The sequence below is a fragment of the Rosa chinensis genome, chromosome 6 (assembly GCF_002994745.2).
Source record: "Rosa chinensis cultivar Old Blush chromosome 6, RchiOBHm-V2, whole genome shotgun sequence".
Taxonomy (NCBI): domain Eukaryota; kingdom Viridiplantae; phylum Streptophyta; class Magnoliopsida; order Rosales; family Rosaceae; genus Rosa; species Rosa chinensis.
Window position 1 is genome coordinate 29,015,474 of NC_037093.1, and position 59,388 is coordinate 29,074,861.

A 59,388-nucleotide genomic window follows, 5' to 3' on the forward strand; every position below is an offset into this window, starting at 1 on the left:
TTTTTTTTTTTTCGCTTTCCGCTTTTTTGTAGCCGCTGAGGCATATCAGTTTCTAAAGAATTTTGGGGCGTAACATAAATTTCTGACTTGGTTTGCCATGTAGTGTTTTTAAGTCATATTTTTCTTTTGTCGATCAATGAAACATTAAAGGAATTAAAATTGGTCCAAGTGCACCTCGTAGCGGACGAGGTCCGCCGACGATTGCTGGCGTTGCCAGTTGCCCTCTGTGCTAGACTTGGTAACAATGGTTTGAATAATTCCTCGTTTCATTGATAGCTGACTGATCAGTGTACAAAAGCGGGGTAGTACCCGTTGGGTAGCTTCCCTTAGCTAAATATTTGAACAAAAAATTTAGCTAAGTCAAGATGCTCCTGGGTAGCGTTCTGACTATTTGTAGTAATACCGAAGGTGTTCAGTATTCCAAGGGCGGGCCGATGTGACGCCGTCCTTGTCCATTAAGTAGAAGGTGCCTGGGCTAACGACTTCCACAATTTTGTACGGGCCTTCCCAAGTTGGGCGGAGTTTTGTCGGCGGCGGAATGACTTCCTTCATGACCGAGTCCCCCAGCTGGAGGTTTCGGGCCTTGACTCTGGCGTTGTAGAAACGTGATACCCGTTGTTTGTTTTGTAGATTGTGTAAGTGGGCCCTGCGTCTTTTCTCTTCTAGGAGGTCCTTGTCCAAGTTGACGTCGGCGCTGTTGTTCTCTGGGCAGTAGCCTTCGACTCTAGCGGTAGGTTGAGTAACTTCAATGGGTAAGACAGCCTCTGTGCCGAACATCATACAAAAAGGAGTTTCTCCGGTGGCGGAGGTTGGAGTTGTTCGTATGGCCCACAGAACCTCTGGGAGCTTTTCCGCCCATAAACCCTTGGCGTTGTCGAGCTTCTTTTTTAACAACTTTTTGATTATCTTATTTGCCGCTTCGACCTGGCCGTTGGTCTGGGGGTGGGCGACAGATGCAAACCTCAACTTGGTGCCTAAGTTGGTGGTGAAGGAGATGAGCTCGTCATTGTTGAACTGTGTGCCGTTGTCTGTAATGATTGTGTGTGGGACACCGTAGCGGCAGTAGATATTCTTCCAAAGGAAGCGAATTACCTTGGCGGTAGTTATTGCCGTCAGTGGCTCTGCCTCTATCCACTTGCTGTTGTAATCGATGGCAACAATGATGTATTTGAACTGACCCTTGGCAGTTTGGAATTTTCCCATCAGATCAAGGCCCCACGTGGAATGAATCCATGGGCCCACGATGATTGACAGTGGTTCCGCCGGTGCGTGTGGGAGATCTGCAAACTGTTGGCATTTGTGGCAAGACCTCGAAATCCGCCGGGCGTCATCACCAAGTGTGGGCCAGAAGTACCCTTGTCGCATTGTGCGGTTGGCCAGGGATCTGGCGCCCGAGTGGTTTCCGCATTCCCCGCCATGGATTTCTGCTAGGACAACCCTTCCTTCCTCTGGGGTTAGACAGCGGAGGTTAGGATGGGTGAACCCCTGGCGGTAGAGCTTGTTGTGCTGGATGTTGTAGCGGGTTGCTCTTCGCTGGAGCTGTCTTGCCTGTACCTTGTCTTCTGGCAACGTTCCGTTGCGTTTATATGTAATGATCTCGTCCATCCAGCTGGGGTTGACCTGAACGTTGAAGATTTCCGCCAGGGTCTTTGTGATACTTGGCTTGTCAAGATACTCCACCCTTGTGTCCGCTGGACTCTGATGCGGTTGGGCGGTTGCCAGTCTCGCCAGTGAATCAGCCTTGGCGTTCTTTTCCCTGGGGATTTGTGTGATTGAGTGAAATTTGAACTTCTTTAGCAACGTCTTTATGTACCCCAAATATGCCGCTAGCTGCTGGTCCTTGGCTTGGAAGCTGTCGTTGACCTGATTGACGACTAGTTGGGAGTCGCTGAATATGTTGACGTTGTCAGCTCCGGAGTCAATGGCGAGGAGTAGACCGGCTATGAGCGCCTCGTACTCCGCCATATTGTTTGAAGCTTTGAAGTTGAATTTCAACGCGTACTCTGCGTTCAGTCCCCCGGGTCCGGTTAAGATGACTCCGGCGCCGCTGACCTTGGCACAGGCGGATCCGTCCACGTGGAGGTTCCAATCGGACTGTGGGGGAGTTGCCTCTGCACTGGCTACTATTTCTGTTGCGGACTTTGTTTGAGTACTGGGTTCCGGCTGACGCTCGGTAAGTTCAGCGATGAAATCCGCTACTGCCTGGCCCTTCATGGCGGCTCTTGGCTTGTAATCTATGTCAAATTCACTGAGCTCGATGGCCCACTTGCTGAGGCGCCCTGAATGTTCAGGGTTCTGCATCACCTGTCTCAGCGGTTGATTAGTTAGCACATGGATTGTGTGCGCTTGAAAATATTGGCGGAGGCGCCTGGCGGCAACGATGAGTGCGAGAGCTAGCTGCTCCAAGGGTGGATATCTTGTTTCTGCCCCGTTCATGCCTCTGCCGGCGTAGAAAACTGGGAGCTCGTCCTGTCCCTCCCGCCGGACAATGGCGCAGCTCACCGCTGATATCGATACCGCTAGGTATATGAACAGTGTCTCTCCTTGCACAGGGATAGAGAGTAGTGGGACTGCCGCTAGGTAATCCTTCAAGCCCTGAAATGCCGTCTGACATTCTGGGTTCCAGTTGATGACTTTCTTGTGAGTCGTTTTGAGGAGTTTGAAAAATGGGGCACACCTGTCAGTGAGCCTGGAGATGAATCGAGAAAGGGCGGTTAACTTGCCTTGGAGGCACTGGACATGTACCTTATACTCAGGGTCCGCCAGGTCGAGTATGGCCTGTACCTTGTCCGGGTTAGCCTCGATTCCTCGTTCACTGACGATATAACCCAGAAATTTGCTGGCGGTGACGCCAAAGAAGCATTTTTCTGGGTTGAGACGCATGCCATAGGCCAGGAGGATGGTAACTATGATCTTGAGGTTTGCCACATGTCCGCTGGCCTTTATACTCTTGACCAACATGTCGTCCACGTAGACTTCGATTATCTTGCCCAAGTGTTCAGCGAACATAGCATTCATCAACCGCTGATAAGTTGCACCGGCGTTCTTCAGACCGAAAGGCATAACGTTGTAGCAGTACAGGCCTTTGTCGGTGGTGAAGGTGGTACACTCCTGATCGCTGGGATGCATCTTGATCTGATTGTAGCCGGAGAAAGCGTCCATCATGCTGAGGAGTTCATGCCCGGCTGTTGCGTCAACCAGCTGATCAATGCGTGGTAGAGGGAAACTGTCCTTTGGGCACGCCTTGTTGAGATTTTTGAAGTCGACACACATCCGCCACTTGCCGCTAGGTTTCTTGACCATGACCAGGTTGGAGATCCACTGGGGATAGACTACCTGGCGGATGAATCCCATGCCCTGGAGCTTGGCGACCTCCTCCCCTATGGCGCGGTATTTCTCCTCGTCAAAGGCCCTTCGCTTCTGCTTGATAGGATAGAATGATGGCTTGATGGTTAGCTTGTGTGTGATGATTTCAGGAGAGATACCTGGCATGTCTGCATATGACCATGCGAAGACGGCGGCGTTGTCCCGTAGGAATTGAGTGAGTTCTGCCGCCACCTCTGGGTCTAGCTGAGCTCCTATGCGGACTGTCCGCTCTGGGTGCTCGTCGGATATGCTGATGACCTTCAACGATGTTTCTGGATTGACCGGTTCCTTCTTCACATATTTCTTCTCCTCATCCCTAGGATCCTCGAAGATATCTGGTGGCGGTGCCTGATTTCCTACCGTTAGGATTTCGTGGCGGCGGGTTGACCGCGCAATGGTGGTTGAGTAGCACTCTCTTGCCAATTGCTGACTTCCCTTGACACAGCCCGTGCCGTTGGGTGTGGGGAACTTCATGAGAAGCATGTATCCGGCGATGATGCATTTGAGCTTGTTGAGTGCCGGCCGTCCTATGATGGCGTTATACGAACTGAAACAATCCACAATTATAAATTCAGTATGTACCTCCGCCATACATGGACTGGAGCCGATGGTTAACCGCATGTAGTCAGAACCTAGCGGTTGAGTGATATCGCCGGAGAAGCTAAGCAATGGCTCATGGTCTTGTAGTAGTTTCTTGTTCCGCTTAAGGTTGTTGTAACAACCGCTGAATATGACATTGACAGCAGATCCGCTATCCACCAGGATTCTTCCCACTGACCATCTGTCGAGAATGGCATCGATCAGAAATGGGTCGTCATGGGGTAGATGTGCTCCGCGCTCCTCCTCCTCTGAGAAGGTGATGGGCTCCCAACCAGACTTTGGGAGTTTGGCGGATCTCTCGTAGCGGATGTTACAGACTTCCTTTGGGTGATTGGCGCGTGCGTAACGCTTTCTTGCCCTGTGAGACATGTTGGTGATTAGAGCCCCGCCATCGATGGTGTTGATGCGGCCCAGTGGCTCAATGTTGGCAATTACAGGTGGCGGTTGGCGCACCTTGAATTGATCCATCTTGCCGTCACGGTACAAGGTCTCAATGGCCGTTTTGAGAGCGTTGCAACTGTTGGTATTATGACCGCTGTCCTCGTGGTATTTGCACCACATGCCGGTGTTTCTTGGCTTGCCCTTTTTGGGGAATTTCGGTGAGGGTGGCGGTGGTATCTGATCCTTGCACTGATTGTAAATTTCCTCGTACGAGGCTGTGAGGACCGTAAATACCGCATACCGCTGAGAGGACTCCGTCTGCTTGTTGCGATTGTCCCCATGGGATGGGCGGTTGCCCTTGTAGTGGTTGTCTTTCTGCCTCTTGCTTTGATAACTGCCCTGTTGCCACTCCCTCTTCTTGTCAGCTGGCTGTGCAGTGGGGGCCTTGCTGGCGGTCTCCTGATGGCTGGAGGAGGGTTGAGATGATTTTGTTGGTGTTGCTGGTGGCAGTGGGGTTTCTCCATATGTGATAAACTCTGCCTGGGCATGAATGACCGCCTCACTCATAAGGTGATCATACGCCGCGTTTGGATGATTGTAGTTGAGGTGATAGAGGAATGGTCCCTTGAGGAGTCCCTGCTTGAAATCCGCCGATGCCATTGTTTTGTCGAGATCGCGGCACTGAGATGCTGCCGCCCGCCATCTTGTGACGAATGCCTTCAATGATTCGTCCTCTCCCTGCCGGACGCCAAACAACTGGCTCGTGTTGTGATGACCGGCGGACAACAAGATGAATTGATGCGGCTGAAATAGCCTCACAATTTAACCCTGCAAAATGTAGTTGTTAGTATAGGATAAGCAGGGATCGTTCAGTCCGGGGATTGTAGGGTACACCTACACAAAAAGGTCAATTAACAAATAAAAGAATAAAATGGGGGGTTTTGAATTTTGGTTCCTAATCTACTTAAAATAAAAACAAAACAAATAAACCTATATACAATGATCGACTTCCCTAACCTAGACCAATACCACTCGAAAATTACTAAGTGTAAAAACAGAAAATCCATTTCAACATGCTACAAAAATGTGTCCATCTTAAATGCCTAGATAAGAGCTCAAATGAAAAGCCTCAGCGGATCAATCCATTTATCTGATTCGTTCTAATGTAGGATTGGATCGGAAAAGTCCTTACCAAGCCTAATACTACAATTTTTGAAAACACTCAGCGTAATTCTCTTAACTAGTAGTATTATCTAACCCTCAAATCAACTCACACGTGCAAATTAACCATTAGACATAGAATTTAACACGTAATTTCCAGAATCATTTAACCATTGAACATAGATTTTACCACTTTTTAGAACTAATTGCTACTTGTTTAACTCAGCGCCTTAACAAATAACAATTACTCTTGGCAAATTAAGAAAACACACAAGAACTCTCACCATTATTCTAGCATGCAAACTTATGAACTTAACTCTGAAAATTACCTAAACACATAAAAGGGCACAATATTGTAACATGCATCATAAAAGAATTCTCGAAATTAACTCAATAATAAACTGAAAATCTCAAAAATATTAATAAAAATATTCTGAAAATTCCGTGTCTCCAATTACACAACTTGCAAATTGAAACGCACAAAACCGAAATAAAAATTGTAAGTAGAGTCATAGTTACACTTTGAAGCTTTCCTCAGCGGCTTAGCAACACGGTGATGAACTCGTCTCTGCTATGGTGATGGAGCGTCCTTGACTCAGCGCCTAAGAGCTTTGTAGATTGATGGATGGATGGTGTCACGGTCTTGTAGGTGATGAAAGTTTAAGAAGTGAATTGGGCAGAGTCTTGGAAAAGTTTTTGGCTAGGAAGTGATAGGCAATGAATTATCTTAGCTGGGAAGTGATAGGAAATGAATTATCTTGGCTGGGAAGTGATAGGAAATGAATTATCTTGGCTGGGAAGTGATGCTAATTCAGTTCTGGACGTTGCCTATTTATAGGGGAGCATTGGTTGGCTTTCCCAACTGAAACGTCTTCTTTATGGCCTTAACTCCTCTCATAATGGGGCAATTCCTTTAATTTCCAAGCTGAAACGTCTTTCTCTTATTTATTTTTCCAGCTGAAACATCTTTTTCTTTTATTCCTCAACTGAAAACGTCTTTCTCTTATTTATCTTCCAGCTGAAACGTCTTTTCTCCTTTATTTATTTTTCAGTTGAAACATCATTTTCTTTTATTCCTCAACTGAAAACGTCTTTCTCCTTTATTTCCCTTCTTCATTGCTTGGTCAACCTGATTTAATAAAGGGCACAAAATTAAATTCTTTTAGAGAAAATAAAAGAAACTAAAACAATTTAATTTCAGAAAAATACACCCATAAATTCTCTCTTAAGGCCCACAGATTAGCATGACGGTGAGGAATCCTGATCCCGCTAGGATTCTTCATGAATTTTGCGTTTTCTGCCTATTTCTCTCCAAACACTCCACAAGACTCTTAAAATGACTCGATGACTCAAAACACGAAACTTAAGGGAGAAACAAGGCTAAAATGGAGCACATACTCATTAATATCGTTGCACATTGTGCTCCTATCAACTACCGTACACTTAGCTTTTCCTAGTCCCTTAGCAAAACAAAAATACAAAACAAAACAAAGACTCAACGAAAAGCAAGTAAATGACTCTATTGCTCCTAACTGTTGTCTCAGAGACTCCAAACTCATGGCTTTCACGTTAAACACTTAATCAAAATCGCATAGATAATTCCATGGTTAATAAACCTGTGACATTCATATGACTAAGCAAGATATGGAGAACTTAAGTTATACAGTGAATGATAGCATGTTTCGAACAAGTCCAATCCAAACTCACAGGGCATACTCTCGATTTTTCTCTCAGAAATGGCTATGCTTAAAAGCTTCACACTCAAGTATATGCAAGAGAATAAATTGTAAGGCAACAAACAGCTTGCATATTTCATCAATAAACGCATTTTGTGAAGAATTTTTAAAGACCTCATGAAATGACTAAGTGCACAAATGGACCTAAACCATAAGCTCGACTGCGTACCTGACTCCACTAACCAAAGACTGCCCATCTCAAGGATCAAGTTAGCACTTAAAACAGGTTGTAATGGGGCTAAGCTAGGGTTCTCGAAATGAAGATTAAGGATACAAAAATCCTAAGGACCTAGCAGAGCACATGAGGACCACCTTATGTCATATTTTTGTAGACCAAATATCATTGTTTTGGGCCAAACCTTCACTCTAACCAACATGGGAATGGACAAAGGCATAATTTTCAACTTTGAGCCTTCTACAAATTTGAAAGTCCAAAACCACACTTCAACAATTTCCCAAGAGTTTTCTTTTCAATTTTTCTTCTCTTTTGCCGCTTTTCTTTCTTTCTTTTTCATTTTCATTTTCTTTCATTTTTTTTTACGGCAATTTTTTTCTTTCTCTTCTTCTTTTTTTTTTTTTTTTTTTTTTCCCACCCCACACTTGTCTTTCATCGTCACCCCTACATACTATGTCATGCTCTACTAAGTCCCTAAGACAAGGGTAGAGATATCCTGTACTAAGCTCATGGTAGGGTAGTGAGGGTGATGAAACAAAGGTTTTCAACGTAGGCTCAAAGGGGTTCATTCTAAGGAGTCCCACGACGGGCACAATTGGGGACACATGCTTGTTTGGCTATGGTGGTTACCCTAATGCCTTCTATCCTATCCAGGATCAGTGCATATTATGGCATACAAGTTTTGATAGTCACAACAGTCGAGTTCTAGTACTCTCTAGTCCATTAAAATCTATGGCACATGATCATTGGATTTCAAAGAATGATGAGGTTTTGCAAATACAGCCATGAAATTCTAGAATTATCAATTAAGCACTCAAAAAGAAAGTATTTTAGCTCAACAACTCACTTAGGGTCAAATGAATCAGACTTAATCCTAGCATGCTTAATGAACCAAGTTACAATCCTATCTCAAATCTTCATACAAGGATCACAACGTCGATTAACCACTGAATTCAATTAAGTCCTATTTTGATTGTCAAAACCTTCAGCCATGAATTCAGAGACATGTTCATCCTAGACGTTAGGGGAATCCTAAGACTCAAACACACAAAAAGACTATAAAACTAACGTTTTTTTTTTTTTTTTTAAACTGAAATAAACTACACTAAAATAAAGGTGTAAACCCACCCCACACTTAGAATCTACATGGTTCTCAATGTAGGCAAAAAATATGGTATATAGACCCTAAATATGGGGGGCTACGAAAATAAGGGAAATGTAAAATAAACAAACAAACAAAGACACAAGTACAATTCAACCTAAGCAAGTGAAGGGATAGAAATGTCAAACTCTCGTTGATGGCTCCTCCACAGCTTCGGTTGAAATGGGTTGCCTCCCATGTAGCGCTTAATATTTATAGTCCTTCAGCCTGGACTCTTCTCCTGGTTCACACGTGCTCGGTCAAGTGTTAGTAACATATACAAGGATCGAAATACAAACATTATGTCTTTCCTAAACTTTCTAAGTTACTTTTACATTTACATACTTAGGTACTGGAATAGAGGATCCAATATACCTTAAGCATGTCACACAACACGTTTTTTTTTTTTTAGTTTATTATAAACATAGTTAATATCTCAATTGATTCCAAGTTGTAAGTCGAGCCCAATAGAAACCACTACTATTGGTGAGATACGATATAGGGATAGTCGCCCAGACATAAGTCTCTTTCCTTTGTTTCAGAAGGCCGGATGGCCAGATTAAGAGGTAAGTGAGAGGGAGGACTCATTTTGGTGATACTACGGAGGCTACTCCCTCATTGAGGTTTAGGCCCCTATCGGCTACTCCCACATAGTGGTTTACGCTCATTCTATAGTATCTCTGAGATCCAATTGAACCCATCACCCAGGGTCTCAACCTAAGACACCATCCGTATGCGCCCGTTACTCAGCTGGGAAATTAACTAATGTGTTAGACCGTTCTCCAAGTGCTAATAAAGGCCGCCCTCAACCTCAAGAGACCTTAGCAAGGTACTAATGAAGGGTTTAGGCCAATATTAACAAAAGGGCCCTTGTCTACTCATACGATTTTACACACTTACAACAATTAAGTATTTAGCTAAATTCATAACCTAAGTATATTAATCTAAGTGAAACACATACAATTTACAACATGCTAAAAAAAATAAATATTAAAAAAAAAAAAAAAACTCATTCTACAATTTACAAAATGCTGGAAAAAAAAAAAATCTAAGTGAAACACATACAATTTACAATATGCTTAAAAAAACAACTTCTACAAATTGTACAACAATGATAAAAGACATGCTTAATTTTGTAACACTCATAAAACTTAAACTAAATCACAATTAAAGGTTGGCCTAACCGAAATCGCAATTTGTCACCATTCCACAAGTGTAGTACAAAAATTAGCGTGCATTCTATATACAACAAAATCGATGACACTTTAAGTGCAAGGGATTTTAACAATCCCCGGCAACGGCGCCAAAAATTGATGCGGCTGAAATAGCCTCACAATTTAACCCTGCAAAATGTAGTTGTTAGTATAGGATAAGCAGGGATCGTTCAGTCCGGGGATTGTAGGGTACACCTACACAAAAAGGTCAATTAACAAATAAAAGAATAAAATGGGGGGTTTTGAATTTTGGTTCCTAATCTACTTAAAATAAAAACAAAACAAATAAACCTATATACAATGATCGACTTCCCTAACCTAGACCAATACCACTCGAAAATTACTAAGTGTAAAAACAGAAAATCCATTTCAACATGCTACAAAAATGTGTCCATCTTAAATGCCTAGATAAGAGCTCAAATGAAAAGCCTCAGCGGATCAATCCATTTATCTGATTCGTTCTAATGTAGGATTAGATCGGAAAAGTCCTTACCAAGCCTAATACTACAATTTTTGAAAACACTCAGCGTAATTCTCTTAACTAGTAGTATTATCTAACCCTCAAATCAACTCACACGTGCAAATTAACCATTAGACATAGAATTTAACACGTAATTTCCAGAATCATTTAACCATTGAACATAGATTTTACCACTTTTTAGAACTAATTGCTACTTGTTTAACTCAGCGCCTTAACAAATAACAATTACTCTTGGCAAATTAAGAAAACACACAAGAACTCTCACCATTATTCTAGCATGCAAACTTATGAACTTAACTCTGAAAATTACCTAAACACATAAAAGGGCACAATATTGTAACATGCATCATAAAAGAATTCTCGAAATTAACTCAATAATAAACTGAAAATCTCAAAAATATTAATAAAAATATTCTGAAAATTCCGTGTCTCCAATTACACAACTTGCAAATTGAAACGCACAAAACCGAAATAAAAATTGTAAGTAGAGTCATAGTTACACTTTGAAGCTTTCCTCAGCGGCTTAGCAACACGGTGATGAACTCGTCTCTGCTATGGTGATGGAGCGTCCTTGACTCAGCGCCTAAGAGCTTTGTAGATTGATGGATGGATGGTGTCACGGTCTTGTAGGTGATGAAAGTTTAAGAAGTGAATTGGGCAGAGTCTTGGAAAAGTTTTTGGCTAGGAAGTGATAGGCAATGAATTATCTTAGCTGGGAAGTGATAGGAAATGAATTATCTTGGCTGGGAAGTGATAGGAAATGAATTATCTTGGCTGGGAAGTGATGCTAATTCAGTTCTGGACGTTGCCTATTTATAGAGGAGCATTGGTTGGCTTTCCCAACTGAAACGTCTTCTTTATGGCCTTAACTCCTCTCATAATGGGGCAATTCCTTTAATTTCCAAGCTGAAACGTCTTTCTCTTATTTATTTTTCCAGCTGAAACATCTTTTTCTTTTATTCCTCAACTGAAAACGTCTTTCTCTTATTTATCTTCCAGCTGAAACGTCTTTTCTCCTTTATTTATTTTTCAGTTGAAACATCATTTTCTTTTATTCCTCAACTGAAAACGTCTTTCTCCTTTATTTCCCTTCTTCATTGCTTGGTCAACCTGATTTAATAAAGGGCACAAAATTAAATTCTTTTAGAGAAAATAAAAGAAACTAAAACAATTTAATTTCAGAAAAATACACCCATAAATTCTCTCTTAAGGCCCACAGATTAGCATGACGGTGAGGAATCCTGATCCCGCTAGGATTCTTCATGAATTTTGCGTTTTCTGCCTATTTCTCTCCAAACACTCCACAAGACTCTTAAAATGACTCGATGACTCAAAACACGAAACTTAAGGGAGAAACAAGGCTAAAATGGAGCACATACTCATTAATATCGTTGCACATTGTGCTCCTATCATGAATCGAGAGAGGAAAGCATGAGATAACGCCTGGAATGAGCCGATGGACCCTGGCGGACACTCGAAAAACCAACTCATTGCCTCACTATCCAGCGTTTCGCTGAACAAGTGGCACAGGGTGGCGTCATCAAATCCCTTGTTGTTGGTGACCTTCTTGAACGTGTCCATGTGGACGAAGGGATCAGTCTTACCGCTATAATGTGACATTTTTGGGGTCTTTGCAAACGCTGGTCTGACGGCTTGCAAAATTGTAGCGGTGAATGGTCCTGGCCTGGACGCGAAGAGTGGGTTTGGGGCTGGCGCCGGGGTGCCTGCCTCCGCCAGGATTAGCCGCTGTTCTAACTGCTGTATCCTCTCCAAAATTTGGGCGGTTGCGTTGCCAGCCGGGCCTGCTCGGGCGCTCCGCGGAACTGACCCTCGCCCGGGAATGGGTAGATTGTCCTCAGTCCTTGCTCTAGTCCTCGAGGGATGGGTGCGCAGCGATGACTCCGCCTCCTGCTCCAACAGTTGGGGGACAGGGGGTGGTCCCATTCCTGCCAGCTCAGGTGGGTTTAGCGGTACCTGCATTTGCACAATGGGTCCTATACCAGCGGTAGGCCGGCTGTGTCTGGTGCTGTGTGACTGCTCACTTCGTGCTGGGTTGGCGTTTGCGTCCAGCGCCCGCTTTAGCTCGTCGAAACGTGTCATCAGCGTGGCCACCTGCTCTTGGGCCTCAGCCTTTTCCTTGCGCTCCTGCTCGCGCTCTCTGTTTGCTTTGTGGAGGTCCGCCAGCGCCAGCTCATACAAGGCGGTGAGGTCCTGACCTGGGGGGCGGCTGCTGCTTGGATTTGTTTCACCGCCAGGGTTGACTGGGGTGCTGAATAGTGCGCGGTTGATGCTTACCGCTGGGTGGGCGGGTTGGGGAACGGCGGACTGGTCTGCCTGCTCCTCGACATTTCCCCCGCTACCGTTAGTCATGGTAACTGTGATGGGATGACTTTTTGTTCAAGGTTTCCCACAGACGGCGCCAATGTTAATGTCTAAAAGTCTAGCGGTAGCTGGACTTTAGTTAACGCTGATCCGGCGGGCGGATCGATACTTCTGTTGTTAGTGGTTCCCGTTACCTGTCAAGTAAAATACAATGGGCGTCAGAGGGAGACCGCGCGGGGCGGTCTTCAACTCTCCGATGCCTAAGTTAGTCAATGTATTTATGTTGACAAAGTAACAGTAGGTAAGTGTTGAATGCGTAATAAATGAGGAGAGAGGAGAGGACCTTTTATAGGTGAGGGAGAGGATGATCTTCTCCTTGTTTTCGATGTGGGACTGATGTGCTTCAGTTCCCAGTTTCAGTAGCTTCTGATGCTAACTTGACACGGCGCGTGGCGGCGCGTCGGCGGTGCTTTGGGGTTGATCCGGGGCTCAGGCGGTAACCCGGCTAGCTGTCTTTACGCCAGTCACTAATATGGTGGGCGTTGGTACCCCTGGCGGTACAATGAGCGTGGCTCATTATAGCTAATTATGCTTGCAAATGCACATGTATGTACAAGGAAAGTTTCCATTCTTTGATTGGGAAAGTTCCTATTTGTAGAAAGTTTCTATTTTTGTAGTTTCTATTTATCATTTTTAGTAAGTTTCCATTTTCAGTAGTTTCTATTTTTCATTTTTAGAAAGTTTCCCATTTTCAGTTTAGGAAAGTTGCCATTTTTCATTTTAGGAAAGTTTCTATTTTTTCTTATTAGTTTCTATTTTCAGGACCTCCGAGCTAAAAAGTGGAAATGAACTCACAAATGGAAAGAGGAGCTTGCGAAAGTCAAGGGGAACAAAGATGAAGAACAATGAGCCACAGAAATGAGCAGAAATGAAGAAAAGAAGTTTTCCTGGTCCAACCAGGAAACCCTGCGAAAAGGAGGAAAGCTTACCTATGAAGTTTCCAACGTTATCATGAAAAAGAAATGGAAAAATAATGTGCTTTGTGTTGGAAAATGAGAAGGCTTGAAGATGAAGCAACGAAGCCCAAGAACTCTATGGATTTTCGGCAAATGGATCAAAGGCCCACAAAAGCCCATACAATTAGGGTGTGTGACGCAAGTGAAACCCTAGGGATGTTGTTGCCGTCCAAAAGGAGAGAGAAACAAGGAAAATGACGTGGAAAATCAGAATTATCAAAGAGAATTTCGGTTGAGATTTTCTAGGGCTATTTTTATGGAAAGAAAATACTTGGAGATAATCCCTAGAAGTTTTGCCGTGAAAAAGGAAGAGATAAACAAGGGAGGACGTGAAAACCCTAGGGTTTTGGACGGCAAAGATATTCCCTAGAGATTTTTAAGGAAAGAGAAAAAGGTGGAGACCAAGGAAAGATCAAAAGAAGTCTAGATACATTCCTACATTCCCTAAAGAGTTTTGGCCGAATTTGGAAGCATAAAATCAGAAATTATCTTCTTTATTTCGGCAAGAATTATTTAGGGAATTAATATTGGAATTTTGTGATTGGTTGCACCACCTCATAGGGCTTATGTGGCAAGAATTCATTGGAGGAAATTATGTGGAGGAAGCAAGCACATGCCGTGAACTTCTCTAGGGTTTTGGACGGCTTGGACACCTAGGGGCCGTCCCCTATATATTCTCACACATTCTCAACGTCAAGAGTTCCCACTTTTACGTTTACACTTTGAAAAAAATCAGAAAAACTCTCTCTAGCTAGCCGTGCTCTTCTCCATCCTCTAGGGCAACCACGAAGTTCAAGCAAGGCCAAGGAAGAAGAAGACAAGCCGTGCACATCATCCATCACCATCCTTGAAGATTGCTTTCGAAATTCAAGAGACCATTCATCACTTCATTCATCTCATCTTCATCACGGTGTAATCCGATTCTCCTTGTACCTTTGCTTTGTATTTTCGTTGGTTTTGCCTTAGTTGACACATATGTATGAACAAGTGTTGTTTTCTGAAATTTTATGATTAATTGTTAATTTTCAGATTCATATATTGTGATTTATGGTTGCTTTTGTGTGAGTGTTTGATTAAATTTGCATGATAGAAATCTTTTGTATGATAATCTTGAATGGTTCGAAACATTTAGGGTTTTTATGTGAATGTTGCTACGAATTTGAGAACATGGATCAACTTTTTGGTTTTGTGTTCTTGAATCGATAAGTAGTAAAGGTTTTGTACAAAAACCGAATTTAATCAAAGAAGATTGCAATTAGGTGGACTTTTTCATACTAAGTTGCACATTTGAGTTGATAGCCTTTCTAGGTGCTTAATGCGTTAAACATGACTTGATTGACTAGCTTTCTAAGGTTTGATTGCATGTTTGATAGGAGTAATCTAGGTGCTTTCACTTAGGTTAATTAGCATTGAAAGTAAAATATGGGAAATTGTTTGCTTATGAACGTTTCACATGATCAACTCCTCTTGCATGACTATGATGAACAATGATGAACTTGAATTGATTTTAATTATATATTTCGGTTTGATCTTTGTTCTTGCATTTCATTTGTATTTTTATGTTTTTGCATTTTAATTATTTTGTTAGCTTAGCTTTTATTTTCGAAAAAGAAAACCAAAAACAACAAAATCCCCCCTATTTTCGTAAATAATGTTTATAATTGTAAATACCTTTGTGAATATTATACTTTGTTTTAATTTTAATTGTTTGTTTGTCCTACATTGACAGGTGTACCCTCAATCCCCGGAATAGAACGATCCCTATTTACTTTATACTACTAATGACATTTCAGGGTTGAATTATGCGCTTGCTTTCGAGCGCATTAAGTATAGTTACAACCGTACCCTTTGTTCTAAGAACTTAGTGGAGCTAATTTTGAGACTTTACTAGAGGATTTGGTGGCAATGATGAAGAGTGAGAAGAGGTGAAAGTTCAAGTGTGGGGGTAGACTTGTCCATGAAAGAAAAGATATGTGAAAGCCTTGAAAAAAAAAATGTACGGCTAGAAAAGAAAAAATATGTCTATGGATTTTAGTCCCCCATACTTGGTGAGTTTGGAGGTTGTTTTGAATTGAAGACCTACTGTTAGAAAATTTGGTCTTTGTCCAGTTCACCATAGTTCAAGGGAAGTTTAGAATGAAGGTTGGGCCCAAGATGAAAACATTAGGCCTTTTATTTTGCTTCTATGGGTGTGACATTTGCTTTGGTGGATTTCTAGAAGTCTCTACATCAGCATGAGCTCTGCTAGGTTTTTAGGACACTTTGTTAAATTCCTTACCCGTTCATTTCTTAAAACCTTGAGCCTGGGCCCCATTACAACTCTTATTAAGACCTTTTTGATCCTTAAGATGGGACAACCTTTGATCTGTGGAGATGAGTTACAAGAGTTGAACCTACGGTTTGGGTCCAACCGCGCAAGTAGTTGATATCTTTCATGAGATCTTTTAAAAAAAAATTATATTCACAAAGTGCTTTTCATTTCTTATATATGTGAGCTATTTGATTGCCTTAAAATATGTTCTCTCACATATAATTGAGTGATTATAAGCTTTTAAGCATTGCCTTGAATTCTGAGAGAAGAAAGAGTGGATATACCTTGTGAGGATATGAATCATACTTATCTGAAACATGCTGAGCTCCACCCATCACCATTGTTACAACCAAGTCCTACTTATGTATTTGTGGATTATGTGTTTTAATTAACTCTCGAATGCCTAAATATTGATTCTTGGTTGAGTGCTAATCTTGATGTTGTGAAAGTAAGAGATTTATGAGACAAAATGTTGAAGGGCAATAGAGTCATTGTATGTTGTAATGTTTGAGTCTTTATTTCTTTAAATTTTGCTGAGTCTCTGTTTTTGGTTTCTTTGTTTTGATTTTGCTAAGGGACTAGCAAAAGCTAAGTGTGGGGGAATTTGATAGGAGCATTTTTATGCGACGTTTTAATAATTATTTCCTCATATTTTTCGTAGTTATTTCCTTTACTTAATCATTTTTAATTTAGTTTCTATTTTCTAGGTACATTGGAATAAATGACATGGAAATGAGTTGAAATGAAGAAATGAAGTTTTCCTGGTCCAACTAAGAATCCCAGTCAACACAGGAATCCTGATGAGGCTAGGAAACTTGAAGGCATTAGGAGACCACATGGCTTGAAGATGACGTGGGAGAGATTATTGGGGAATTAAATCTGATTTTGCCATGGGAAATTATGGAGTTAATGTCAAAAATCAAGAGAGGATCAAGGATAATGACACCATGGAGAGATTTAAGGGAGAAAAGGTCCAAAACAAGTCCAGATTCATTCCTACTTTCACTCAAGAGCATTTTGGCCGAAAATTAAGAGAAAAATCAGATAAAATCTTGGGAAATCAACAATAATATATTTGGAAAGATTATGGAATTATTTTGGAGCTTTTTCATTGGTTAAGTGACATGGCAGAGCTGACGTGACATTAATTCATTGGTTGGAGCTGTGTGGTGCAACCAGAAAATTCCTTAGAAATTAAATTCATGAAATCTTGCCTTCCCCTATATATACCCCTTTTTACCACAACACCACCACACCACAATACACCTCTCTCCATTAGAAAATAAACATCAGAAAAATTCTCTCCATTCTCTAGTCTTCAGAAGCTCTGCGTCTCAACCAAGGAGGAGAAGAAGTCATGCAATATATCAGATCCTATCCGCCATCGACCCTTGTGTCGTCCCTAGAAGATTGTTTGCTTTCAAGGATCTTCAAGTTCTTTGTCTCAAGGCCATGTCATCCATCTTTCACGGTGTATTTCATACTTTCTTTTGTTTTCCTTTGTTTGATTCGTAGAGTTATGAATTCTAATTAACATGACGTTAAGGGCAAAGTTTAAAACCCGTTTATATGTTTTGAAATAAAGTTGTGATTTCTTTATGTTGATTTATATGTTGCTTATGTGAGATTGCTTGATTGATTTTGTTTTACAGAAAACTTTTGCATGTTTATGTTCTTTGGTGGCCAACTTAGGATATATGCGTGTAATTGGAGCTAGATTTAAGTAGTAAAGACTTTCGACAAAAGTCAAAATCAATTAAGGAAGATTGCAAATAGGTGAACTTATTCATAACTAGGTTGTGCACTTTGTTGACATCCTTTCTCTATGCTTCATGTGTTGAATGTGTTCTTGATTAGCTAGCTTTCTAGACTATGATTGCATGTTCAATAGGATTGATTTAGGTGCTTTCACTTAGATTAATTATTCAAGGAAAGTAAAAAATGGGAAATCGTTTGCTTTCTAACTTTTCACATGGTCAACTTCTTTCTCATGACATAGAAAATCAACTATAGGAATTGTGATTGGATTTCATTCATATGATTGTGGTTTTGATCTTTGTTACTTGCGTTCCACCCGTGTATATATGTTTTTACATTTTCTTTATTTTATTTATTTAATTTTTAATTTAATAATCCTATGATGCGGCTGAAATAGCCCCACAATTTAACCCTGCAAAATGTAGTTGTTAGTATATGATAAGCAGGAATCGTTCAGTCCGGGGATTGTAGGGTACACCTACACAAAAAGGTCAATTAAAAAAAAAAGAATAAAATGGGGGGTTTTCAAATTTGGTTCCTATTCTACTTAAAATAAAAACGAAACAAATAAAACTATATACAATGATCGAGTTCCCTAACCTTGACCAATACCACTCAGAAATTACTAAGTCTAAAAACTGAAAATCCATTTCAACATGCTACAAAAATGTGCCCATCTTAAATGCCTAGACAAGAGCCCAAATGAAAAGCCTCAGCGGATCAATCCATTTATCTGATTCGTTCTAATGTAGGATTGGATTGGAAAAGTCCTTACCAAGCCTAATACTACTAATTTTCGAAAACACTCAGCGTAATTCTCTTAACTAGTAGTATTATCTAACCCTCGAATCAACTCACACGTGCAAATTAACCATTAGACATAGAATTTAACACGTAATTTCCAGAATCATTTAATCATTAAAGCATGATTTTTACCACCCGTTAGAACTAATTACTACTTGTTTAACTCAGCGTCTTAACAAATAACAATTACTCTTGGCAAATTAAGCAAACACACAAGAACACTCAGCGTGATTCTAGCATGAAAACTTATGAACCTAACTCTGAAAATTACCTAAACATGTAAAAGGGCACAAGATTGTAACATGCATCATAAAAGAATTCTCGAAATTAACTCAATAATAAACTGAAAATCTCAAAAATATTAATAAAAATATTCTGAAAATTCCGTGTCTCCAATTACACAACTCGCAAATGTAAACCCACAAAACCGAAACAAAAATTGTAAGTAGAGTCATAATTACACTTTGGAGCTTTTCTTAGCGGCTTGGCAACAAGGTGATGAACTCGTCTCTGCTATGGTGGTGGAGCGTCCTTGACTCAGCTCCTTAGAGCTTTGTAGATTGATGGATGGATGGTGTCACGGTCTTGTAGGTGGTGGAAGTTTAAGGAGTGAATTGGGCAGAGTCTCAGAAATTTTTTTGGCCAGGAATTATCTTGGTCAGGAAGTGATCTTGGCTGGGAAGTGATGCTAATTCTGTTATGAACGTTGCCTATTTATAGGGGAGCATTGGTTGGCTTTGGTCGATTGTACCCTTCATCATTGGACGGATGGGATTGCATCATAATTCCTTTAATTTTCCAACTGAAACATCTTCTTTATGGCCTTAACTCGTCTCATAATGGGGCAATTCCTTTAATTTCCAAGCTGAAACATCTTTCTCTTATTTATTTTATAGTTGAAACATCTTTCTCTTTTATTCCTCAACTGAAAACGTCTTTCTCCTTTATTCTCCAACTTAAAACGTCTTTCTCCTTTATTTCCCTTCTTCATTGCTTGGTCAAATATCTTAATGCTTTATTTTATGACTCCATCATTGTTGTTTCCAAGATTTCCACCAGGCAACGTTTCCTACAACAAGTAGGAATATCAGAATTTTCTAGAGAAAATAAAGGGAATTAAAATGTAAAGACCTCAAAAACAGTCGACTGTGAGGAATCCTAATCCAGCTAGGATTTTTCATGATTTTTACTTTTTCCGCCTATTTCACTTCAAACACTCAACAAGACTCTCAAAATGACTCAATAACTCAAAACACTAAACTAAGGGAGAAACAAGGCTAAAATGGCGCACATATTTAATAATATAGTCACACTTTTTGCTTTTATCATCCTAAAACCCCCTTTTGTTTGTTTTATTTTTGTAAATAATACTTTATACTTATTTTAATTCTTTAGTTGTTTTTGCAATTACAGGTGTACCCTCAATCCCAGGTTAGAACGATCCCTATTTACCATATACTAACGATGACATTTTCAGGGTTAAATTATGCGCTTGCTTTAAGAGTATCACTTGCATCACTCTGTAATCTTGAGCATGAACAACATATTCTTCATCACTTTGTACTCTCACATGCACACATACATTCTTTGTGGTGGTAAGTATGCTCTTGGCTGATTTGATCTTAACTCGCACATATGGAGTTGCAAAATGTTGTTGTTGCTCCTTGCTAAAAAGGTACTATATTATTGGAGCATGGCCAGGTTATTCTCAAAGTAAACAGGCCTTAGTCATGGTGAATGATATGAAGTTTGGGAAGAAAAGGGATTGGTTTGCCACCCCGGTGGATTCGAAACTATTGACTCGAGTTGATGTGTCCTTTGAGATGTCCTTGTTACATCTAGTACCCTAAAGTCAAACTTGGGAGTTGCTGGCATAAAACTTGTTACATAGATCTTAGTTTTCTTGTGAAAAATGTGCAAAATTTCACATTGCGTGAAAGGTAAAAGAAACAAAAAGGATTAATTTCAGTTTACTCCCCTGAGGTCTGGGGGTGTCATCATTTCACCCCCTCTACTTTCAATTTTGAATTTTTACCCCATAAACTTTTCAATTTCAATCAGCCGTGTCCAATTTTTACTGTTCCGTCCAAATTGGACGTTAAGTTTGACTTTTGAGGGCTAAAATGGTCATTTCAACATAAAAAAATTAAAAAAAAAAAATCTGTTTTTTAGTTTTTTTTTTTTTTTTTTTTTTTGTCTTCAACCTATACACCACGAATTATAATAGGTTTATAAAAACAAAAAAAATACTCTAGGTGGTTGAAAGCCGCTAACTGGTCTACGATATTTGTAATATATCTTCGATAAAGTAAATAATTTTAGAATATATCCCCAATAAAGTGAAGAAATATTTGTAAAAATAATTTTACACTTTATCTGTAAATAAATATCTGTATATCCCCAATAAAGTGAAGAAATATCTGTGTAAAATCATTTTTGGTCTATGATATTTGTGATATATATCTAATAAATTGAAGAATTTTAGGATATATCCCCAATAAAGTGAAGAAATATCTGTAAAAAATGATTTTACACTTTATCTGTAAATATCTGTATATCCCCAATAAAGTGAAGACATATCTGTGTAAAATCATTTTTTACAGATATTTATTTACAGATAAAGTGTAAAATTATTTTTTACAGATATTTCTTCACTTCATTTGGGATATATCCTAAATTCTTCACTTTATCGGAGATATGTCACAAATATCGTAGACCAGCGAGCGGCTTTCAACTACCTAGAGTATTTTTTTTGTTTTTATAAACCTATTATAACTTGTGGTGTATAGGTTGGAGACAAAATTTTAAAAAAAAAATTGAAGAAACAGAAGAAAAATGAAGAAACAGGAAAAAAAAAAAAACTAAAAAGCAGAAAAAAAAAAAAAAACTAAAAAACAGAAGAAAAAAAATAATTTTTATTTTTATTTTTTTATGTTGAAATGACCATTTTAACCCTCAAAAGTCAAACTTAACGTCCAATTTGGACGGAACAGTAAAAATTGGACACGGTTGATTGAAATTAAAAAGTTTAGGGGGTAAAAATTCAAAATTGAAAGTAGAGGTTTCACCCCCAAACCTCAGGGGGGTAAACTGAAATTAATCATAACAAAAATATTGCCCACACTGTGTCATAAGGGGAAATTCAAAGTGAATATGATTATTTCTTTCTCTTCTTATATACTAGAATAGGTGCCTGCGCGTTACTGCGGGTGTTCAAACAAAATTTGCAAGTTTGGACGGCTACAGATTTATGTTTGCAACTAACACTACCATTAATGTGAATGTTCTGATAATGTGCAAATATACAATACAACTGATGTTGACACAGCTTGTCAAAAATATATTGTTCTATTTCTAGGCTAACCTAGCTACATTTGATCTGTTTGCTGAAAAGAGGTGTTGATGTTCGTCACTACATGTCAGCGGAGGTTCTTCAAAATGGTGCTTTCTCCAGTTATATTTATAGCAAAAGTGACAGCAGTTGTTGAAGACTTGTTAGCCTATCCAAAAAGGTGCTATTAGTTGTGGAGGTTGTTCAAAAAGGTATTTCCTCCATTTGTATTTACATGAAAATTGCAAACTGGGTTTAATTTGAAATTCTTAGTAGCAAGGGAAGATTTTGGCTAACATGCTTCAATCCAGTTGCTGGAGAATTCAAAAGGGGTATCTAATCTTAAAGGATACTGTAAAGATAAATACAAAACAATGAGCCTGAAATTCAATTGGTCAAAACACAGATTGAAGTTATGTCCTAATTGAATCTCAAGCTCATTCTAGTGTAGCTGTCCTTACAATAATCTTGGAGATTACATGCCCCTTTTGATTTCTCCAGCCACAGGATTGAAGCATGTTACCCAAAATTTTGACCACAACAAATAACTTCAAATCATACTCTACAGATTTTAAACAAACACAACTGATGTTCATTATTTTGGCTACAAATGCATATTCAAATCTAAATACTATAAACGACGATGAAAAATTGAAGAGGAAAGAAACAAAATAATGACCAGACCATATCACTGGCAGACCACTTCATCGTTTTGCTTCTCTCGCAAATCACTTCATCTTTTTGGTTGTCATTCATCTGCTGCTCAAAATAATTGCCTACATATCCAGAAGAAGAAATAATCAGCACAGATTATCTTCCCAACTTCTGTACAGCTTTTGCCAATCTAGCCCCCATAAGTTCACCACAAACTACTCAATCTTAATGGGTGTTATGCAAAAGACCAAACCAAACAATGGAAACTAAATGCATGGAAAGAAACTATAAACAAATCACATTAAGAATTATATGAAGAGAGTTGAAGAGTTCAAATGATGGGTAAATTGAAAAATGGTTATATGAGAAAGCAAAGAATTGTTGGCTTTTAAGTGGCTGATATGAAGAAAAAATTGTAGAAATGGTGTTAAAAATATGGTCAAACATTCAAAGCAAATTTCATGTCATTGACACGTGCTCATTCTAATATTAATCTCACCTTTCTTCATGAATTGCTCACTCATTTTCAACTGCAAGCCTCTATCATTAACAGCAGGAGCGTCATTCTCCAATAGCTGCAATTCAATTTGTCTGACATCATGTTCAAGCTTGCTCTCTTGGAAACCGATTCCAAATGCTTCTTCCTCTCTTCTAACAGCTTCTGCAACGCCTTAGCATGCTTCTCATGCTGTTAAATGGAATTTTTGAGTTAATCCAGATACTATCCTCTTTCCAATTGTTCCTCTAGCTACCTCTAGGTTTGTGATTTTTGCTCTTCTGCTGACTTCTCTGTTGCATTGACTGACTTCTCCCTTACTTCCATAACTTTCCCCAGTAAGGCAAAATGATCTTTGCCTTTGCTTGCTCTTTATATGCTGTGTTACTGTCAAGGTCAGAAGCTGCAAAATCACCATGATCAAATTTTTAAGATACTTGACAATGAGTCAGAATAACAACTATAGAACTATCCACAGAAATTTGATCCTTTCTCAAATTCCATCCATAACATGCAACCTGGATGTATCAAAACCAAACTAAGCAATCCATAATCCATCAGGTTTCAATAACATCTAACTCCATCACAATAAAACCTTTGCAGGCATACGCGATGCATTTTAATTTCGAGAAACTTCAATTTAATAGTAATGTCCAATGCTTACCTATTTCATCTCTTTTCCCAGTTTCCTGATTACTGTAAAATAATAGTAATTCCAGATCTTCCTTCTTGCTGTACCCAAATTTTCCTGCAAAACAGTAAAAGGATTAGACATCTCAAATGAACCAATCTTTCAACAATGAAATCATATTGATTATCTTATCAAGCTTTGTTCACATGTCTTTAAAATTGATTTGCAGATTGTGAACAAACTCATTCAATAATAATTAACATCACACTTTAAATTTTATTAGCAACATCATTTAAACATTTGTACCTCAATTCAAAATACTTGCAAATTTTGATAGCTTGCTGTTACCGATATCTACAAAATAAAACAAGACCACTCATTACAACTACTAATACTTTCTTTGTATGAGAGTTCTAATGATGTGTAAAATCCGGCCAAATATGGTTGAAGTCTTTTTGAAATGAAGGCCAACTCTCCTCTCACCTATCAATTTTAGTTAAGTTCAAAGGGTTAAGCAAATTGCATTCCAATCAAATAGAAGAACAGCATAAACTAACCACTCCCAGATACAAACAAAAACCTAATACAGTTTACCACCAATCACTTGCCTCAATCTCGGAAAAAAACCCTTATCAAAAAATTTCTAAAAATTTAAAGTTGAGCATAATTTCAAAAATTGCCTATAAAAAATTCCCTTCCACTTATCTTGATTTACATATTCAACCTTCTCCTTCTCTTCAGACCTTGCAGACCAATTTCTTACAACAGCAGCATGTGAAACCTGCATACAAAACTAATCACAGTTTAACATTAAATAGGAACAATTTACAATTACAATAAACAAAATTGAGATAGGAGAATTAAGAAACACTGAACGTAAAAGCAATCTATGTCTGCAAGCATGAACAATAACTGTGGAACTAACTGGCCTTTGTTTTTCTCACTAATCAAACAGAGTTTCTTGTATTTTGAGGAGTGTTCATGTTTGAAATGTTTTAATTGGCTGCAGCGAGTTTATGCCCCTCTGTTCTCTTGAAACTGTAGCATTGATTATGTTTTCTGGGTTGTGGTTCCCACTGGAATTTGATGTTGCTCATTTATCTAATAGTCTGCTCAAGCATTTTTCTGATGTTTTGTATACCACCCATTTCTACTTGCACTGTAACCTGTAACAGCTTTCTACAATTTGATCACAAAATCTGATCATATGCCTTGTATTTGATTCGAACTTGGCACAAAGCAGTCTTGACTTTTCACTTACGGGTTAGAGACCCTCATGGGCTCATAGCAAACCTTTGAACTCAAGAAACTTTTTCAAATCTAATCCTGTGTTTGCATCCACTTCTTGGAGGGTCATATATGTTGCTTAAGCTATTTCATTCATGAAGTTCATAGGCCTGAGTTTGCCGGTCCTTTTACTTTGGTTGATATGTTCCCTTCTTAATGAGGATTTTGCAGTACCTAATTTGCTTTTCTGTTCTCTGTAACCAAAGTTGAATTTGTACCATAACTCTCTTCAAGCAAAGTAAATATAAACAACTAACAAACATAGATACAACTTATGAACAACTGAGTCAAACAGTTTAAACTTAAAAAACAAAGACTGAATAATCAATTAAATTCCAATCAATCAATTAAACCAGAACAAAACCGAACAATCAATGGTTTTTTTGTTTTCACATTAAGATTTATGTTATGATAAAATTCACACAATTCACCTTGCTAATCCTCCCAAACACATGTATAAAATTCCCCCAAATTTACATGTAAACTTGCTCCTTGACACTTTTTTTTAAATCCCAAGCTCTCTCTTTGCTCTTCAATCCTCACCGTAGAGACCCTTTACTAATACTCAATCTGCTAAGAACAAAATCATGCTTTCCCCAATACCCACTTGCTCTCCTGCGACTGTTTCCTTAACCTTCACTTAACTCATCAGTTTCAATTGTACTACCCCCAGTATTTGTTCATACCCTTGAATTCAATCCAAAATTCCTTCTCTGTACTCTTAACGTGTTTTCCACACATACCTATGACACCATTAACACCATTCATCCCAAAACAGATCCCAAAAACATACAAACACAGAAAATCCAAAAACCTAATTCATAACACCATAGCAACCATCTCCAAACTGGGGGAAAAAAAGATAGCAATAGATAGCTCACCTTAAAGAACTTCTGATAACCAGCTTTGAAGTCGAGCCTCCCTTGATGAAGCACCACTAAGCAACAGCCTCACTAATCACATACACCCAACCCTCTGACAAATCCAATTTCACAACCGTAAACTCCTGCATCACCGAAAGCTCAAATCAATCACATGCAAACAACAAACAAACCCTAAATCGAAGGAAAACAAACATGATGAGGACATGCAGAACCTATTCTCTTCCTCTTTCTGTTTCAATCATGAGTCATGACAATTGCAAATGGATGGACCCCTGCAAATACAGACAATGAAAATCATGAAATTAATCCAAATCATTTTCTCCCATTCATAGCAAATCAATTGCATACTAAACCAAACAATAAAAGCTCAACCAAACAGTGATGTAAGAAGGGAAAGACTAAGCTAAAATGGGTCACAATTTGTTCAAATTGTTCAGGAATTGAGACCAATTGAAAAAAAGAAACCACAGAATCTTCAAAAAAAATTGGATCGTGGGACTGTTCAAAATTTAAAACCCAGACTACCAAACAAAGCCAAATCGCATACACTAATCTAATCAAAAATCACAAAACATATCCATGAAATCAAGGAAGCCACTGTGTAACCGAAGAACATCCAAATCCTACCAAGAAAAGAAGCCCAACTCTTCTCTTACTTTTGCTGAAAACAAATCCACAAAATCCAAACCCAGGTTAGAACACAGCCTCCAGTTCTCTCTCTCTCTCTTGCTCTCTCTTTCTCTCGCACTATTTCTCTCTCAAACTGAAGCTCTCTGTCTATCTACCTCTCAGTGGAGTGAGGTATCATAGAAACGATAGCACTGAGCAGCACTCAGGTGTCAAGGCAAGAGAAACACACACTGTGAAGCGAAGAATAGAGACACGAAAGCTTTGAAACGATAAACAGGTGTCGAGCAAGAGAGATGAAGCAGGGACAACATCGTCTTTTCAGCTACGACCGGCTCGGCTGGAGCCAGTACTGTTCATAAGCCGATGAACAGTTAACTGAGAATTAGAAGTTTATAAATGTGTGGTTTATTTTCATTGATTCTGAGAATGTTACACACCCCACTTTGAGTTATGATCACTTACACAACAAAGGTACAGAATACTCGATCATCTTCTTGTTTACTTTGTTGTTGTCAAAAACAATTCACTCATGTGACCTTATCTTGTTACACTCATGTCTATGGATTTCTGGTCATGCTCTTGTCTGAAAAGCTATGCAAATTGAATATGTTCTTAGCATATGGATACAAACCCACTCATTATGTGATTGCATTTCGTTAGTGCATTATTCATGACATAATCGATTCAGGGGGAGTTTCAGTCCTTGGCCACATCCATGAGTTCTATCTGATTTGGAATATGCATGATTACTTTCTTTCCATTGGGTGCAATTGAGGTCCACTATTCGCACACTCCGGGGTGACCGACCCTAGTCCTTTGGCATCCCTATTCAAAAAGGGGAAGAAATATGATGTTAAATGTGATGTGTGATCTTTATGTGATCTATTGGATTTACATGCTTTGTTTAAACAGTGGTAACATTATTCTATCTTGTGTATTTTACCAATGTGTGATAAGTGTTTCAGGAAAAGTATGGATGATGAATTGTGATGTCTCTCCTATACTTGTTGAGGGGGAGTTTGCGTTATTTAGATGTGTTTTGTATAGGAATGCCAAAGGGAGAGATTATAAGTACAAAAGTTTGTACGTTTTATGTGTTGGCATTCCCATACAAAAGCAAGTGAAGAATCTTATCTCGTCATCATTAGAAGCTGGAAAAAGAAGCCTATAAAGTTCATCAAAACTAGTCTCCAAGAATTTAAGGTAATTGCATCCCAAGTCAGTCCTAGTCAACCCTACGTTTTTGGGAGTCCGATTTTAGAAAGTATCTTTTGATTTTTAGATGTTATATTATAAAGATATTTTCCAACTGTAAAAAATCGTGCTATTGAAGTCCTAATCGTTTTAGGATTTGGGTATTTTAATTGGATATCTTTTTATTGAAAGACCTTTCCTATTAAGAATCCAATTAGGGTAAATTTTGATAATTGAGGATTTGTTTTCTCTTCAAGATATTCAGAAGAAAAGAGCATTCATGTTTAGGGACTTAGACGCAATAATTCATGTGCTTCTTATTTGCTTAGAAAAAGTTGCATAGGTACTTTGAAACACTTGTTCCATGTAAAAGTGTCTCACTCAGCATTCATATACATGCATTGATTCTCTCGAGAATAATAGAGAAGATTGGTGTTGCAAGAGGAGCGATTTTTGCAGATCGTTCAAGTGAAAGAGAAGGTCAAGATTCAAGACAAGCACCTCTTTAGTGAGTCTAGAGATTGTAGCCGCGTAGAGAGCTATATGTGTTTGTAAAGAACCATATCCTTCACTATTATTGGATTGATTTTATTTGGGTTCTCAACAATAAGAGCCCCGCAGTGTTTTTAATCTCAAAGTTGAGGTTTTCACTGCGTAACCAAAATTGTGCTTACTGTGTGAGTTTTTGATTTCTGCCTAGTAAGGATTGTAATGTGTTTATCAATCCACGATTTCCAGAAAACACGTTCTGTTATTGTATTTTCAGAAAATCAATATGAATGTGGGTAAACATCAAAACATAAGTAAATTCTCTCAAGGGTTCAATTTCGTGGTGTGGAATAGGGAGGGCTAGCTAGTTCAATATGGTTTTTCTTTTAAAATTTTAGTCTTTGAATCGGTTTGGTTCAGACGATATAAATCTGGTCCAGTTCTTGATTCCAAATATGAAGTTACCAGTTAACTTAAATAGGCTCAAATTCGCTATGTCCATCCATATATGTAACAGTATGTGTAATAACAGAATTATTTATCAATATTATATTACAAATATGATAACTAATCAACCATGAACAATTTTTGATTGGAAATGTAATATGAGTATAATGTTTATGGATATTATATTATAAGTATGTTAACTTAATTAAATAAGTAAAATTTTAAATTTTTATTTTTACTATAATATTTAGAAATTATTTTTATCATTTAATAAAAATTTTAATTCGGAATATATTTTCTTTGTCATGTTGTGTCGACATATATGACAAACAATGAAATTATGAAAAAGATATTTTGGCCACGTGCCCGATTTATAGATATTATTTCTTATTGTGAATTTGAATGTGATTTTGTCACCACGTGTCAAGCTTTAAGTGACTGTTTGAATTATAGATTAGATTTTATCTGCCACGTGTCTTATCTTATCTCATGATATCTTTTCAAACCATTCATAAATATGGAACCATTGTCACCGTCATCTCTCACAAATTTATAAATAGGGAACAAAATTTAAATCATGATCTCCACCGTCCATTTTGAAATGGGTGCATCGCAACTGTCAAATTTTTTTTACCATTGCAATGCTTCGACGGTCAAAACTCCAACAATTTCTATTGCAAGTTGGCCCACTACAGGCATTTTTCCCTTCTCCTTGTTGAGTTAGCCCAATTTTGTGTGGGGCACAGAGTCTCAAAATGAGGCTAGTTTTGGATTTGGAACACATATAGCTCTAGTGACAGCACTTGGACTAAAAAATATGAGACCAGCCCCCCCTAAAACTGATTGTTGGGGAGCCCCCAAGTCCTCTTTGGATCTCAAATTTGGAATAGCTCCCCGTTTGTTGGAGTTTCCCTAAAGCTTGTTTTTTTGTCCAAAAATTTTCTTACAAACCTTTTGTAACACTGTTCATTATGACACTAGGTGATTTGCAAACCGGATACACCATCAACGGCCGAATAGAAAAACTAACATCATAACATGACAAGTCCAAGTAAACGGTGGTATGTCAAGCGGGAAGTTGAACAATCGATAATTAAAATAATAATTACATTTGAAAACCTTAAAAGGTTAAAAAACATAACTTAAAATGTAAGAAGAAATAAGTTCAGTAATTTAGAAAGATCAACATCCACCCATATACACAAGGAGGTTTTTTTTTTTTTGGTTGGTCAAAAAATATATATATATTTTTTGGTCAAAATATACAAGGAGGTTAATAATAACAAAACAAAAAGTGTCTTTCCAAATATACCCAGCAAAGTTCTAAGTGTACCCAGCAAAATATTTTATTCTGATTATTTTTAATTTATGTTAAATGTAACCAACTAATTTTCCCAAAATGACCTAAAAAACAATGTACCCAGCAGAACAAAACATTCTACCCAGATCTGTATGCTCATTCATCCCCGTCATACCCTACCCAGCTGAGATCTGGAGATTTATTTGTTTTGTGCTTCTGAGCACCTATGAAAAGCATGATCGGATAATGCTTGCAGCATTGCAGCAACAAAACTTCCATATATATATACACACACACATACATACATACATGTAGAGCAGTAAGAGATTTCATTCATTATTTTCGAACTAGTTCATGAAGATGAGGATGAACAAGCATAAAGATCTACGTGTAGAGTCGTAGAGTATGTTTTGTTTTGTTGGGTACATTGTTTTTCAGGGCATTTTGGGCAAATCAGTTGGTTAAATTTAACATAAATTAAAGGTAATAAAAAGAAAATATTTTGCTAGGTATACTTAGAATTTTATTGGATATATTTAGAAAGAAAAAAAAAAAAGTAAAAAAAGCCGGTTGGGAAAGATCCATGTAAAAGGAAGTAAAAAAGCAAATATCCCATTTTGGTTGTTTTTGAAATCAACAAAACAGAGGGTGCTTCCCGCTCAGCAAATAGAAACCAGATTCCCAGTGGTAGTGGTGGTGGTGGTTCTCTGCGACTCCCCAGTCCCCAGGTACTAGAATCTTCTGCTTTTTCTTCAATCAAATCTAGCAAGGCCGCTCTAATTTCTTAGCAAAGACCTGCAATTTGTGTTTTCTAGGGTTTCCTCTTGATATTGTTTATTTGGATCTAGATTCTAGAATCATCATCATCTGATTTGCCCGACGGATTGCTTTACTCTCATCACTTATTTGTGAATCTGAATCAACTCATGAGTACAATTTGTCTTTACGATTCCGATTTCATACAACAAATTAATTTTGTATTTTCTAGGATTTCATATATATGCTTCTCATATCTCAGATTTAGTGACGTCCTCTAGTCTCAGTTACTCATGGCTAGATCCCAAAAATCAGTGCTAGCAATTTGCAAGGAACAACCTTTATACCCTGAAAACTAACCCCAGCCTTTTGCCACACATAACACTCACATGGAATTCTTCTAATCTTAAAATGCTTCAATTTGCCTTTTGCTATCTCATTTGTGGTTGTGTTGTTATCATCATAGTTTTCTTTCTATATTCTTATCCGCCTCCCTCGAATGAAAGAAAGACAATTTATCGGGATTTTCTATATGCAAATAGTCACTTTGACGTGCTGTATCATGTTTCAGATTTGTACTGCACCTAGGAAATCTTGAAGGTTGATTATCAAAGAGAAATGGAGAATGTTTATAAAGAATTAGACAATGTCAAAGCAGAGATGGAGAGGCTCAAGGCTGAGCTTCGGGTTGAGAAGGGAATTTCTGACACTTTGAAGAAATCTCACAGTGAGCAGCTGATCAAGTTCCAACAAGCTAAGCGGGAGGTTGAGAAACAAGCTCAAGAGCTAAATGTCAAGCTTGATGAAATTTCTCAAGTAAGGAAAGTCTCTGAAACCCTCCAATCTTGTTTGCATGAAAAAGAATCATCTCTTAGGCATTTGAGTTCTTTGCATGAAAAGCTCCGAGCTGATTGTGAGCTGAAGCTGAAAAAACTGGAAGGAGAGAATAAAGAATTGGCATTTGCGTTTGATGAAGTTTCAGAAAAAAACAAACAACTGGAGCAGAATGCTTGTGCCAGTAGTCGGGAGATTGAGGGCCTTAAGAGACGCTTATTGACTACAGAAAGCAAGTGTTACGAGGCAGAGCAAAAGGCCCAAGCAGCCAAAGATCTGAGGCAGAGAGATGATATAATAATGAACTTAGAGGAGGAGAATAGAAATGCTCAAGATCAATTGAAATGGAAGAAAGAGCAGTTTAAACATCTTGAAGAAGCACATAGAAGGCTACAAGATCAGTTTAAGTTGAATAAAGATGAGTGGGAGAGGGGCAAATCAGCCCTGATTGAAGAGATCTCTTTGTTGCAGACAAGCTTGGATTCCAAAACTAGAATTCTTACAGATATCCAAAAACGTTTACAGATGTGCAACCAAGCTTTAGCTCGTGAAGAAAGTATGAGGAAGTTTTTGGAGGTTGAAATATCCGAATTCAAATCACGTTATGAGGATGTCTTTGCTCAGTGCCAACAAGAAAGGTCAAAGTTTGAAAGCTTAACTGTTCAAAGGGATGAAGAGATTGCGAAGCTAAGAAACTCAATTGGAACAAGAGATACATCAACAAAAGAAATGGAATTCAGAATTGCTCACCTTGAGCAAGAGAATCAGGAATTAAGAGAATCTCTTAAAGAGCTGCAGGAATCTCAGATCAGAAATGCTGGGGCCACTTCACTCACAAAGCTTCGGAACAAGATTAGGGGTTTGGAGCAGGCACACAGTAACTGTTCCAGAAATTTAAAAGCAAAAGAATCTGAATGGAGTTACCAAATAGAGAAGATGAACGGAGTTTTAAATGGGTATAACTCTGAGTTGAAGGGTAAGGAGAAACAAATACAGGAAACTGAGTTGGAGCTAGAGAGCTGCCAGTCTATGATCGAGGTTTTAAGTGAAGAGATTTCAATAATACTCACAATCTTCAAATCGGAATTTTTGGAGGCGTTCTCCAAAAATTCTGATCCAAAAGCCGAAGTGGAGTTGTGTGGTGAAATGGATAACAAGATCTCTGTATTTACTGCACAGTTGGAGATGAAGGACTGTGATTTTAGAAAAGTTCTTCTTGATCTTGAACAAGAACATGAGCAAGTAGAAATATTGATGAAGAGGGTAAGGTCCTTGGAACTTACTGAACAGAGGCAGAATAACAAGGAGGAAGAGCTAAAACAACACAAAAATATGCTCGAGGAGTTGTCTGTTCATCAACTTTACCTGAAAGGCCAATTTTTGCTGATGGAAGGTGAGAAACAAGATATTTCTGAGACTTTAGAAAAGGTGAATCTTGAGTTGGCTGAGAAAATTTGTGAAATAAGTCGATTAGAAGACGAATTAAAGAGTTGGAAGTCAAGTGCTGAAAGCTTGAAAATTTGCTGTGAAGAAAATCAAGAAAAATGTCGACAAATAGAGGATTCAATCCCTGTACAAACAAAGAATGAAGAAATCCTTAAGAATGAAAGAGAAAGCCTCATCTCCATTATCAAAGAGAAAAACAATACACTTGAAGTTCTGCAGCAGCAGATAGTCCTATTAGCAGCAAAGAATGAGGAAGTGGAAGCCTGCACACAAGACAAAGAGAACCTTATCCAAAATGCAAAGGACAAGGACAGCTGCATAGAAAATCTCCACAAAGATATCTCACAGCTGGAACAAGAGTGCATAAGAAGAGAAATGGAAGCGACAATTCTAGCAAGGTTTGAGGCAGAGAAATGTGTTGGACGAGATAAAGAGAGGCTTTTCAAGGTTATCAGTGAGAAAGATCAGAACATACAAAGTCTTGAGGTATATGCAGTATCATTAGAGCAAGACTTGACTACTGTTTTAACTTCCTCCTTTGCTGAAGTTGTAGAAAATCTAGTTACAATTGATGTGCTTACTGAAGCTTTGAAGAAGGCCAAGCATATGTCAGAGCTACAGATTGAACATAGGAACAAAAGAATTGTTGATTTGGAGAAAGAAGTAACTGGTTCACGCCAAAGATTGATACATCAGGAGGAAGCCTTGTTCCATCTTAAACAACAGGTGGAGGAACTTGAAGCATTATTGGAAGCCAAGAAACTGGAAACCAATAAGTTGATGGTTGAACAGAGGATTTCGGAAGGCATAGTCAAGCAGCTTGAATATGAAAAAGCTATCCTCCTTCAAGACACCACAAAGCTATCAAAAGAAAGAGAGAATATTTTTGTTCATCTTGAAGAATTTTGTGATCGTATCGGTGAGCTCACTTATGAGGATACAAGGATGATGGATGTTTTAGAAGCAATGCTGCAAGGATTTAAGGAAGAGGTTGGACCACCAGTAGGTTTAACAGTCGATAATTTGCTCTATGATTCTACCCAAGAGAATGAAAGCACTACAATTTCTGCGTCAGCAAGAAAAATTGAAGCTAGTGCTGGAAGATTACCACTGAAAGAGATGAATCTTCGGTAGCTATACTGAAGAGAAGAAATACAGTTCTCACTGACAAACATGGTAAAAGGTAATTCTGAAAATCTTCACTTATTTTAACATGTCTTCCCCCCCCACCCCACCATCAGTTTTCTTAAAATTTTAATAAAATAATCACTAGCTTACATGGGGGATTAGATGCATATATGTAAGTAATTACTCATGGAACCTCTCCCCTTAATATATACTGGAATGGGTTGGAAACATGATGGACAAGTGCTTTTAAGTTCAGTAAAAGCCCTTCCTCAACTTCATTCTGGTAACCTTGAATTCTGTAATCTGTTTCAGGGTTTTAGCGCCCAATTCAAACTTTTAGGTAGTGCAACAATTTAGTGAAGCACTTTGCAAGCCTGTCGAACATGAAAGTGATATAACCATATAGGTGCGCAGTTTTTTGACATTCTAACTGCATAATGAAATTAACAGAGTCAATGATGTTGAGGGATGTCACACATTGTCTCTGTGGGGAAAAAGTAAGACTAGTATCAGTATAGGTCTACTTAAATACGGAAGATGACAAAATCCATCCTCTTTAACACACTACATTCAGGAAAATAGGTGTAATACTCTAACTCACTCTGCAGTTAAGTTCTCAAAATGAACAGATCCTCATGCATGAGTTTTCAGTTTTGCTTCAAATTTTAATCCAGAATTTTATGTCACGATTTGTATATTTTTGTTGGGAATGTACCGTAATAGCTTTCTTTTGTATGCAGTTGCCACCAAAGAAGGAAGTAGAAGCAGTAGAAGCTTTGAAACTGCAGAAGGCATGAGAGCTGATTCAGCTTGAACCAGTGGCAAGGTGGTGTGTTGTGTGACTAAATCACCACAGAGAAAGCCATTTCTTTTCTTTCTAAAAGGAAGAGCAGCCAAGTTATTGCATTGCGTGCATGAGTCCATTTATTCTCTTAGCTGTGTAAGGATTTGTTTGAGTGTGCAATGGTGTTCAGATTCTATATTTCTGAGGCATGCACTTGTAATTCAGTTTAATTCAGTGCAATGGTGTGAATGAAAATAGACTATCAAGTTAATGTTGATTTAAGTTGCTGAAGATTTCAGTTTGAACCGGGACAGAATTGACGGGATATCCTACAGCCTCTAAGCCGTCTTGACACAATTTTTTGTTTTTCTTTTGTATTAACTTTAGGACACTTAAAACTCACTTTGAAATTCTATGAAAGAGCTTAAGGCCATGAGGTCGAGGAAAAGAGACCCCCACTTGACCTGTTTTCTTACCATCTCATCGGACCATTTTCCGTCCATCTGGAGAAAGAACCCTAGTTCCATAGCCCTGGATTAAATATGAGGTGACATTTTCACCTCTATGCTTTGTTTAGATTGTGCTCCGGAACTTCTACATTAGCTTATATCTTCATGTTACAGACTTCAATGTGTATCTCTAGATTCTTTAACCCATTTCATGAACTATTTCACCGATTTCCATCCTCCTTAAACTGATCCTGCAACCTGGACTTGTTTATTACACAACAAACATTTGTATACGTTGTTCAACAAACAAATACCTAAAAGACTCAGATATACTGCTTTAGGATGACGTCAAATTTCTCCTGGTTGAAAAATAAAGTATGGTTTATAAAACAATCACAAGTTCACAACTCTACCAATTTTATGAAAAAAAAAAAATCCATTCCACTTCATGTGGTCATGTGGAGCATATGCAACAGGATAACCAGAGAGGTCCAAGAACAATTGTTGGTATTTTTTGATACAACAAATCAGTAGCCACAACAAGGGTGCAGTTGTACAGAATGACCCTTAACAATACAAGGAACCATTTCATAAGTTCCAAGTAGTTGATATATAATCCACATCTACAGCGGACTCATTTATCTTCACTCTCATTCTTCTTTGATGAATTTGAATTTTGGGAGAACTTTGTGCGCCATTTCTGCTTGTTCTTTTCAGATATGTTCACATTTTCAGAGTATTTTGTAAGACCTTGCCTCAACGCTCCAATATGTACTCCTTCGTTTACCAAAATGCTCGTTACACCCATCTTTGAAACCTGTAAATACCAAAACATGATAACAGTTATTTGATATACAGGTGAAAGATTGCACTCTATATTAAACATCGGTATAAATTCTATACGATTGCAATACAGGTTTTGTACGGATATAAAGTTTTACAACTCTTATTGACAGTCTTTCTCACATATTTTATAGACAACCAACAGTGAGTACTGATAAAGTGAAGCAGAAGTATGATGGATACAGGGAGGTAATATTTCCACACCACTTAAGTGCCTGGACAAATTTGATCTCCATTATTCTGTGAACTGCACTTTTTCAGCTTCCCTACGTGGGCTAAAGTGACATTAAACCTATATGCATCCACTTAGTGTATGGAACCAATGCCATAGCTTTAACACTTCAATGTCACTTTAGCCCATACCTGTATATTCCATTAAAATTTTTATTTTAAACAAGTTGCCAGAAAATATTTAAGGCTCCACAAGTTTCCAAAATTTATGGATATAATAAGTATTTGATTCATATCATTTCAGATGCTAAAAGAAAAGAAAGAAAAAAGACGGTGATACTGATATTAAATAAGAACAACAGCAAGAACAATTACAATATAAGAGTTGGTGAGAACCATCCTTTTGGTGGTGCCAAAGTGCCAACCAAAAGAATGTAAGGATAAACTTACCGCTTGGATGTTCCTGTTCTCATCATCAAAGAACAGCATTGAATTAAAGGGGACCCCAGTCCTTGACTGAATTTTCCGGAAATGATCGGTCTTGTGTGTCCAACTTGAAAAGATCTCCTGCACAATCAGATAATTAAGAGAGAGAAAAAACAAAGCCTCTTATAAGAATCACCAGCTCATTTTCGGAAAATGCATACAAAATTTATAGAAGATATTGTTCAGAGGAGGGAGGAAGGAAGAAAAAGAATGGCGGTCTACCATCTCACCTTAGCTACAAACATTGACTTGATGCTCAATTTGTCAAGAAATGTCTCTGCTATATCTGCAGTTGGTGACCTGGAAGCAATGGCAAGATCGATCCCTTTTTCCTTCAATGCATACAGTATGCCTCTTCCATCGTGATACAATGATGGCATGTCACGTTTGGAGCGACATTCGCTGGAAAAACACAGATTAAGTTGAGTCTCAGCCTAAATCATCGAACACAACATGGTACATTTTACTGCACTATCATGTCAACTCAACTATGTGCCCAAATCAAAGAATTGTTGTCCCTTTGTTGGTGTTCACAAGTCACGACATAACCTCCGGAATCCAAAAATCTCACCTCTTGTTGCTGTAAGTTTCCCCAAATGTTCAACCTAGGATCCAACCATAGATATGTGCAACTAACTAAACCCACAAGTCAAATTTAGCTTGGGTATCAATACATACATGAACAAAATACAACTAGCGGGATTAATTCCCACACTTGTATACAATGACTTTGTATAAGTAAGAGATTACATTTATGGTTCAGTTCCAGTGGTGCAATCCTAAATCTTTGTTTCAACCCAGAGAAGAGGGAAATTCAATTCAATCATATCTGGGTTATTTATTTATATATATATAAATGAAATGAAATGAAACAAGGCAAAATAGAATTAAGTTTGGGAAAAAAGGATCATGTACCAATAGAAAGGCCAAAGAGTGTAATCAAGATCGAAGACAACCAATCTGGGAAGCACTTGGAACATTCCCAGTAACTCTAAAGCCTCTGCCTTCACCTTCTCGTCCCCCATTTCGCTCTTTCTCGGGATTACTTTATCTCGTCTCCTCTCCTTCACCCAAGCCACCATCATATATATATATTCCAAGGGTACAACCGTCTTATTTGATAAATATTGGACTTCCTTATTTATTTATTTATTTTTCAATAAACTTCTTAAAAATTTTTTAAAAAAAAGGTGAAAAAAAAGAAAAACTAAATTACAGCCGAATACGTTCTTGTAAAAAAGATAAAAAAAAAAAAATGTTGGATAAAAATTAAAATACATTAGAAAATACACAAATCGTACCGTTTAAATTAGATATGCGGGAGGTCTAAGAGATTCGAACCGGTTTACCAAATAGCAGATTCTTGAATACATGTAAAAATTATGTGATTGGCCCAAAAATTAAATGTATTGTAGAAGACCCTGTATGCATTGTAACTGAACCTTATCATGATTACATCACGTTAGAATATCAGCCACCATTCTGGTAACCATATGTAATTGGAGACATTGTCTTTGACAAGAATATCAGCCACCATATTTCTTTCTCTAGGAACGTGTTGGACATGAAAGCAAGTGAAATACTGCAGAATCTATCTGCAATTAATCAAGATGGTTCCCAAAAGGTGATGATCAATGTCATATTGCTTGAGAAGATTCAGGACGAAGCCATGCGTAGAGTGCAGAGCGAACTATTCTTTCGCCTTTTACTATCTATTTTGTGAAGCCATGAGCCCATGAATGTCACTCATGGCTTGTGAAAATTTACAAGATGTTAATTGAGAATGCCATGAATGTCACTCATGGCTTATAAAGGAACATATCGAAAAACAGAACCCTTAATACAAGGGGCCCTCTCTATCTATATACATATATAACAAAATCCCACACGTAGTTCATATAATAACAAAACCTCCCACATTTATATACATGGAAATAATACTTATAATGTTTCCTTGCGCAGCACTTATTCTTAAACACAAGTAACCGCATGACGATCACAAATGCAACGCTCTCATGAGGCTTCTTGTATGCCTTCTTCGACCTACAGGATGTGTGAGCCTTGGTCTTTTTGGAGTCTGCCGCTCATCTGAGTCGGATGCTTGATCCTCACTACTCGATAGCATATTAATCTCTTTATGATTATTGTTTCCAGTAGAGTCTGCTTGTTGATGGAAGAATTGTTGGTTTGCTCGAGAGGATGAGATACATATAACCTCAGTGCCATGCATGTCACTTTCCTCTTCAGAATCCTGCACAACACAAGCAGTGAGATCCCCACTTGAAGACGATTCAGATTTCTCTGTTTTCCTTGGACAGTTAAACGCCTCAGCTTCCACAAGTGAGTCATCTTCATCTATCCCTACCACTGAAAAAATCTCTGATCCACTACCAGATGTATCAGAAATTGAGTTCACATCAGCATTATCTCCAATGTTCTTTGAGAACCCATGGTTCTGAGATGTATCCCTGGGTGGTATATCAGAAGGTAATGCAGTGTCTTTCGGACAAGCTTCAATGTCGACCGGCGAATCAGTCATTTCCTCAGCATCTCCAACTTCCTGTTTTCAAGCAGGATATATTACATATGTATCAGTTTTGAACAAGTCTAAAACCAAAGTGTGAACTAACAACACAGTTCTCCGACTACAATAGAGAAATGAGGATGGGATATAATCTAATATTCTAGGAATTACTAGTATGCATGCTGATTGCTGACATTACCCTTCTATAAAGACTACTGTGAAGGAATCAAGAAGCCTTGATCCCACTTTGCAAGTATTTTAGACGTAGTATGCTGGAAATCAGTAAGCAGGTTTCACACACAGGTCTCCCCGTACAGTTTAGTTTTAGACATAATAGGAATGTAAAAAGCGGATACATATTTTTCCTGATAAATAGGTGAATCCTTAAAGATCCTTGACTGGGTGTTGGGAACTTTTACATTACACAGAAAGCATCGAGTAAAAGGTAGATGCTCCAGCAAATTTGGACACTAGCAAAAGTCTCCCATTATCAATCATGGGATGTACCTAGGCTCCATAACAAACATTGGGGAGGTTACTTCTGTACCAAAATAGTGATATCATTTTCTTTTTTATCCTGTTGGAAAAGAATCACATACGTGCCACTAAAGCTTTCCCCAAGAATGTCAAATTTCTTTGACACCGTTGGTGAGCTCCCTGGTTAAGTGCATGGGTATATTGAATGATTTGACCAAGGTGCAGAAGTGGAAATGGAATGTGACATGGTCAAAATTGTATAGTTATAATTTTGAGTATCGCACATTTCTAATGCCAGCCAACAATAAATTTCAGTCAAAAAAAGGCCCTTTAGACATTTGGTACTAGCAACTCAGTAGTAGCAACCATTGCTTCAGACACGCACAATGCCAAAAACCAAAGGAAATTCTAGAGCCGATGGTAGGAAAACAAGGGATTACCTGTATTGGTGACATAAAACTCGTCATATTATTGGCAATCAACGGCAGATAATTCTTATCAGCAACACGTCCCCTTTCTCTAGAGCAGCATACATGACTAGGAGAAGAATAAGCTCCTGGTGATGTAATTCTGATCCCATGTGCTTCAGAACTATAACAATTCCCATGAATTTTTTGTGTTGAATTGGACATTTTGTAAAAATGCTTTATGCCAGGTTCTTCATTGTCTGTATTTTTGAGTACTTGAGGGGATTCATCTAAATTAATACAATCAGCTATAAGAGTTTCCCGAGATTGATCGAGGATATCGTATAGCAACTTCTTAATCTGATGGCGTTTAAGAGAAGCCTCAGCTGGAGGGAACCACTTTTTCTTTAGCTGAAATTAGACAATAGAGAAAAGTCGAACATATGAACAAAAAAGGATGACAGAACACGAGGTGCAAGGGAAAGTTTGGCATAGAACTAAAGAAACTTTAAGAAAATGCCTGTAAGGATAACTGAATAGGAGGCTGAAAAGAGATAGATGATAGAACTGACAGAGAGGTTAGTGTGTCGTCCCTACAGGTCTTGGATGCAGAACACATAGCATATAGATTCTAAGTATGGGGTATGATGAAAGGAGGAGGATCACTTACAAAGTTGGAGAGCTCTGTGATCTTAAAAGGGCTAAAGTTAACAGGAGCTTCTGCCAGAAAACGCTCCACATAATGAAGCAAAAAGAGTCCACAATCAGATAAATTTTCCTGCTGTGGTAGCTGTTATCAGTAAGAAAAAAAGGAGCAAAAGTTAACAAAACGAAAATGGTTTAGATAAAATGGTACAATATTTTCCATTAGCAAAACTTTATTTATAAAAGGAAAAATGGTACAAAGAAAAAAAAAAAACAACAACTAAGCCTAACTGCATAACAGCCAATAGATTACCTGCATAGTAGCATCCAATCACGATAAACCATAAAAAGGAAAAATTTATTCAATAATTTTGTCAAGTATTTATATAAAAACGCAAGGTCACCAAGGTGTATTACCTCCAGTTCAAGAAATCTCAATTGTAAAAATCTCAAAGAATCACCTTCTGCTGTGTCACCATGCCTCTCTTTCCACTCTTCACATAGGTATCTGTCATCTCATTATAATATTAAAGATTAGGCCAAAATATACACAATTGCAAAACTAGGAGATAGAAACAAACTTAAATATAATTACTGCAATAAAATCTTTTAATCAAACAAATAGACTTAGATTTTAAACCAGAAATTCATTGACTAGGTGAACCAGGCTACGAGTGTGTATTGGCGTTGGAGAATGAAATTACCAGTTCATGGAATCACCCTAGGAGTAAAACTTCTAAATACTGTAAAGCATTCAGATTTAACCTTCTTAAACCAGAGAGTATACATATACTGTAGAAATTAAATATATTTAATTTTTTCATTAGTAATACATAACATTGAAATATTGTCATCGACTTTTCAAAGTGAGCAACTATGGCTTCTTCCCAGAATTTCAATATGAGAAAGTGGAGCACACTGAGATACAATAATAACTGACAGTTAAATGATGATGCACATTTGACATGTAATGTTTTTGTCACTTATCTTTTTCAGGATGAAAGTTTCTCTTTTCCCTCATTTAATAATTGTAAACGGATTCAGAACACTAATAGATATGCAAACCAGTGAAATACAAGCGCAAATTCAAAGCGCCTTCTGTTAAAGAAATGCAGAAGACTGAATATACTTTTGGAAGAATGTATGATGCAAGTATTGGCCCATAAGGAGACTGATCATGAACTCAGATATCAAGCTACCTTTGAACAAGATTTTTCAGGTCTCTGTGGCTTCCTTTAATTGAATCCATATGCAAGATGCATGGCACCCTGGGTAAGCTTTCAATTCCCTCGCCTGCAAGATAAATTGCAGGAGTATAAGAAAAAAAATACGATAGCAAAAAAAAAAAAAAAAATTAAATGGCGATAACCACAGTACATATAGCACTGATAACTAAATCATAAAATGTCTTGCCTTCACAATTAGCCACTTCACCGGGATGACAAATGACAATCAAACTCCAGTGGAGCCTATTAACAAGTTGCAGTGAAGTTCATATTAAAAGGGTGGTATCAAAGGATTATCCTCCAGTGCTACAGGCAGAAAGAAAATGATGCAAGACAAGTTATCACCTGTGGTTTACAGGAATGAAGATGTAATCCTTTTCAAACAGATTCACTTTCCTAGTCCATTTCCGAACACGCTGAAAAGCTGCCTTGCGTTCACAGGAACTTGATGGGTCTTTCTCCAGATCAGCAAGTTTCCGAAAGAAGAAACTATTGAAGAAGTGAAACCTATGTTTTTCCTCAGGTTGAATGTTGCTTTTCAAGTATCTGCCAATAAGTGAAAATCAGAATTCCTAAATCATTCAATGTTGCTTGTCTTTTGATTGTGTATGTGGATTACTCCTTTTTCTTCAAGTTCAATAATAATCTGAGTAGTTTTTGTGAAAATAAAAACCAGATGCCTACCATAAAAGTTGATTCCTTTGCTGTGAACTGTACTATATGAAATGCATCTTGATGCGGTAAAATATAAGGGACAGCAAAAACCAACACCCAAGTCATATGCATGAAGAAACGAAAATTTTGAAGGTCAATAATGTAGAGACCTACATGAATATGTATGGGAGCCAGAAAAGAAATGAATTTCTAATGCTTGAAATACATGCAATATATTTCAAAGGAGCCATGCCAAACTTACAGAATATAGAAGTCAATTATGGTGTCATTAATGAATGTCTCTGGCTCAAGAAGTTCAAGATCTCTCTTACTTATAGTAACTGCATCAGGATCCCCTTTTGGATAGATAACATCTTCAAAAGGCTTATCAGAACTGCAATGAACAATCTAAATCAATACAGATAAAAAGGATGCAAAAATGAGTGAGAATGAGTAATATAAAAGACAATAAACTTAGAATTAAAATAATAAGTCAAAATTCCAAGGGTTGAAATATGTTGAAAGAAACATATTAAACAAAAGACAAACACACATTATGGTGCTACTTGAAAAGCCATAAACTGAGTGCAATGGAGCACCATGAGATGTTAGACCGTATTATCATCGTTATGCAAAGAAAAGCAAACTTGTGATGCTAGGATTTTACAAAGTACCATGTTTTTGATGTCTTACACACAGTAGTATGTAGTGATACAACAAGATCTTTGTGTCTAAGTATAAGATAACACGATAGCAATTAATATTTTTCCCCAATAAGATTGTGTCCAGGTCAAGTTCAACTCTCTAGTGAACAAACAAGGCCAACATACATAGAAAGGTTACTGTTAGGCAAAACCCAAATATTAACAAATAACTAGATAAAAATGAATCAAGCACACTAGATAAAAATGAACCGAGCACACACACTTCATAATCAATTCGAAGCCCTACATGAGAGCTATGGTTTAGGCATATAAAGCAGCACTTGAGGAAATAGCAACAGACATGAAACAGGCATATGAACTAGCTATAATTGGGAGGCGGGGTGACTTACATACTTTGAATGCAGAACTACTTCATTTTGAATTAAAAACTATAATAATAAATGGACCCCCACCACCTTATGTCAGTTGTGAATTACAAAACACTAACAGATGAACAATTGAACAAACACAGTGAGTGAAAAAAAATAAAAAGTACACATCAAGCATGTTAAATCACTCACTCAAAATTAAAGTTCCATGTATCACCGTATCTGCTATCTAATGATTTATTTTCTTCCTGTCTTTTGGACCAATGAGGGTCATAAACTGCACACCTCAACTGTTTCAAACCTGCATGCGATAGTAGGACAGTAAATTTTTTGAAAAAATATAAAGCAATTTTTTGGGAAAGAGAGAGAGAGAGAGAGGGGTCCTATCAGACAGTAAGATTTTCTTGAGAGTACATTGATAAGTGGGTCAATGACCCAAAACAATACAAAGCAAGTTGATGCAAGACAAGAAATAATGAACAAAAGCATGAGAAAAACCCAAGAAAAAAATTACACACACACAAGTTTGAACTTTAATTTCACATTGTAAATATCACAAAGCAAAGCACAATTCTCATATTCTTATTTTGGCACTATTGTATTGTATTGCAATCTAAAATAAATGTTGGGCATTGGATCATTGCACTTTTGTATTGAAATTGGACCTATGTACAGCAAGAAAACTATTAATTTTATATGCAAAGGTAGAGTACAATTGGTAAAAATATGCTCTCATTATAAAACTGGATATACACCATTCTTGAAAAATAATTTCTCAACATTACGTTTACACCACACAAAGTTGAGGATCAAAAACATTATTTACTCAATTGAGGACTGCAACCCACATTTAACATTTTATAGAAACAGAGTTTTAAGGTAAAAAAAAAAAAAAAAAGTGATTCAATATAATATCAAAGAGAAGATAGCTCCATCAACGGCAATCCAAGTATGGGCCAACCTGATTTTTTGTTTCTCTTTCCAGCTCTTCTAGAATTCTTTGATTCAAGACGAAGATTACTTAAAGCAGTTTCAACCTACAGCAAGCAAGTTATCATATTGATTATATAAAAGTGACCAGGAAATGCAGGTCTGTGGTCACCTTCAACCCCATTCTGACTCAACCTTAAAGATATCATAAATTTGACAAAACAGGCTATCTAGTAGACAGGGCTTTGAGGTATGAGACGGCTTGCCACCTTGTGGTTGAACATATCTTACAGGACAGAGTCACCTACTTGAAGGAGGCTGCTGACTAAGCAGCTCTTACCCATATTTATGTAACCCCACATACCCCAAATGGAATGACCCCAGTTAAATTTAAGCTTGGTAATGTTTTCATACCATTAAAAAGAGAAGACAAAAACTTGAGCCTAAGAATGAGTCTAAACTGTGAACATGTGTAGTAACATCAAGAAGATAATGACATAGTGAGGCTAAATCCAAAAGGAAACTCCTAGATTAAACACAGTTGTCTCTCCAAGAAAAGCAGGCAGCTTTGCATCTTTCAAGGTCAGCTGGTCAAGGAACTCTTGCAAAAAAAAAAAAGAGTATCCCACCTCAGGACCTCTCCATGAAGCCAAGTTGTGGTTAGGGAACATGCAGAAGACCCTTAATAAATCTACATAGTACCAAAATGTGTAACGAAGACATAGAAGATTACACCCAGATCCAGGCCCTAGTGTTTCCAGGAAAAAAGATATATATTGGGTGCTCCACAGGGCTCAAACTTGGAGAATGGCGAAGATACTCCACTTTCTTACTAAAAGACCTTCGGAAGCTTTCATAAAAGCCTTAATCTTTTTGTACTTCCACTGTCTATTACTATGTCTCATCTTTTAGTTCCTCTAATTTGTATGTTTCTTTCCTTAGCGAAACTTCAAAAAGGATTCAAACGTGCTCATGATTTAGAGGGTACATGAAAACAAACAAAAGGAGTGGAAGGACTGCTCACATTGTCATATCCGCAAGAACCTGGCTCTGATGCTTGTTCTTCTAACGTAGCTGAATTTTGAAACACATTGGGTCAGACAATTTTTCACAAATATGTTTGATTGCATGGCAGAAAAAGAAAACAAACAAAACAAAAATAAAAGAGACCTTCATTCTTTGAAGGACTGGATATCAAAGTTGTCGAAGAGCACATGATGTGAATCCTTTCCTCATCATCTGGAATTTTATGTACTTGCTTAGTCTGCGGCGATTTAGACAAAGTATGATGCAGCAATTTAGACAAAGTATATCAAACAAGTAAGTGATATCAAACTGTTATAAGGTAAAATTGAGTCTTAAGGAAAAGCCACAGAAAATACTTGATGATTTGAAGAGCCCAAAGCATCGACCTCTATTGTGACATTGCTAATTTCCTTGAGTGGAGTCTTTGCTCCTTTAGAAACTGCACACGAGTAACAAACAACATAGTCACAGCTTTGAATTTCAGACTGGATCAATCAATCAAGTAGAAATTAGAAAAGGGAAAGAGAGAATTACAGCATTGGAGAAACGTGTACTTGGTAATGGGGCTCTTGTTCTTCTTCTTCTTCTTGTTCTTGTTGGAAGGAATGGAAGCCCTGGGCTTTCGAAATTTGGCATTCGATTTGGCGGACTCAACCTCGACGACGTCGTCTTCGTCGAAGTCGAACACCGAGAACCGCTTGCTTGGAGACTCGAACCGCTGAGTCATGATCGATCAAGGAAGACGAAGACGAAGCAGCGACTGTAGTCCACCAAGTGTACCACACAAGTTTTTTTCTTTTTTCAAACGGAATATAAATTACGAATTAGGGGTCCCACACAATCGGCCAATTTTTTTTCTCTTTCTTTCTTTCCTTTCTCATTTAACAACTTTATCTTTCGAATTTTAATATTGGACTTAAAAAATTCGAGAAAGATCACTATGAATTTCGTTATAGTCTTATAGTTGCCCACCCCACTATAAGTACGTGCTATTAATGACACAGTTAACTCTTGTAAATTAGGATTTTAAAAAATTTATAGGTATTCAATTAGAATTTTTAAGACTCTTTAAATTCTTGTTATATTTAATTAAGATTTTATAATATCTACTTTTTGTTTTGACATGAAATTTTTTGCTCTACTAGGGTTTTGCCTGGCTTGGTGGATCGATGAGGTTGTTAGAGCAGGGACTGGAGGCGACGTCGGCTTGGTGGAACTTAAGTCAGGAGGTTACAAGCTTGCTCGCAGTCTCAGGGTTACGGTGTTACCAACGTCATCGGCGTTGTGCAATGGTGTAGTTCCGAGCAAGGTGGCAGGGGCGTTGTGATCTTTGTTGGGCACTTTCGTGGCTTGTCGCAGGTGGAAGAGACCACGTTGTGGGTCTAGGTGCCCAGAGCATTTTCTTTTGGGTTTGGGTGTGGCTCCAGCTTCTGCATTCTATATTGGCTCGTCTATGGAAGCATTAAGCTCAAGGTCCTCAAGGTACCCGCTTTTGCCTTCTTCTATTTTGAGCTTTTTTTTAGAGTGATTGATAGACATTGGTGTTGCTTTAAGATGTATTAAGGACACAGATTTCATATGATGTTGTCGATGGTAATCCTAGTTCTGTTTTGTTGGTGTAAAGATCAGTGTCTAAACTTCCTCTAGTTGGCCTCATCAGGTCTGGGAAGTGGGGTTTCTTTGGGACTCTGGAAGTGGTAGATCTGATTGTTTAATGGGAGGAAATAGGTATTTCTTGTTCTTTGTTGTTTTTGATCTGCATTGCTATTTTATCCATCATTAATAGAGTTGTTATCAGATGTCTGTTGACAGTTGGGTTATTTTAATGGTCTTTGATATCTCATGATGCAAAGTATAGTGCATTTCTTGTTGTCTTGTTTGATTTTGGTATTTCATGATTGGAGCAGATGTGTAGTTCGTTCATAATTTTGGTTTTTATGGTTTGTGGTGTAGGATTAATTGATTGGAGCAGAGATTGGTTAGTTCTCCCCTCCCTGGCTTTACTTTTGTTTCGTATTAAGTTACTCATGATGGCTACCAGTTGTTTGTATTTTAATTGCTCCAAATTGTAGTGTTTATTAAAGATTTGAAATCAGCAATTCATGATCTTAGTGGTGTAATTGAAGGTTTTGAGAAGAAGAATAAGAAAGCAGCTTCGTATCAGTCCAAGAGAGCATCAACTGGTTAGTGACTTATTGTCACGCCTCTGATTTTTAACACAAATAAAAATCGATATATAATCCTATAATTACATATGCTTGATCGTTCAACTATCAATACCAAAAACCTGGAAACTTTTTCCCTTTTAAACTACATACGCTAGGCCTTATCAAAAAGCCCTATGGATCAAGTGGGCCGATAGAGGCCCGCCGGCCCGGCCCGTTAAAAAGCCCGCCTCGGTGGATAGTGGGTCGGCCAGCCAAAACCCGCAAAAACCCGGTCCGGCCAGTAAAAGCCCGTAAAATATTATATATATGTAGATATGTGTGTGTTTACAAATACACACACACACACACACACACACACACACACATATATATATATATATCTATATGTGTGTGTATTTATAAATATATTTATATATACACACACACATATAGATATATATTTGTGTGTGTGTGTGTTTATATATATATATATATATATATATTTATATATATATGATTAAATACTTGTTACTCCTTGTACTTTGCCTCGTAAAACAGTTCAATCCAAAATTTTAAAATTAAACATGTTAGTCCTTATTATCTCAAATTCTCACACAATAGGTCCAAATTCTTACACAATAGGTCTAAAATGACTATTTTACCCCTCATTTCCTTTTTTTTTTTTAATTTTTCTCTCTTTGTTTATTGATTTTTCTGCCCATCTCTTTCTCTCTCTCTGAGATCGATTCTTCTTCTTGCTTAACTCTCTCTCAACTCAAAGAATTCTCTGTTGCCAAATATAATCTTGAGAAAAAACTGAAATTGAGATAGGAAATTGAGGACCCAGAAAGGGTGAATGGACCCTTGAACAAAATCTCACAAGACTGTTGTGTGTTGAATGCAAAATTGAGGCGACGATGAAGAACCCCTCGGTGAGAACGAAAGTATTAGTTCAGCACCTGCCTCCGTCTCTGTCTCAGTCCGATTTCATTCAACAAATCGACCACTTCTTCTGTGATCGCCACAACTGGTTTTGCTTTCGTCCGCTCTCTCTCTCTCTCTCTCTCTCTCTCTCTCTCTCTCTCTCTCTCTCTCTCTCTCTCTCTCTCTCTCTCTCTCTCTCTCTCTCTCTGAAATAGAAATCATGGACGATCATACCAACACAGAAAACCTCCAAGCCATTCGTCACTCCTAGTCTCCTACCACCACCGTGCCCAATCGGAGGTCCATTTCTGAATCCCTGATGACCTGGATCTACTCCAGAATCCCTTCGACCGCCATCGATCCAACAGCTCCAAGGAGCTCGGCTCTGAAGATTACATCTTTTCCACCTACATGGACTTGAGAAGCTCAAATCCAAGCTCGAAGATGGATCCTCAGCCCCCAAATCCGATTAATGCCACCGGGTTGTCGCAAGTGGATACTGGCCGGTGCGGAGATCAACACCGAGGAGTGAGGGGGGAGAGGGAGAGAGAGAGATGAGAGAGAAAAGCAGGAAAAAAAAAAAAAAAAAACAAAAACAAAAACAAAACAAAACCAAACAAAGAGAAAATTAAAAAAAAAATAATAATAAAATAAATAAATAAATAAGTGAAGGGTAAAATAGTCATTATGGACCTATTGTGTGAGAATTAGAGAGAATAAGGACTAACTTGTTTAATTTTAAAATTTTGGACTAAACTGTTTTATGGGGCAAAGTATAAGGAGTAACAAGTATTTAATCCTTATATATATATATATAGAGAGAGAGAGATATATATATATATATATATGTGTGTGTGTGTGTGTGTGTGTGTGTGTGTGTGTGTGTGTGTGTGTGTGGAAGTTCTTATACTTCTATATAGAATATGTGCATTAGTGCATATATATATTCTACAAATCGGTTGACTAATTCGATCGGATTTGAAAATATGGTGAAATTGTCTAAATTTTTTACCACACTCATAATTTATTGTAACAAACTCATCCAACGGTTGGTTTTTCCATTTTCTTTTAATTGATAGGGGTTGCTCTTTGGAGTGTATGATATATAAATATAGGTTTATAAGAGTAACTAAGTTTGACCTAGTGGATCGAATTCGAAACGAGAACTAAATTGGCTGAATTTTCTACAACCACTATAAAACATTACAATCTCTCCATCGAGCGGTTGGTTTCTCCAAATTCATTTTCCACTTCATGGTTGCTTTAGAATGAATCTCAACAATTTAAATATAATGTACAAGTCATACAACTTTTGGGAGGAAAATTGGTATAGGCCAATGTGTTTGTAATTAAAATTAATTTTTTTTATCTCATGTCCACACACATCCATCGATGAAATATTTACAAACGTGATGTGAAATAATAAGCACGTTTCGGGTCGTCATGCCATTGGTCAACCAAGAAAACATACAAGTGACGACGGTTAACCAATTCGATCGGATTCGAAAATATGGTGAAATTGGCTAAATTTTTTTCCACACTCATAATTTATTGTAATAATCTCATCCAACGGTCCATTTTTTCATTTTCTTTGAATTGATAGGGGTTGCTCTTTGGAGTGTATGATAAATAGATATAGGTTTATAAGAGTAACTAAATTTGACCTAGTTGATTGAATTCGAAATGAGAATCAAATTAGCTGAATTTTTTACAATCACCATAAAACATTACAATCTCTCAATCGAGCGGTTGATTTCTCTAAATTCATTTTCCACTTCATGGTTGCTTTAGAATGAACCTCAACAATTTAAATGCAATACAAGTCATACAACTTCAGGAGGCAAATTAATATAGGCCAACATCTTTGTAATTAAAATTGAAATTTTTTTCTTATGTCCACGCACATCCATCGATAAAATATTTACAGACGTGATGTGAAAAAATAAGCACGTTTCGCGGTCGTCATGCCATCGGTCAACCAAGAAAACATACAAGTGACGACGGTTGACCAATTCGATCGGATTCGAAAATATGGTGAAATTGGCTAAATTTTTTACCACACTCATAATTTATTGTAATAATCTCATCCAACGGTCCATTTTTCCATTTTCTTTGAATTGATAGGGTTGCCCTTTGGAGTGTATGATATATAGATATAGGTTTATAAGAGTAACTAAATTTGACCTAATTGATCGAATTCGAAACGAGAATCAAATTAGCTGCATTTTTTACAATCACCATAAAACATTACAATCTCTCAATCGAGCGGTTGATTTCTCTAAATTCATTTTCCACTTCATGGTTGCTTTAGAATGAACCTCAACAATTTAAATGCAATATATAAGTCATACGACTTTAGGAGGCAAATTGATATAGGCCAACATCTTTGCAATTAAAATTGAAATTTTTATCTTATGTCCACTCACATTCATTGATGGAATATTTACAGACATGATGTGAAAAAATAAGCACGTTTCGCAATCGTCATGCCATCGACTAAGAAAATATACAAGTAACGACGGTTGACCAATTCGATCGGATTCGAAAATATGGTGAAATTGGTTAAATTTTTTACCACACTCATAATTTATTATAATAATCTCATCCAATGGTCGGTTATCCCATTTTATTTAAGTTGATAGAGGTATCTCTTTGGAGTGTATGATATATAAATATAAGTTTATAAAAAATATTATCTTTAAAGATTTATTTGTAAAAAAAGCCCGCAAGGCCCGGCCAGAAAAAGCCCGCGAGTCCCAGATTAAATGGATAGGCTTGGATCCTTCAATTTACAATAAAGCCCGGCCCGGCCCGGCCCGCTACTATTTAAAAATGGAGTAAGGCTCGGCCCAAGCCTGGTACCAATGGGCCGGGCTCGGCCAGGCCCGGCCCGTTGATGAGGCCTAACATACGCATTAATGCCTTGAACCCACTATGTCAATATTGACCCGCCTATAGAGTCACATATTACATAAGCTTACGAATTAAATTGTCAACAACAAAATAAAATGTAAATACTCCTCAGAGTTTACTACATAGCGGAAGTCATAACAATGGCAAAGCCAACCAAAATTACTTCCTACATGTTCTGCTCCCAACAAGCTACCTCAGCTTCAGCCACGATTACCCTGACCTGCAGGATTAACCCCTACATCGTTTGAATAGTGCACCGGGTTGTCACACAACAAACCCGGTAAGTTTTTGCAAGCCTGTATGAGTAACTCAAAACAACTCACACAAAATCATAGGATAAAACTCTCACGTTTCAATCAAGAAGCCAAATCATGCTTTGAACCTTAAAAACACGAAATAAAGGAGAACAACCCACCCTTAATTTCCTTTCAAATCGAAATAAAAGATAACAACTTACACCTTAGTTTCTTTTAAAACGAAACATAGAAAGCAACACACTCCTTGGTTTCTATCAAATATAACATAGAAAACAACTCACACCTTGAATTCTATCAAACGTACCATAATCGTACCATAGAAAGTAAGTCACACCTTGATTTCTATCAAATATAACATAGAAAACAACTCACACCTTGAATTCTATCAATCGTACCATAATCGTATCATAGAAAGCAACTCACACCTTGATTTCTATCAAATTGTTAGTAAGAAAAACAACTTGCACCTTGTCCCCTTAAAAATTGTTAATATGGAAGCAACTCACACCTTGTTCCCTAAAAACACGTAATGTCATGAGTTATCAATAACCAATTCCCGTTACCCCATGGATTACCTATATGGCAGACAGACTAGAGCTCTAACTGAAACGTAACCACTCGTTCGGCCAAAGACGTGATTACCTGATATTCTGCCCAAGGTCATTGACCTTTGTTCCTCTAGCCGCACAGTCCCTTGGAGCAAAACATTTAAAGGAGTCGCATAGGACTCAGGGCTAGTTTGGAATTGCTGTAACTTTTTAAAAAAACTGTTGCTGCTGTGTTGTGAGAATAATCAGCTGTGAATTAAAACAGTTTCGTGTTTGGTAAATAATATTTTTAAAAGTGCTGTCAGTACATAAAACAACTGCAGAGTATGTTTTGATCTACAACAGCTTCTAAAAGCAACATCCGGGCTGCTTCTAAAATCTGCTGTCAGTGACCTATAACTTCCAATTAAAGTTGTTTTTTATTTATTTACCAAACACAATAAAATCTAAAATTTTGAACAAAAGCTGATTTTTTTAAAAGCGAAGCAATCCCAAACGGGGCCTCAAAATGTTACACAAATCGCAACACTTTTCAAAACAATCGAAATCAACCTTTTCATAATCATTGTTTTCCGAAAAGCCATAACACAAAATAATAAAAAGCATCATTCCATGCATATTGTTTTCATACACAAATCTCAACGCTTTTCAAAACAAATCGAATCAACAATTCCACAATCATTTGTTTTCCAAAAAGCCACAACCCAAAACAATAAAAAACATCATTCATGCATATTGTTTTCATAAATCCACAAACCCACCAAAACATATATATTTCACGTAAATATATATATATATATACGTAGTCATCCGCTCAGGAATGCCTACTAATACCAATTATAGTTTGCAGTTAAATCAATAACACTCAAAACGATAAAGGTAATTCCGTTCATTAATGAACCTTCTGAGATTATTCACCTCGAAACTCCCGCTGCGTCTTCAATATAGAACAAAGCAGCCTATTCACAAAATAACTGTCCAAATACTTAGTCAAGTACATAATCACATACTGTTCAAGAACACACCACGTAGGTTCCAGAAGCCTGATGATGATCGTGTTAATGAGCGCCAATGGAAGCTTTTTGTTGCAAACATGGACAAGAAGGATCATCAGGTACATGAACAATTATTTCATCTTCTTCATGAAACTTAATTTAAAATTACTTACCACTGTTTATGTTACGTCCCGTACCTCAATTTACCAGTTTACTAGTCATTTGGACGGTAAACGACAATTACCTTCACTTTTTACTTTGTTTCGATACTTTTAGTGGCCCTAAAAAGTTGACTTTTTGTTCGGGTTAAAATTTGAGGAAACTTTCTTCATGAAAGTTGTAGAGGACGTTAAACCGAGTGCGTGCATATGTGGTATGTAAAAATTAGAGTTCGTATGCGGAAGTTATAAGCAAAAAAGGAAAGTTACTGTTCATAGTAAGAAGTATATATTTGAATTTTTTACTGTTGGGCCGGGTAAGTTTTCTTTTTCCTTCTCTCTTCTCCCTCCCGTGGTTTTCTCTCTTTCTCTCCTCTGCAACTCTCTTCCCTCTGCAACTCTCTTTCTCTCCGGCATATCTCCGCCCCCAGACCACCAAATGGCGAGCTGTTGGCCTAGATAGACTCGTCTCCTCCTCCTTAATATGCATGTGGGAGTTGTTTACCACGATTTGGCCAGAAATGTGGAGATCGAAGCCAACATTTTTTCTGTAGCAAAATGGTCAACGCTGATTTCCGGTCACCTTCGGCCACAAACCCAGGTCCATTAGAAGCGCCTTGAGCCACTCTTCATGCTCTCCAAACCTCTTGCAGCGATTCGAAGCGTGGAGGAAGAAAGCATAATTAGAAGATTTTACTGTTCACTCGGGTTCAACCTTCTCTTTAATTGTTGAGGTATTTCTACTCATTTTCTGACTTTGTCACAGTTGAGAAAATTAATGTGGGTGTTGAGGAGGTGCTACTACCAAAGTTTGGTGGCCATCGGAGGTGGTGGCCAGTGGTCGGCGCCGCCACTGTAGGTGGCGTATGGCGGCGCTTAGGGCTGCTTGCTGACTTCAATTTTAGCCTATAAAATCCTATTAATGTTGAAGAGTTTGTATATGAAGTTTGGTGAAGATTGGTGATGTTTTGAATTTATTATAAATTTTCAAAAAGTAAGAGTTTTGATTATCGATTTACGAGAATCCGGCAGTCGGATTTCTCTCAAATCTGCCCTAGAACTTGTAAATTAATGAAATGGTGTTAGTGATAAAATTTGGGTTGAATTGGAGAAGGAAATAGAGATGTTGGCCTAAGAGGTGTGATTTTGGAATCGTATATATTTGTCGAATTGTTATTCACGGATAATTGTGTACAGGGCGACGTACCGAGCTATTGCTCGATGAAGGAACTCGTATGCGTGATCGTCTAAATAGTACTGTGAGTGGACATTTATTTTAAATTAAATGTGCATGCAGTATATTATTATATTCCGATTGAGGTTTGATTTATTATTTGAATTATTGAGTATTATGACTTTATGAGCTTGATTTCTTGAGATTTATTATGCTCTATGAGTTACGGGATTTTAGTGGATTTCCTTCCCGAGGGCTTTCAATAGATTTTTCAAGCTATTTATTTATGGATTATTGAATTGGGAAATGATTTTCGGGAAGTGATTGATTCAGAAAATATTATGAGAATTATTGATTTCGAATATCAGTTTTTATGATGATATACGAGTATGAAGGATTTAGCAAATATTTGAGCATGATTGAATTATTGAGATTTATTGAGTTTTGAGTTCTGCACTTATCAGCCTTGAGTTAGATTGAGATTTCTTTCCGAAAGAATTTATTGATTTACAGAGTATTTGATTTATGCTTTCGAGGATTTATTGAGATATTGAGATTTGAGTTAGCGAGATAATCCTGAGTTATGCTTTCGGTGATTTTTTAATGTTTTATTGAAGTAACAGCGAGTTTCTTTCCGAAAGCAAGTAATTGAAAGAGGTTATTTCCAGTTTATTGAGGAGGCTATCAGTCAGCGCATGCATGCATTACCTAGTTGGCAGTCCCTTCTAGGTGATAGTCTGGTTGGCAGTCCCTTCTAGACTACCATCCCGGTTGGCAGTCCTTTCCGATGCGTCATCTGGTTGGCAGTCCCTTCCAGATGACATGAGGTAGTTAGTAGGCAGTCCCTTATAACTACCTGTGACTAGTTGGCAGTCCCTTCTACCCACCGCCTCCTATTCTGGTTGGCAGTCCATTCCGATGCGTCATCTGGGTGACAGTCCCTCCCAGATGACATGAGATGACTAGACAACAGTCCTTTCTAGTCATCAAACAAGCCTCTTGAAAAGGATGTTTTTATAAGGATTGAGGATGAGATTTTAAGAGATTGCAAGATGTTCTATTTTACGTGATTAAGATTGCAGTCAAGATGATGATTAAAAGTATTTCCAAGATTGTTACTGCATTCGAGATTTTAGAGAATAACTTGGGAAAGCATTACGTTTTACTTATTCATTCGAAATTATTTATTTTTCGTCCGCTCACTCTAACGGTTTTTAAATGTTTCCCATGGGCCCTTCGGTTTCAAATGCCCAGTTTGCAGGCCAGTTTAGCCTGAGGTTGAGCGTACATGGAGTTGAGGCATAGTTAACAGCATGGCTTTCGCGTTTGCCTTTGAATTAGGTTTTCCTTGTTTACATTTATATTAGAATTGCTCTGATTACCTGTGGGATTAATGTTATTCAAGTTGCGTTTTGTGTGTTGTGAATTGGACGATGTTGTGATTTGGGGAGCAGAGTAGCTCCAGGAGAATAAGGATGGGTGATTAAGAAGTGTAAATTTCATTTCTACAGGTTTTGGGTAGTCCATTTTAGGGGAAGTTCTGCCAAATTTTTGGAAGAATTTCTTCTAGGGTGGACCCCGCAGGACCACTTCGGATTTCAGGGTGAAATCCGGGGGTGGGTCTTGTTAGTTTACATGTTGGAATATAGAGAATAGCGAGCATCAACAAAAGGAATTGGTCTCAAAAAAAGATGAATCAATCAACAGGAACTCGTACCTATGCAAATGTGGCTCATGAATATGTAAGTGAAAATTCTTTCCTTTTATTTTTATTTTTTTTATAAGCTGGAGAACCTAATCAATTTGTTCCAAGAATCCATTTTTTTTTTGTCTTTTTTTTTTCAATCAAGTAGAAACTTCAATGCAGACCTTAAATGTTATGTTAGTCCACCAATTGTTAAAAATGTGATTATCTAAGAAGCTCCCACGACTCATATATTGAAACCCCCAACAAAATTAGTAAATGGAGATCCTACATAGCGTGCCCCATTGACCTTTTGAACTTCACTAATGAAATTTTTGCCATATTGATCTTTAAGCCTTACCTCCTTTAGCACTTTCCCAACTGAATCACTTTTAACTGCAATCGATACCGTGATGTTGTTCGTCTTCCGATGGACTAACATGTTCCTCGATCTGACCACGATGAGCGTTTACTGCCACCCAAATATCTCCATATATATATATATACATTTCTTTTTATGTGAATTGGAGGTCCTTCAGTACTGAAAGCAGTAATCACTTCTCTTGTATTAGCTTTTGAGCCTTTGAGCCAATACTTTCGGATCCTATTAGCAGAGTATTCAACTATTCATAGACTAGTACAAATAAGCCATCGTGGCTAACCGCAATCCCATATGGCAGATAAAGTCCTCCTCCTTTCAACGGTGTCATTTCTTTAGTCTTGTGATTATATTTCATTAACCTTCCCGTTGCATCCTTGCTACCCTCTGCCTTGAGCAAATCCCTACAACAAATATACATAACCACAACTAGGGTTTAGTACTGTTTTACATATCTTGATCTATTATTCTGGTCCATATTGCCTACATCAGTAGGTATTGAACTGTCATGAATATTAAGTGAAAATTCTTTCCTTTTATTTTTATTTTTTTTATAAGTTGGAGAACCTAAACAATTTGTTCCAAGAATCCATTTTTGTTTTTTTTTTTTAGTCTTTTTTTTTTCAATTAAGTAGAAACTTCAATGCAGACCTTAAATGTTATGTTAATCCACCAATTGTTAAAAATGTGATTCTCTGCACACATTTGGCTTTGTTTCTAACTCTTTGTATCTTTGTTACTTCTCTGTTTTACTTGCCCACCTTCTTGTGTATCTACTACAAATTTTAAGTATACAATCTGCTGCACATGAAATTTCTCATGGTAAAGAGCCAGATAGGTGGGAGCTATTTAAATTAACACATCAAAGGAAAGGGTCCCAAGAACCGATCGATGTGGCATCTGCAAAGGCAATTGTAAGTTAATTTCTCTGTAGCTTTATTATGTTTGTAGATATTTCATGTCTCCTTTGCTTATGGTCTATCCATTATATTTGTTGTAGGTGGATTTTGAAGAGGTTGAACAAAAGAGGCTAAGCATGAATGTTGACATCACTGCTCCAGAAATCCGTGAAGAAATGTATGCTGAAGTTCTTGGTAAGGAGAAGGGGAACAAAGTGAGGGGTGTTGGAGGAGGCGTTACTTGGGATGAAGTCCCTAGAATCCATGTTGAAGAGCGAGGAGTATCAAGAGAAGTGAAACAGTTGCGAGAGCAATTGGAAGAGCAAGCGAAAAAGGCACAAGAGAGAGAAGCACACATGATGGAGGAACTACAAAGAAAAATGGCTGAGCAAACAAAATGGATGGAGCAAATGTTTGAAGTGAGGTGCGTAAAGATGACACTCCAAAAAATGGGAGAGATGTTTAAACAATGCGGAATATCAGTGGATACACATGAAGATGTCATGCAAACAATGTCTCAGTTTGCTCGTGACACATCTCAAAGGCCATCGACTATTGCTTTTTTACCAGATGATGATGTCTATTGTCCCACAATGCCATTTGATTGCCCCAATATGCAAATTGATTAATCAAGTCAGTATATATTTATCTTTGCATTTTGACTATACTTATTGGATGTGGAACTTTACAGTTCATATTATGATTTTGTACATATGCTATTTCTGATCAGTAACTCTTCTTTAACTTGGTCCATATGTTTAGGAATCATGCCTCTATCATCCATTATGCAACTAGAATGGGAGCTAATTGTGTGGAGATGGTGATCATTGCTTCAAGACTATTAGGATTTCAATTCAATGTCATGTTAGGATTTCAATTCAGTACTAGATTAGGATTTCAATTCGGCATTTATTTCAAATTATGTAGACCTTATAAATAACAAAACTATTTATGTACTTATGGTAAAATTTAAATGTTAGTGGATTTGATTTTAAATTTTAGTGAATATTTCATTGAGGTTCTTCTTTGCAGGTGTTATAATTGTTGTAATCATGAAACAATTGATAACGAGATGTTAGATTATTGCTAATTTGAATTTTCATAATAGCAGATTTTTTTTTAAAAAAATTTTCTCTGAATATTAATGGTAGGTTTCAATAATTTTTTTTAATATAAAAATTCAAATGATACCTTTGTGGCTTTGTCATAGGGTATCCAACACATAATAGATACTGAAGAAGATTCGTAGCTTTGCTTAATTAACATTATATAAAAATTTATAATATTAAATGAAATATTAAGGTATTTAGTATCGTTGACAGGACCTGCCCCGGATTTCACCTTGAAATCCGAAGAGGCCCTGCGGAGCCCACCTTAGAAGAAATTCTACCAAAAATTTAGCAGAACTTCCCATAAAAATGGACAACCCAAAACTTGTAGAAAAATATTTACACTTCTAAACCATCCATCCTTATTCTCCTGGAGCCACCCTGCTTCCCAAATCACAACATCTTCTAATTCACATTACACAAATCTCAACTTAAAAGCAATAATTCTACGGTTATCATAGCAATTCTAAAACAGGTGTAATAGAATAAAAAGTAAAGAGGATAAAGGATCAATAAATCCTACAATGCTGAAGCAGTAACAACTATGCCTTAACTCCATGTAGGCCCGACCTC

At 37.7% G+C, this 59,388-nt stretch overlaps 3 protein-coding genes and 2 long non-coding RNA genes across 7 annotated transcripts; 1 reads left to right on the forward strand and 4 right to left on the reverse strand.

Moving 5' to 3' along the window:
- Positions 1 to 21,738: 21,738 nt before the first annotated feature.
- Positions 21,739 to 23,932, reverse strand: LOC112173052. The gene is made up of 5 exons (XR_002925453.2): positions 23,885 to 23,932; positions 23,612 to 23,695; positions 22,951 to 23,350; positions 22,482 to 22,573; positions 21,739 to 21,966 (listed from the first exon to the last, which is right to left on the reverse strand). It is a non-coding gene; the product is annotated as an uncharacterized LOC112173052 (long non-coding RNA).
- Positions 23,933 to 24,053: 121 nt separating this feature from the next.
- LOC112174459 lies at positions 24,054 to 25,986 on the reverse strand. The gene is made up of 3 exons (XR_002926023.2): positions 25,962 to 25,986; positions 25,747 to 25,871; positions 24,054 to 24,359 (listed from the first exon to the last, which is right to left on the reverse strand). It is a non-coding gene; the product is annotated as an uncharacterized LOC112174459 (long non-coding RNA).
- Positions 25,987 to 30,443: 4,457 nt separating this feature from the next.
- On the forward strand, positions 30,444 to 35,062 carry LOC112169663 (uncharacterized protein At4g38062). Of its 2 annotated transcripts, XM_040508054.1 has the most exons (4): positions 30,444 to 30,537; positions 31,137 to 31,381; positions 31,466 to 34,028; positions 34,714 to 35,062. In XM_040508054.1, exons 2-3 carry the CDS (start codon positions 31,184 to 31,186, stop codon positions 33,977 to 33,979), a joined length of 2,712 nt encoding a protein of 903 aa, XP_040363988.1. In that variant the 5' UTR covers positions 30,444 to 30,537; positions 31,137 to 31,183; the 3' UTR covers positions 33,980 to 34,028; positions 34,714 to 35,062. The 2 variants fall into 2 exon arrangements, with proteins under 2 accessions (XP_040363988.1, XP_024162494.1); XM_024306726.2 differs by having other exon boundaries at positions 31,137 to 34,028.
- A 507-nt stretch (positions 35,063 to 35,569) lies between these two features.
- Positions 35,570 to 37,779, reverse strand: LOC112172846 (magnesium-dependent phosphatase 1). The gene is made up of 4 exons (XM_024310341.2): positions 37,622 to 37,779; positions 36,937 to 37,108; positions 36,671 to 36,787; positions 35,570 to 36,023 (listed from the first exon to the last, which is right to left on the reverse strand). Exons 1-4 carry the CDS (start codon positions 37,729 to 37,731, stop codon positions 35,841 to 35,843), a joined length of 582 nt encoding a protein of 193 aa, XP_024166109.1. The 5' UTR covers positions 37,732 to 37,779; the 3' UTR covers positions 35,570 to 35,840.
- A 601-nt stretch (positions 37,780 to 38,380) lies between these two features.
- Positions 38,381 to 46,398, reverse strand: LOC112169160 (probable ubiquitin-like-specific protease 2B). Of its 2 annotated transcripts, none has more exons than XM_024306144.2 (14): positions 46,163 to 46,398; positions 46,015 to 46,067; positions 45,773 to 45,866; positions 45,627 to 45,676; positions 44,634 to 44,709; positions 43,865 to 43,973; positions 42,902 to 43,033; positions 42,331 to 42,531; positions 42,173 to 42,228; positions 41,959 to 42,052; positions 41,177 to 41,267; positions 40,785 to 40,904; positions 40,148 to 40,525; positions 38,381 to 39,266 (listed from the first exon to the last, which is right to left on the reverse strand). In XM_024306144.2, exons 1-14 carry the CDS (start codon positions 46,353 to 46,355, stop codon positions 38,703 to 38,705), a joined length of 2,211 nt encoding a protein of 736 aa, XP_024161912.1. In that variant the 5' UTR covers positions 46,356 to 46,398; the 3' UTR covers positions 38,381 to 38,702. The 2 variants fall into 2 exon arrangements, with proteins under 2 accessions (XP_024161912.1, XP_024161911.1); XM_024306143.2 differs by having other exon boundaries at positions 45,985 to 46,067.
- Between the last annotated feature and the right edge of the window lie 12,990 nt (positions 46,399 to 59,388).

Bases quoted from the DNA above. Each gene is read 5' to 3' on its own strand.
- LOC112169663 (XM_024306726.2), top strand. From the start codon at position 31,184: ATGGAGAATGTTTATAAAGAATTAGACAATGTCAAAGCAGAGATGGAG.
- LOC112172846 (XM_024310341.2), bottom strand. From the start codon at position 37,731: ATGGGGGACGAGAAGGTGAAGGCAGAGGCTTTAGAGTTACTGGGAATG. The intron at 37,109-37,621 runs GTACATGATCCT...GTGTTTTTCCAG, and splicing joins ACTCTTTGGCCTTTCTATTG to CGAATGTCGCTCCAAACGTG. The intron at 36,788-36,936 runs GTGAGATGGTAG...CTGATTGTGCAG, and splicing joins AGTCAATGTTTGTAGCTAAG to GAGATCTTTTCAAGTTGGAC.
- LOC112169160 (XM_024306143.2), bottom strand. From the start codon at position 46,355: ATGACTCAGCGGTTCGAGTCTCCAAGCAAGCGGTTCTCGGTGTTCGAC. The intron at 43,034-43,864 runs GTGAGTGATTTA...TGTTCATTGCAG, and splicing joins ACATGGAACTTTAATTTTGA to TTCTGATAAGCCTTTTGAAG. The intron at 39,267-40,147 runs GTAATCCCTTGT...GCTTGAAAACAG, and splicing joins GTTTTATGTCACCAATACAG to GAAGTTGGAGATGCTGAGGA.